Genomic DNA, 61064 nt, shown 5'->3' with positions numbered 1-61064 from the left:
CTAAGTTTTCGTAGCGTATCTTTTATCATAACTTCAAAATGGTAACTTCACTAGGGATAGTATTTTACAAATGTGGTGTCGACACTGTTTATATCTTGATAGCTTTTCAAATTCTTAACTCTTCTCATGCAACTGTCTACTAAACTAATCTATATTCTGAATGCTAGTGGTGGGATAGTCTCCGAACGCAAACTTGTAACAGTAAGACTTGGGAGTAATAATAAGTCACAACTTAGAGTACTGCATTGAAGCAGCTAGCCTATCTCTGATTACGGATACTAACTCACTTGAGTGTGTTCAGTGTGTGGGATCGAAGTTAGTGAATGGTCTTTCTAAACTCCCTTACGATGGGCGCTTAAAACGCTCTAACTTTTTCACCTTGTCGTATCGTAAGATGCGAGTTGACCTTATATTAACATTTCGTATCTTTAGTAACGATTTGGGTGCTAATACGTCTTATCATTTTGCTCCCTCCGGCACTGATAATCTCCAATATCATAGCAAGAAGTTTCACAAACCGCGATCTGTTAAACTTGTACAACATCTAAACTACGTAACTGGAATTTGTAACTCCGTTGTGCGTGGTACTTCACAGTTCCGATAGAACTTCTTCCCACTAAAACTGTATACCAGGAACATGGAGATCAGTCAAAGGAAAAAACCTATATTTGTGCGAAAATTCATCGTTCATACTGTCATTATGTGACAACTCCAGTATGAACTTTAAACGGTTCATCATTAAGTTGCAGCATCCATATGAGGCCCCAATTTTTGTATTGAAGGTCTCAATTTGAAGTCAACCATTATTTTTTACCCATCATCATTTCGTTATCCGCTATGTACAGCAAAAATGTCACCATAAAACGCCAACCAAATTAATCAATCGAAATTTCTGCACTCGATATCGCTACATTTATTACAATTTCATCGTGCATGTAAACTGTCAGGCATCCGTTAACCTACTTTTTAGAAGTAAAAGATTATCGTATAATTTCATTGTGGGATGTCGAACTTCTGACAACAATATAGTGTCCGAATGAATTTACAAAAAAAGAGGAGGGGTTTTGCAAAGTGTAACAAATTTTAGAATCGTTATGCGTTCTGAAATTCTGTCAGTCATGTTGAGTGATAGTACTACAATAGTAGCACCATAATTGTCTTATTAATTGGTGCTGACATTAGTGCCGTGATTGACTTAAGCAGAAAGTCAGTCTGTGTCGTTGGCAGTTTACTTGTGGCTATACTTACGAGTGATTGATAGTGCAAAAAGAAGTTACATACAGGCATTTACATGCTTGAGAGCCCATTACAATCGTAGTTGTGTGGCTCGTCCTATCGACTGAAGGAGTTGGTCAAGTTTGAATAATAATCAGCATTGAAATAAAGCTGCAAATGCTCACAGCGATCGGAAACGTAAGCGTCGACAGGAATGAAAAAAAATAAGCATGGAATATAATGATGAAGACCATAATAATAGGCTGTGTTTTTGAAAGTCTTACTTCCCAATGTACAACACCAACGTAAATGGTCTGTGTCGAATGGTCGGAGGCCTACTTGAATGAAACAGGGAAGGCGTGAATAGCTAACTAACTTTGAAATCAAACACAAAACTTCGTATCCAACAACGATTACCCTTTCGTCGTTTCCTGATAATATGGATACTTTTATGACCGTGCAACACCGTTATAATTAAGACGATAATTTCTGCTACACCGTCTGCAACTTGAGCAGTCGAACGCATGAAACCCCGAAAACGCACATCAGAAGACGTTTGAAAAGGAATATAATTCCAACCAGTTTCAAATATGGTACGAAGCACTCAGCTATTCATAGCTTTTAGTAAAGGTCAAAGCATCATTATAACCATGTCTCTCTCTCGCCATAAATAATGTTGTTATGAGGTCTCCAAATGCTGACGGCTAAATTCCCACACTTTTAAGGCCATCCTCTATATCCTGCGACCGAATGTGGACTGGCATACCTCTGCACCGATAATTGATTTTCGACTTACATACTCCTTTACTAAACCCCACGAAGTCCTAACCGGACTTCGTTTGCCAATCCATCATCCGACCACCTTTCACCCATTACCCATATTTTGTGCTTTTTCAACAAGCTGATTAGTTACGGGCTCCATAGATGCAAAATCACTAGTAGTAGGTGGGCGATTGAGTCGTATGCTTAACAACGTTTTAGGTAGTAGTGAGCGTCTCTTATCGACCGACTGCAGTTGAATGAATCGGTAGGTTCAGTGAATTATTTATCTACTTCAAGTAAAAATTAATAAGGGACATGTAGCTACGGAGACATATCTTATACAACTGCAAAGAAGAAAAGTAATGGAAAACAAACTTGTTTGTGATATGGTCGAAAAATGTGAAGGGCCTATCATGCCTGAGTGGGACTCAGATAGATTCGCGTGTGCTTGATCAATGCAAACGAGGGCTTCATCAAGAATATTTACAAACGTATGTAATACATCTGGAGTCGCTCAAAGCTCTCACCTGTTAGTTTTATATCAAGAGACATATCTCCAATACGTACACAGCCTCACTTCTCTATATTGAGTTCCAACCTCCAGAGCTTACACCAATTACTTACCATGTCCAGTTTATGGGTGATTGTTTGCATAGTGCTACGTACATCGCGAATATTAGTTTTGTTAAGTACTGAATTTCCGTTCAATAACGGTAGAACACGTGTCATCAAATTTAATAGCGATTCGCCAGTGATATAATTCCAGTTCTTGAACCTTTGGCACATGTTATCTGTACTGTCTGTGGAAAGATTTCGTTGTTTGTTGTTGGTGGGTAGAGACGCATGAAATGCTGGGCGATGACTGTGTTTTATGAGCTTGATTTAACATGACATTCATACTTCACAGTTGAAAAGAACCTTCTCGAATATTCAACTCTTTAATTGTCCCAGGGGCATGTGCATTCATGAATATCTGCATCCGCAAAAACACTCAACAGCCGTAATGCAATGTACAAAAATTTATTACTCACACATCCTGATGTAAAGCCGCTCAGAACATTGATGTACAACTCAATACTTGAACATGAAGTGTCATTTTAAATTTATAGATCACACGAATTATTAATAAGATTTAAATCCTGCGATTAACTTTTTGGTCGGAATGTACGCATGAGAACAAAAACGGTATTTTTAAACTTAGTGTACAAGCCCGCTTTTTCTTATATTTATGTGTTTTATGTGAACAGGTAGTCCGAATGACATCATTCTATGTTTCTCCTATGTGTTAGAATTTGTTGGTTGTTTGGAATCCCACCTTACTAATGCACTATCTTATGAGTACGATATGCCTAAACTCATAAGATGAGTCAGTCAGAGTATTTTAGGACAAGAAATGAAACAAATAAATTTGCGTTAGATCAAAACGAAATTAAAAGTCGGTCATTTAGGTAAACTTTATTGATTGCAATGCAGAAGGTATTGTTTATATTTGTGGAAGACGATGCCAGTTCCAAACTCACCTATGGTTAGACATTTTCCTTCAACCATGAGTGGGACAATGAATTGCACGGATTATGAATCTGTAGAATGTTGTGTAGTCATTTTTCTTACCTATTTATAACAAACCTCACTGTTCTCACAAGTGAAATGGTGTAAAACTTTCTCAGTGGTAATCACAGTTTGAAACTTGAATACTTGCTGTGATTTGATTGAACAGTGGTTTCAAATCTCCTTTCTTAAGTGATGTGTAAAAATTTGCAAATAGTTCTCTTATAATTCAACTCTCCACTTTTATAACCAACATCGTATCCTATACTACCCAGGTTTTATGATTGTATTACTATATGAATAAAATGTTTGACTTTGAAATGCTCAGAAGAAAGACTAATTGTAATAAATTCATCAGATAGTTGATCTTAGTGTCCCTACACATGTGTTGGTGTGACTCGACTACTAAGTTAGAATAAGCAATTCTTATCTTTGCATGATGCATTACCATTAAGCTTTAGGTTTCCCTTCGTCGGAATAAAATTGATAGGTCGCGTACAGGTTATACAGCAAACCAGATTCATTTGCCTGTTGTGCATAGGACGACATATCGGTCTCCGTTATTCTGCTTTTACCAAACACAGCAAATAGCAGCTGTCTTATGTTGTGACTTTTAACTAACATGGTTCATATGAAACAAAAAACAGTTGTTGATTATATTAATGGCCGTTCGAATTTGTAGTAAATTCATTGTGCACTTCAAAACAAGCGAATCCCGTTTTATTATTATTAAGAGATCCATCAAACATATTGTACATCAAGACGGATGAACTGTGGATGATATTCATTGTCAATAAAGTTAAATGTATTCTAGATGTAATTGTGGTTCATTTATTATTTATACGCTTGAATTATGGTGGATTGTAACAACCAAGCCTTGGATCTCATGCATGATATGATAATCTATCTAGATGAAGAATATTTGACAATAAGTATAAGCTAACAATTTCATGGCTCATTAATTTTTTATTACGGTCGTTAGACTTTCCTTGACTACAGCATCTTATTTGCAGTGGTTACATGATAGCTCCTCACAATAAAATTTAAACTAATAGAATTAGAAATCCGCGTTCCCGCCTTGTGGTCTGGATAAATAAAAGGGAAAGCCATTAAGTTTAATCATTTGTGATCATTAGGTTATGGTGTTATTCAGAAAACATTTATCACATCTGGTCTTAATACAAACTAGATATAAAGGACAACTTTCAAAGGATTTTTATATTGAGATATGGGTCACATAAGACTAACTGAAAAAAATATAGCTTATGAACCCCACAAAACCTATCGACATTCTACCGCATGCGCAACTTGTAGCCCGATAAGTCGGAAGAACTAAACTAATTTCTGACAAGTGTACTGTAGCACAGTTACGTATGAGTGATAGATAGTGATTATGTTACAAACTTTAGAGAATGACATTGAAAATCCAGCTGAAACAACTCCCTAAATGCTCCTTCAGTCCGTTTAATTGACGAAATTTTACATGCGAATTACTACGGTTACGTAACGTAATCTATGAGTGTAAAGACGTCATGGGTATTCTGAGTTTAACAATGCTTTTACCAGGAACACCTTAATGATCAAAGTATGCCAACTCAGTCAAATCAGAAGCCAGAAATGAAGAGTTGTCAAGATATATTTGGAAGGCATCGATATCTCGAGAAGCGTTCGGTCTAATTTGGCTAACGATTGTACGAGATACATAGCACCGTGTACCCACTCGTGATTTGGTGCGGACGCGTGACTTAATGGTTGCGTAAGGATCAGTTGGCCAACATATACCAACCTCAAGTTCTCTGTATATACAATTTACAGCTTTACCGATCAAGTATAACACATGTCATCGTTGGACAAGTTCACTGTAGCGCAATCCTGAGTGAGATGGAATATATTGACCTCTACAAAAATAATGACCCAAAATCTTAACTCTTATTCGCTAACATGGTTTTTTACACACTGAAACGAACGAATCATCGCATATGATGCTCAATTTTTACATAATAACATACATGGGAGTACGATATAACTACAGGGAACTACATGATATGAAAGACCTGACATTCCACCATAAAATAACTAAGCGAGAGCCACGAAACTAAGGGGTTCATGCTAAATCATCACAAAGATATGGGATATACGTTAAATATCTCTTGGTTGCAATTTTCGGGACAGAAGCATCCTAGAGACATTTTGTTTATACTACTCGATGAATGTATTAGATCCTTGAAACCTGTTCAGTTTTTCTAGGTCAAGTATACTTCTGAGCTTTTTGAGAACTAATTGTCTCCAAGGTATGGGTGTGGAAGATGAAATGAAGAAAGCGTCCTGCCCCTGTTCATCCATATGTTTTGAATATCCTCAGTCAAGTATGACGCATCCATTAAACAAAAGAAGAGGTTTGATAGAAAATATAGGACTTTGTGAGAGTAAGTTTGCTACAATAATTGTATGAAATAGAGATAATGGCTGAAATGATGCTGAAAGAAAAAGGAGAGGCCTTTCCTGAAAAAGATTATGGTGATCAAAAGAGAAAATCTACAGAAACTTGTGTTTTTAAAGCACATCAAAATACGAAAACTAGTATTTCACCGTTGTCTGTTCAGAAGTAGGTTTTGTTCACTGAAATATGAAGCTTTTTACTATAGGAAATACGACTCAAGAAAAACTCACGTAAGTGTTGTTTATTTCGATCCTTCATAGAGACTAATAGTTACCTCAAAATTTCAACCTTTTAAAAAGACGTTAAGATTTTGACCAAAGTTCATAATAAATTCTGTGCAGAGTTCTGCCAAAAACCTCGTTATTTTTCATGGTTTGGATTTTTCTGTGCAATGAAAAGATTTCGGGAAATCTTAAGTATTGAGAAACAAGTCACACCTTATTATATATATACAAATATATATATATATATATATATATATATTTGTGTACGTATTTATCATCGACTTTCTACCTGATGCTCAATTTATTTGGAACTGTCAAGTCCAGCCTTGGCATTTATGCATAAAGGATACATACATGCTTCTGCGAAATTTCAGAAACTTGATTTAAGAGACCTCAAATGTTTCAAGGACATAGCGTCAATCCTTTAAATTTACGCGGGTAATAGACGCTTGTTCTGACAATCCTGAACTAAGGTCTATTCGAAAATTATACCATTTCATGAAGTTCATCTATCTATTGAAATCAAAGAGGGATATAGATTAGTTTGCAGATTTAGGATTAGGATATAGGATTGGAGGTTGGGGTTAGGAATTAGATTTCTGATGTTCACCACTAACTCGCATAGGCTATTACCCCACAATTCTATTTAGCTATTTGGATTAATGGATTTCTAAACGGAATCTACATTGCAACATGATCGATAGCATTCGATCTGCACTAATACGGACTAGACACGTATGACATCGATCGCCACCCAGTGGTCAATCAATTGTGAACGGACTCCAATATTTACCATCTTTGATTTCATTGGTTCGTCCATAATTTAGTCCCGCCAAAAGCTAATCCTGTACTAGTTGTTGCATAAAACATAACTCTTGATCGTGTCAGAATTCTCTGCCTAATATCGCTAGCATACTTGACTTGATAAACCGTTTTACGATGAACAAATACATAGTCTAAATGTGTTGGTTGCTTGAAACTTCCCATCAATGTTTAGGACTCCAATTGGTCAGTCTCTTTTGTTATACGAACATCCTATGAGGATCGCACAAATATTACTACAAAGTCATTAACACATATCTCAAAAAATCTGCAAGCATTCCTATTAGCATTGAGACTGTCACTACCTGTACCGTTCTGGGATTCGGCCTGACAGCATCACTGTGTTAATGGGGTGTATCAACTTGAACCGATGTAAATACGTACCACGTTCTGCATTGCGACTGGCTGATACCAAGAGAGACTGATCAATCGAAGTCCTAAACATCAATGGGAAAATTCAAACAGCCAATATATAAAAGTTAAAATCCACCTCCTTTCACAAGCCAGTGGCTATCTAGACTCAGTAGCTATGTGGGCAACGCGATGGTGCAGGGGCGATTGATACTGGGTTTAAGTTACGGAGTGAACATCAAAACCAGGACTCAGGTACATCCACTTGACGAGTTCAAAATTTCACTGCTAGCCATCAAATGTATCTGCATAAAAATAGGTAAATTGTTAGGAATAAGTCATTTGTAAAGCTAGTGCAAGAATACGTGATTCGAAGTCATTTGCATCATTAAAGTAGTCCTATTTTGTGCATTTTCCAACATCGTAGATCGTATTTATCCACTGCTATTATAAAAAGACTGACAAATCATAAATGGGTATATTGTTTGGAATAGGTCAGTTTTGAACATTGTCAGTGAAGATTACTGAGCTAGTATCACATCTTCAGTCTATATGTTGTCAGTTCTTCAAAGGTCAGTTACAGTTCATTTGAGTGTTACAGAACAGTTTTTTAATTCAGCCGATTTTTAACTTCCCTCAAATAATTAATGCAATGAATAAAGACGCCGGTACATTTTGTGTGGAGAAGAAAAATAAACACATGCTGAGGTGGTGTACCCATAAACTCTTAAACAACTCGTTTCTGAGCAGTAACGTAGAACATGGAGTGATCAAACCTAATTTCTCCACTGATTTAACAAATTCAGTCGTGACAGTATCTGAGCACTCCTAGATCGAATAAGCAATTAGTGAATCGTCAGCAAAATAATGTGTCCATTGAATCTGCAATAATTCTCGGCTAAACACTAGTCATCACGAGATAACTCCATATTATCTAATGCTTTTAAGAGTCAGTGATGTTCTGAATTAATAGTCAAGTGAAAAAGCATAACACAGACTCCTTTGCTACAGAGAATTACTACGACTATCTGAAAATACCTAAAATCCATTTGCATAACCTTTCCTTCTGTTCATCAATTCAGGAATATGGAGTCAGATTTAGAAAACATCCAAATCGTTAAACGAGGAAATCCCACAGTTTTTTCGTGAACAGAATAATTAGACCCTACCTAACTATCATTTATCTTTAGGAGATATCTTATGGTGTTTTTTATGTCAAATATGTTTTCTAAGATGACAGAGAAAATCAAAATCACCCTCACAAAGTACTAAATTTAAATCGACTTATATACCTATGAATTGTTGTAGATGGTATTATCAGTAATGATTTAAAAACTGTAGACACTAATCGAGAGATAATAACGGAAAACAAAGGCCAATCTTATGGCTTATGAAGAGGTGACTCTTTTCACTCATAAACCTTTTCGTGAATATTTAGATTCCGAATGCTTAATGTCCTTATGTTTTTAGGCCAATTTTATGAGCTTAGTCTAAATCCTCTGAATCTCTTGAAAAAAAGAAAGCTAATTAAATATCAAAACGTTTGCACGTGGATTCATTTAGGCCGCTTCTAGTAGTGAATGCTGTTCGCGATAATACGATCTTAAACTAATTACATATCTCAAATTTTTTGATGAATGCACCCATGCTACATATGGTAATACTTCTGGGTCAGCAATTCATATCCTCATATCTTAATGACTACTCACCATGTTTGACTCATCCGTTGTGGATATTATTCTGTTTGTTGTAGATCATAAGTGGTGATCTGCACGAGAACCTGAAATGAAGAATGTATATTTGTAGACCCACAGTAGATATGAACTGCTTTTTCTCTTTAAAACTTTATGTCTTATATCTTACTTTGACACATATGAATGAAAATATTTCTCCTGACAATCTTAAACTACTAGTTGGATCCATCACTATTCATATATTATCCCCCATAAACACCTATAATAATTTACTAATCTATTTAAAATATAAGCTGTTCAAGTTTTCAGATACTGCCACCTTGATATTTTTTGTGAAAATAATTCTGAATGGAGTTTGATTTACCTTCCTGTCAGTCGTTATATAATGAAATACATATTACAATCGGGTTTTTTGTTCTGATTAGATGTTACTTGAAGATTTGGTATGTTACAAACCTCAAACAAAGAAATTACTTACTTACGCCTGTTACTCCTCATGTAGCGTATGCCACTGACCAGGATTATTTTAACTATTGTGTTCCGGGCTCTCCTTTCCAATTGTTCTCAAGTGCTATTCATTCTTTTGATGCTTGCTCCCAATTCTCTGAGCTATGTGTTGTTTGGTCTGCCTCTCTTTCTTTTGCCTTAAGGATTCCATGTTAGGGTTTGCTTTGTGACGCGGCTCGATGATCTCCGAAGAGTGTTACCTATCCACCTCCAGTACGTTCTCCTTACCCACTTTCCATCTGAAGGCTGGTTTGTTCTCTACCACAGTAGGTTGTTGCTGATGCTATCTGGCCAGTGTATCTGGAGTATCTTGTGTAGACAGTTGTTTTTAAATACTTGTACTTTTATGATGGTTATTGTGATAGTCCTCCAAGTTTCACCTCTATAATGTTCTACTATCCACACTGACAACGCCAAAGTTTGCTCAACTGAAATTTCGGATTGTGTGTCTCTTTTGATCTCCATCTGTGTCATAGGTAGGATTGCCTGGTTATTTAGAGGGACTGCCTAGTTCATTTGGACCGTCTGGTTGCTTCATATGTCGTATTAGGTATTACGGTTTCCTTTCCCCAAATCATAAGTTGTCTGCAGCTGCTATAGTCTCTTTACATCGGAGGTTGATGTGCGTTGTATCGCTGCTGCTTTCAGTTTATCATAACGCTCATGTTCTGGCACTTGGTCGAATAAGTACCCAACTTTTGTGGCCATTTCGATAGGTAGAGCACCGCTACATATGCGTAGTTTGTTGCTTGTGAACGAATTCCCTTAGGTATAAATAGGGTTAATAACCAGGCAGACTAGATACTTGGGTTATTTGCCCCATACGCCGGAAGTCTGAATTAAGATATTGCATCAATTGTGGTCAACTCCGCCTGGAGTCCCTCCGGGGGCTACTGCCGGTCCCAAGCCCGGATAAAGGAGGAGGGTTGGGCATGGGGTTAGCGTCCCCATCCCGTAGAAAACTAACTCGCTAATAAAACGCTAACCAGAAGAAAAAATTATTCAAACCTTTTAAACTTTGCCCCGGGAGTCAGAAGGTCTTCATTTAGAAGAACTATGACGCCTCATGATGAAAGCCGAATTCCTTCGGAAGTTACGAGGCCGATGCCCCTTCTGACAACCAGAGCGACCATTTATTTAGGTACATGGAATGTTCGTACAATGTGGGACACCGGGAGAGTCTTCCAAATTGCTGCAGAAATGAGAAGATACAACCTAGATGTACTTAGGATCAGTGAAACACATTGGACACATGTTGGACAACAACGACTAGCTTCAGGGGAGCTTCTGCTATACTCTGGCCATGAAGAAGAAGAAAATGCCCCACATACACAAGGAGTTGCATTGATGCTGTCCAAACGAGCACAAAATGCACTTATAGGATTGGAATCTCATGGACCAAGGATCATCAAAGCCTCCTTCAAAACAAAGAAAGAGGGCATTTCAATGAACATCATCCAGTGCTATGCACCTACCAACGATTACAATGAAGACGCTAAAGATCAATTCTACAATAGGCTGCAGTCAATCGTCGAGAAGTGCCCAACAAAGGACCTGACCATTCTGATGGGAGATTTCAATGACAAGGTTGGAACAGACAATACTGGATATGAAGACATCATGGGACGACACGGACTGGGAGAAAGAAACGAAAATGGTGAGAGATTTGCAAATCTATGTGCCTTCAATAAGCTGGTCATAGGCGGCACCATATTCCCACATAAACGCATACACAAAACCACATGGACTTCACCGGATCATACTACACAAAACCAAATCGACCATATTTGCATCAACAAAACGTTCAGGAGGACTATAGAGGACGTGAGAACCAAGAGAGGAGCTGATATAGCATCAGATCATCACTTACTGGTCGCCAAGATGAAATTGAAACTCAAGAAGCACTGGACAACGGGGCGGACAGTATCACAAAAGTTCAATACGGCCTTTCTTCAGGATACTGACAAACTCAACAAATTCAAGATAGTCCTCAGCAATAAGTTCCAGGCCTTTCATGATCTACTCAATGGAGAAGGAACTACTGTGGAGAGCAACTGGAAGGGGATCAAAGAGGCAATCACTTCAACATGTCATGAGGTCCTGGGTCACAAGAAGCACCACCACAAGGAATGGATCACTGTTGATTAACTGGATAAGATTCAAGAAAGGAGGAACAAGAAGGCAGCAATCAATACCAGCCGAACAAGAGCAGAAAAAGCCAAGGTACAAGCTGAATACATAGAAGTAAACAAAAAAGTGAAGAGGAGCATCAGAACTGACAAACGTAAATATGTGGAAGAGTTAGCAACGACGGCGGAAAAGGCTGCAAGAGAAGGGAACATGAGACAATTGTATGACACGACAAAGAAACTCTCTGGAAATCGCCGCAAAGAAGAACGACCAGTGAAAAGGAAGGAAGGCGAGGTAATCACCAACATTGAAGAGCGACAAAACAGGTGGGTAGAACACTTCAAAGAACTCTTGAATCGACCAGCTCCACTGAACCCACCCAACATCGAAGCAGCACCCACGGACCTCCCAATCAATGTTGGCCCACCAACAATTGAAGAAATCAGCATGGCCATCAGATAAATCAAGAGTGGCAAAGCAGCAGGACCAGACAACATCCCAGCACGGGGACTGAAAGCAGACGTAGCGGCAACTTCAAGGATACCCCACATTCTCTTCAGCAAAATTTGGGATGAGGAACAAGTACCAACAGACTGGAAAGAGGGACACCTGGTCAAAATACCGAAGAAAGGCGATCTCAGCAACTGTGATAACTACAGGGGCATCACTGTTCTCTCAATACCGGGAAAAGTCTTCAACAGAGTATTGTTAAACAGGACGAAGGACTGCGTAGACGACCAACTTCGGGACCAACAGGCAGGATTCCGTAAGGATAGATCGTGTACAGACCAAATCGCAACTCTACGGATCATTGTGGAACAATCAATTGAATGGAATTCATCACTCTACATCAACTTCATTGATTACGAAAAGGCATTTGATAGCGTGGACAGGACAACACTATGGAAACTTCTTCGACACTACGGCGTGCCTCAGAAGATAGTCAATATCATACAGAACTCATATGATGGATTACACTGCAAAATCGTGCATGGAGGACAGTTGACAAAGTCGTTCGAAGTGAAGACCGGTGTTAGGCAAGGTTGCTTACTCTCACCCTTTCTCTTTCTCCTGGTGATCGACTGGATCATGAAGACGTCAACGTCTAAAGGGAAGCGCAGGATACAATGGACATCTAAGATGCAGTTGGATGATCTAGACTTCGCAGATGATCTGGCCCTTCTATCCCAAACGCAACAACAGATGCAGGAGAAGACGAACAGTGTGGCAGCAGCCTCAGCAGCAATAGGTCTCAATATACACAAAGGGAAAAGCAGGATTCTCCGATACAACACAGAATGCACCAATCCAATCACAATTGACGGAGAAGATTTAGAAGATGTAAAAACCTTTACATATTTGGGCAGCATCATTGATGAACAGGGTGGATCTGATGCAGATGTGAAGGCGCGGATCGGCAAAGCAAGAGCAGCATATTTACAACTGAGGAACATCTGGAACTCAAAGCAACTGTCAACCAACATCAAGGTCAGGATTTTCAATACAAATGTTAAGACAGTTCTACTGTATGGGGCAGAAACCTGGAGCACTACAAAAGCCATCATCCAGAAAATACAGGTGTTTATTAACAATTGTCTACGCAAAATACTTCAGATCCGTTGGCCGGACACTATCGGCAACAACCTACTGTGGGAGAGAACAATCCAGATCCCAGCGGAGGAAGAAATCAGGAAGAAGCGCTGGAAGTGGATAGGACACACATTGAGGAAAGAACCCAATTGCGCCACAAGACAAGCCCTCACATGGAATCCTGAAGGTCAAAGGAAAAGAGGAAGACCAAAGAACACATTACGCCGAGAAATGGAAATAGACATGAGAAAAATGATTAAGAATTGGATGGAACTAGAAAAGAAGGCCCAGGACAGAGTGGGTTGGAGAATGCTGGTCAGCGGCCTATGCTCCATTAGGAGTAACAGGCGTAAGTAAGTAATAAATCAATTGTGGTCACCATGGCTCCGGATAATTGAGGTAATACGGTAGGAGCATTTAAGAGAGGACCGTCGTCACTAAGATCATTAGGGGGATACATTACATGAAAACGCCGACGAGTCTGGTAAAATAAGCAATGGACGTTAGGCTCGCCAGATAATTGTGGTGGACCAAGAATGTATCAATTTCAAAAATAATAGTAAAGTTATCACGTCCAAAACTTAATTTAATAATACATTATATGTAATCTATACACGTAAGAAAAATATACAGGACTTTGCATAAATTGTCAGGAATTGGCGCCTTCGGGTTTCTTTTTGTGAAGCAGTCGCAAATATAAGTGGTTAATAGCTCCAATCACAATTGTTATAGTTCGACGTGTATATCGAGATAAAGCATATAATGAGAATATCAGTGTGATCTGTACACGTAAATAGAAAATATATTAGAGTTATTTTATCACAACAACAGGTAATTTAGAACAAGAGGCATACGTAAGTGACAGTGTATTTGTGAGTGATAATCAGAGCCAAGCTTTTATCCTCTTTTCTGTTTCGAATCATAGGTCGTGCCTTCAAATAATCAGGAAAGCCTAACTACTACACAGATGAAGATCTAAAGGAACAAACACTTCGATATTTCAGCTGAGCGAAACTTGGCATTTGAATTATTGTGTGATAGTTTCACGCTACATAATTGAGCATTTCAACGATACGCGCAAATATTTGAGTCCTTTTGGCAGACAGGTTAAGCTATCTATAAATTTATCTGAATAGTTCGAATATATTCAAAATTGTCTTAATATTACGCTTGTGTTAGTGATTGTTGCCTATTGCTTTCCGTAGTGAATGTAAGTGTATTGTGTGGGCTTCTGGGTCGTAGACTTATGTTTTCTATTATCTTTTCCAGGCTTCACGCTATTTTGCATGCTCAACTAGTACACAAAGTACTTTCTGACTTGACACGAACCGCTACAGTTGTATGCCATGGAACCTCCACATATGCTTATCCCAAGCCCAATATTTCATAAAAGAAACAGAACCATGTCTCAATCAGAAGGTGCCTCTAAAGGAGAGCATGGTATTGGAAAAATAATTAGCTTTTGTCGTGATAAAGGACACGGTTTTATTAAACCTGATAACAGTGATGATTGTATTTTCGTGCATGTTTTTGAGTAAGTTTGCCATACATTATAACAAGCTTCCAAGTATCGACGGTGAATACGTGCCTATCGAGGGAGACGTTGTGGAATATCGTAAGATGCTCATCCCTCCGAAGAATGAAAAGTACCAAGCAGTTCACGTTAGAATAGTCAACCTTAGTCCAGAAAAGCATAAAACCTGGGATGAACCAGCCTAGTTCTACTTTTAATTCAAATAACTGACATCTTGGTTGGTATTTCCAAAAACCGGTTATATATATATATATATAATCAATATTGTAAATAGTCCAACCATCAATTTTCACCAAAAACTTAGTTTTTTCAAGCCTAGGAGGTATAAGGTGTAAAGATTCAGAATGTATTGCGTGAGATGTCAGTTTATTTCTGTCAATGTGGTTCGAACCACTCCGGAAACTGCAAACTTGCTTATGTTACTCCCATTAAAGCTAGAAAACCGAAGGATTCCCGAACCTCTGTTTAAATGTGTCAAAGACTTGCTGATAGCCTATCGGCAGAAAGTAGAAATAAGTTCTTCATGCTCTTCGTGAAAATCAGTACCTAGCAAAGTTATGTTTGGCGCATGTTATCTAATCTGTGTTACCTTACATTATGTCAAAGTCTGGTCAATATTAACATGGAGTGACATTGCATGTTCATCCCGAACTTGCCTTAGACGTTCTGGAAAAATGATCTAAATTGGGGTCAATACTTATGGTTGTGTGAAAGTCATGACATTGTCAGTCCTCTTAATCTTGTCGAGCGGGGGTATGACCGATTATTAAGATAATGAGCCATATACGTGTGACTACGACTTGTTAACGTGCTGTTGCGACTAGAGTTCTGATCCTCATGAGCGTTTAGTCGAGCATTTACCGACCTGGATACAAGCATATATACAGGCCTATTGAGATTTAAACTAGGAACCACGCCGCCAGCCCCAATTTAGAGTTACACACCTTTGAAAATGGGCGGATGACTATTTCCATCCATATATAATGTGGCTTGAGAAGTTTTACCTCTTTACTCTCTTACGCCGGATTAAGTAGTGAAATAACTTCAATAAATTGTGTACTTGGAAGTAATTTTGGTCGTATGTCTCTTCCAGCTAGGTCGGGACGACTTATAAGACTGAAAGCGAGTTTGAAAATGAAAAGCGAACGCGGAACCTTTGTCGTGTAGGTCTTCTCATCGAGTAATCACCTGAGCACCTAGTATCCGCGTCTTACAATTGACTCTGAAGATTCGACACCAAAGGTTACTGAGGAAGTCTGTCGGCTTTATTCCTCAATAAAAAATTGTCAATATTCCTGGGGGGGGGAAACGACGTACTGATTATTTATCAAAGTGTGCATCTGGATAGTGAGTAGTTTCTCCTGATTGTAGTTAAGTATTGTTCTCGCTACGTTGTTTTTCGCCTAAAGATGGTTTTTGAATATCAGTTTTACGTCATTTAGTTAGAATCCGTTCACGGAAATGGGCCTCATTTCCACCAGTGAATGTGGATGTTCGCTAAAAGTCAATCTTCTGTCAAGTATCTATTAGGATTCTAAAGGAAAGATTTACTTCTGTGCTCGGAATTTCACGAATTGCCCACACACGTACTGAGTAGCTGTGAGCCAATCGTTTAGACGTTTGAATCTAAACCATTTAGTTCCAGGCTCATGACTTCCCAACTATTCCCACAGACTGAACACTTGCAGTCAAAAGAGAAGTCTAGTTTGAATTTGGTCGTAAGAGCCACCTGGTTTCTAATGTAAATTCAACTAGATACAGATACGTGGAAATAACTATTCTCGCGAGGGTCGGATGCTGATCTTTGTTGGACAGTTGGATAAATGTTTATGCCTCTGGAACTTCTACTACATATAACAAGAGACACATTAGGGTCCCAATAAATTTTAATAAGGAATAGAGGATGTGCATTATTGCAAGAGGCATATTATTAAATGGGCTATAACAACTGCAGAATATATCCTCAAGCAATTATAATATATTGATATAAGGACACAAGGGGTGGAAAATAAGAGGAACAAGCTTTATGATGCACTATGATGATAACTGCTATCATTATGTACTTCAAGAATTTGCTTAAACTTCGTCATTGCTAACCTGCTGTTTGTTGATGTAAATAAACGTTATCATTGGGGACGATTTAAAATTCGATCAAACGTCAAGAGCCTTAATCAAGAAAATACTTTTCGCGTGAGACTTTGCCAGTTCTGAAAAAAATACATGGCACAGTCAGTCAAATGCACCGATTAACCTAGCACATATGCAGTGGTTCGAGTTGCCATGCCACGTTAAGACAGTGAGATGAAATTAGCAAGTCAAATTAGTAATATCGGTTATACAGAAAAGGTCAAGATTTAGTGACTTGGGTTCTAAGGGTTGACGAGGTTGATCAGTGTAATCCTTGCCGCTTAATCTCCACTTACCTACACGGCTCACTCCAGTTGTCAATGATTTAACGAGTTGACAACACATCTTGTTTTGGTCGCTCCTAACCTATTCCACTCGACAGTGTTACTCGGGAAAGCAGGCGTTGGTTTGGCATAGGCAATACATGTTCCGACCATGGTAGTTGGTGACTGTCCGCCGCCTCACCCATCAACTAGTTATCTTAACCCCGACAGTGTTTATTCCTTGGTCCCCCAAGAAAAACACGAGTAGTGCTTCAAATGCTAGTGACCTACGTATATCTGCTATTCTTAATGATCATGGTTCACAGTCATGAAGTAAGGAGTCGAACTGCTGCTGAATAAACATCCTCTCGTCTATGCCAAAGGTGACGTAAGTTGGCAGCGAACTAAGCTTACTGAATTCGCACTAAGATTTCCTTGAACACCAACCCATCAGGGATGGTAAAACTCTCAGGATAATCATACAATCCATGGTGAATTTAAACATATCATCTGATGAATGTTTAGACCAGTCAGCTATGCAAGCAACTGCTAGCAGCCGCAGACCTAAATTTAGTCATACAGTGTATGAGCTACCGGTCCTTTGGAGACAGCGTCTGAATGATTTGGCGAGCGATAGACAGAAATCATTTAGTAATAGGACGTTATTCACTGTTATTTTTCTTGCTACAGTTCAGTCATAATTACGCGACAAACAATTCTGAGGTTACACGTGTAAATTAAAATGACTGAAAATATGCTACTAAGGAATAAAGCATTTTTGATAGCAGATATATCCCACCAGAACTTTAGTAGTCAAGTCTAAGGTAAATGTTTTAGATTAATGAAGTTTTATTAACATTGGGATCATGGACCGATCTAAGGTAGATTGAATGATCAGTATTGGGTTTGAACAAGGATCTAGCTAAGTTGTAATAGAAAACTTTGGGGAAATGGGACAACGACCCCATAATCGCGAGGCTGGGTAGTTTTCTTGAATAGCACACAGCTCGTAACCGTGGCTGTGTTTTCTCCTGCACCTGTCCAGATGCTTCGTTGTTTACGGCAAATGTGTCGAAGTGGTCACACAGACAGGTGGCTATGTTACCACAACCCAGAAGCCTAGTTTGTAAACCTAAAGCGTGAAGCCACGATGGGGAAGTTATCTTTGTGACAACATATTGTCGATCTATGCAACATTTCCCTCTGAAATCGACTTCATAATGAAGAGTTACTATTCAGGATTTCGGTAGAACCTAACACTGGTTGCTATTACATAAGCTAATATGTCGAGATTTCTTTTGATATCGTGAGGAACTATCTGCATTGATTGTCAGGCATAGGATAGTATGATGGATAATACTAGTTCAACCTTGATTTGAGTGCTCCTATATTCAGTCAGTCAGCTACAACGTAGGATCAGGCACATATGTGCATCGTTTCGAGTTGCCATACCTCATTAACACAACAAGATGAACACCGGATTCATAGAAGTAGTTAATTCAGTGGTGGTAATATGTAAAAGAAAGACTGCATCTAAGGACATAGTACAGGAAGAAAGAATTAGTTCGTAGAATGAAAGTTATGAAGCGATTTCAATCTCAGACAGTGTATACTCCGACGCCATTGTGGTCGACTTTGAACCATATCACCCATCCTATATTCACGCTACTATGTAGCATTCACACAGAAGATTGCTGTTCTAAATTCCTGGTCCGAGATATCGCTAACTCTTACAGAGAAAGATGATATTCTATGCCAACAAAATAGTAACAAAAAGAATTATTAGATGTGGTTTCTCTCAACTCAGTCTTTCAAGTTACTTAGTAGGATAACGTGGCAGTATGGAGTGAATATACAAATACGTAGACAGTATTGGCAAATCCATGAAATTTTTTTTAGTCAAATAAAAAAAATATCTATGAAGTCGTATACCTACGGTTTTATCAGTTTATTCTGACGGTCAATTATTTATGTTTTTAAATTACAGGGTTCAATCTGAGTGACTCCCGAACATTGTTAATCCGCTGATCCAGAAGAGCTAAGTTGTCTTGAAATTCCATTTCGTCAATCACTTGAAGTGGGGAAATACTGGAAGTTACACTAGAAGATAAGGAACATTTATCATCAAGCTCTATGATTTCTTGGTGATTAACTATTTTTCGGATCTACAAAATATAAAAACGCATTTGTGTAAAATATAGGTGTAATGAGCTGTGTAATTGTAAGTTTAGTTAGGAATTATGTATAGACAATAATAATTTTTCCGTATTTTATATTCAAGATAAATAAAAATGGCAGTTTTAGATTTCAATGGTAAGGCTTTTTACAATTATCAGTGTTGCACCTCATGATTGTACTCGTTGTATTTGGCTGGAATTATAAATAAGTTAGTGTCTGTGTGTAGTTATTAGTATAGCGTTTGTCGAAAATTCGTTTACTAATCACTCCTCTAAACGGGGCTTTTTCTTGCACCTTTGGTAAAGGTGTTTTAGAATCTCATTTGAGACAGGGTATTATGCACAGTAACTTTAAATGACAGAATTAGACTTAATAATCGATGTTAATGCTATGATCATTTTATTAATGGTTCTTTCGTTGAGAATTCTTTGAAAAATTATTTTCGATTCTTTAAAAAAACAAAAACTACGTGGAAAATTTAACGTTGTTATTCATGAAGAACAATTAAAATGTTTCATTAAGACACAAATGTATTTTTTATGGTATAATCTGAATGAAAACAAAAGGAACATATATTATTCTTTCATTAGAATTGAAAATTGCCATAAATTGTTGAATTCTTAGTTATTCCAATCTGAATTCATGATGAATGAACCCCAAAATATAAATCTTCTGTTTAACTCCATGCAAACAAGCCCATTGGCGATAAAAGCCACCGATGAATTGAGTTAGAAAAGTTCACTTACTCAGACAAGTGGAGATGCGCATAATGGACAAAATCTCAGTCTACAAAATTTAACTAAAAGTTGACTTAACATATGTAGAAATGAAGGACACACTGAGCCATATAAATACATAGGAACTAGCATAGACAAGCATTAATAAAGTATGCTCAAGATTACATATAAGTGTTTGGCAAGGGCAAAATATGAGTGACAGCGTGTATATATCTTTCCAAAATTAGTACGAATATGGGAATCTTTTTTAGGAACACATCGTGCAGAATCTTAATGTATAGTTGGGGTATGTGTTGCTAAGATATTAGACAGTATTGTAATGAGCGTCCGACTCTTAGTTCAAATAGATTCTGTTGTATTTCAATTATAGTAATTTGCCAAAGCCAACTCAGCGTCATAAAACTGTCAGAAAACGAAAGTTAGAACAAATTCAATTATGGTCTGAAGATGTTGAGTTTTTAGTTACGGACCAATTTTGTTAAAATAGAACACTTCTTAAAATACTCTCCAATCTCAATAATAAGCACATTTTCTTATGACAGATTTAACTTCATGAAATATTCCTGTTCTATGAGTATATCAGAGTTGCAAATGTTTGTCGGTAAATCCACTTTCCGACAATTTATTATTAACGTTGTTAGTGATCATTGGGATGACCAGTCCGTTAACTGACGTCAATCAATTAATTATCTGACGATTCTTCAGCATGTTGACAGGAAATTTCCTATTCTCAGTTACTACTGGTATAATTTACATTTGTCGGTGACATTAACTATGGAATACACTACCCCATTTGAAACTCAAATCAATTGCAATATGTGCAAACACTGGACTAGTGAGTTACAATGCTAACAGATCGTTAAACTGCAAACCACTATTATAATCGTAGGCAAAATGAAGATATATGGAAAGACTACATGCTAACATTCTGATAAATTCATTTAAACCGATTTTGTACGGAACACCAGACAGCTTTTAGGTTGACATACAAGATTATCAGTAGACGAATGTAGTTCACTTTAATTCATCTTTTGTAATAAAATTAGATTTATAAATGCTGACAGAAAAGATCTCTTAGAGTATGCGTGTTTTGAGTAACAAATATGTTATTTTACAACACGATTCATGCCTTTTGTCAACTCCAGAATAACTAATCATACCAAACTATACAGAGCAACATGAAACTCGATAGCTCTTCCAGACTATACATGGTTAAATATTACCACTAGAAGAAAAGACAACCATCCATTATAAAATGCAATGCGAGTATGGTAGTTGATTTTGAAAGAGCGGATGGCAAGTAATTAAAACACTCAGTTATCAACAATTAAATTTGAGAAACCTGAAATCACTACTATTCATACATAAAGAAGTTACGGCTTAAGGTCGAGTACAAAAATTTGTACTCACAATACACTATTAATGATTTATCTTACTTTAAATTATTGAAGCTATTATATATATATTCCAAGAAAAATAAAATGAAATTTAATGTAATAAAGGAAACAATGAGAACATTTACGTCGTTTGAACTTGAAGCCGTTGAATGCACCGAAATACAATCACCTTCATATAAATTGTCAAGACTGGTTGTATTTTGTAGTTGGTTCGTGCCGCAACTGTTAGTAATAAATATGAAGATTTTACTCGAATAATTTGAAAAAAGATTGCTGTTTCGTGTGAAATAAAATCATTCGAAAGTTTAAAATAAAAGAGGAAAGTCTGAACGCCTTCATATTAGAATAGGACATTCATTTCTTCTAGCTGAACCACTTTAAATCAGAGGTGGGCAAAATATAAAATTATGCGTCAAAGCAGCTAGAAGGGATTATTTATATGAAAAGTTTGTGCCCATCAATTATAGACGTGAAAAACGTTATTGTTATGTCATGCGGCGTCCAAGCGTGATACTGATACACGAAATTCTTTTATACAAGCCCTCAACGAGCTGCTGAGTGAGAAAACTAAAAGTAAATGAGGGAGTTTATTGGAGTAAACCAAATGAAATACATAAGGACTCATTTATATAAACATATCTACTCAGTGAATCCGATTCTTGGCCAACAACATGCGCTTGTCATTAGGAGATTTTTGATTGGCACAACACAGCCTTCTCATTCAGCGTATGTTGATTAGCCCACTGGCTGAAAGTGTTGGAATGGGTGCACATCAATTACTAATTTTATTGCCTATGCTTTTATTTTGAATGTTCATATGAAGGTTGTATGACCGTTTCCAATTAATTTTTAATTTATCGTCAATAGTATTCTGCACGGTTGATTGTTATGCGTCAGAGGTGGGAAAACTAAAGCATGAAGACCGCAAATCTTTTTTGAAGTCATTTGGAATTATGCATAGAAATGGTCAGAAGTGAAATCGTACTAAAGAAACATGGTATTTATACTAGAGTTTCAGGAAATGGTGTTTAAAGTTAAACTTGATTTACTAACTAAGCAACTTGAGGAATTTAACTATAGTCAGTTCCTAACATTAACCACACAAACGATTTCATTGGAAAGTGATCAGGAATACAATTGCCAGATTTCAGCGCTCAATTATAAATTTCCACGATGTTTTAAGTATTTCAAAACACGTGAATCACAGTGTAATTTACTGGATTTTTCATTTGCTTCTGATATTAATGGAGTTAATTGTGTTCTTCAGTTGAAGTTAAAAGATCTACAGGGTGATAGGAGCCTGAATGGACGTTACAAATGTGCAAAATTGACTAAATTATATACGTAAAGTTAACAGAGGTTAAATTTTACAACCTGAAAATTTTTTCACGTGAAATGTTCTCTCTTTAGGTTGACTTATATTTGTGAGCCGGCGTTTTTATGTATAAATTTAAGTAAGTCAATATTTTAGAACTGGGAAGGATAGCTCAGGACAGAGTTGGATGGAGAGTGCTGGTGGGCGACCTATGCTCCTTCACGAGAGGTAAAAGACGTAACTAAGTCAGTATTTAGATGTTCCTTTTTCATCTGATGATGGTCTGTTAAAAATAGTGAATAAGCAACTACTGGGAATGTAAATAGCGATAATTTATCAGTTAGAATATTTTATGTTCGTATTTTCTTTCCACTTTGTAAATCACTGAGCAAAAAGTGATCAATTAGTTAAAGAAGTCAGCCTATTTTCGGTAAGACAAAGAATATTGAAAGACCAACCTTCAGTAAAAGTTATAGGTGGTGGGGAGTCAAGTTTTATATGCTGGATATAGTCGACCTGAAAGTGCATGTTATTCTCAACAAAACATGTGGTCAGATAGATAAGAATGCTTAACGCCACAGTTCCGATTAAGACGCCTTCTCTGGAGCGGTTGAATGAAACTATCTATGACCTACATAGTTCTTTAACACTTCATTTGACAAACATTTTTTAAATTACTGGTGAAAAAAATATTTCAAAACCGAATTTTCTACTGATGTGGTATAGAATGATTGTGAGACTTAAGAATTAATTGAAAATATTACTTTATGAATGACTTTATTTTCCAATAATATATTGTTTAACCTAGCCTATTTTCAGTACCCTTTACGTGATAATATGTTTTTTGTGAAAAATCAAATTACCATAAATATTGTCAAATTCTGACAGAAATTCATACGAAGTTCAGGTAGATGATGTCCAGAAAGTTAAGCAAAACTTTATGGCTAAATGACCCAGCTCTGAAAATAAAACTTCACACAAAACACTACGAAATAGTGAGCCAACGGGCTTTCAATAACGGGGATCTAAATCTACCATTTCTTATTTTCACGTGTGAACATAAATTCTGCAAGTTTCAGTTAAATTTAAGGAAATTTGTTTTTACTTAGCAAAAAGATTATCTTCTACACCATAACATGTGTTTGCTAGTCAAAATGGTAGATACTGTCTATCTTATTTTGTGAATTTATAGTGCAAAATGTTAAGGCTTGGATACCAAAAATTAGTTTTGGACGATATAGCGATTAATGTATATTTGAAATATTCCCATATTGTAAATTTAGAACAACATATATAAGCGAACAATATTGTTTTCGATTAGATCCTCATCTGGCAAGTAGATACTGAACTAAAATTGAGCAAAAACTTGTAGCAGAACAGTATACTATGTGACCAATTGTCAATTCAATTACTGTGTCTATTGATCAAAAGCAAATTAAAGAATAATTCATAGGTGGTGTATGCTGAGAAACGTGGTGAACATTTGATCAAGATGGCTAAGCTTACCTGTTGTAGTTGTGAACACGTTTGTTCGTTTGACATGATTGATTAATTAGACGCTGAAGAATTTTTGGTGTCACACATTCATGAGGATCTCGATATTCACTACTGAGAGAAAGAAGTTTGCTTAAGGTAGGAAAAGTAGCTGATAAATTTGGTGTTGATCTAATTGAATCAATATTTTTTAGATACCGTTTGCAATGCGTTCGCTCTGTTGGAAAATTGTCAGATCGTTCTTGTGAAAAATGCTCTGAGTTACGTGGATTCGGAATTATGTTTGAATAACACTGTTCCAACATAGAAATGCGTTCTTTCAAGAGTTTTATATATTCTCGTGAAATTTCAAGATTTTTTGATACTTGTTCTTTAGCAGTGACAACAACAGAGATCTTTCTATGAAACCGGTCCTTTTCTAGCTGAAATGTTGTTTAAAGATATTCATCAGATAAATAGCTTTTGATTAGAAATCACAGTGGAAATAAAGCAACAGAAAACTTTTAATATCTAGAGGTAAAAAACTGCAGGATAATAAAGAAAAAAAAGTAACTCAGTAAACTTATCCAAATCAAACAATCATTGTCTTACCTTCTAGACACCATCACATTCATTTTATATTCATGAGACATACAATCGACACTACCTCATTGATTCTTTCCATGGGAGCTACAAATGCTCATAGAAGTTAATTAGCGGTCAGATCAAGTATAGATAGATTTGATTATCTTAATCAAACCATCCTATGGATTATTACACTTTGCCTTCACGCCAGTAAAGATAAATAAATGATTGATGTAAGTAAAAAAGTAACAGATACTTGTATTGTATTGGTGCCTGTGTGATCGGGCAATAATTATGAGAGGAATTGTATTGTCTAGTTGGATTATTGATTAGCGAACCTAAATTACCTGTATAAGACTGAGGACTTGTTTGTCAAAGACAAAATTATCTTTTTTTTACCAATAACTCAGTGACAATCAAATAACATCCAGAATCAATACTTAAGACCTACTGTTTCACGATGCAGCCTCATATTTTTTTATCCAATATAAAGAATAGAACAAGAACACAGCAAGTAGAGACTTCTATCGTACTGTTTCGTTCAGAACTTAAAGTCGTGTGATAATCTAGGTTAACTGACTGAAAACAGAGCAAATAAACAAGATAGTCAAACGTAAACATGACTACACGATAAGCGGTGGAGAGCTGAATAATAAGTGAGTAGTGAATTAACAGTAACTTAAGGGAATTAGAAAATAACAGAGGTCTATTTACTTAAAGAAAACCTAAGGATAGGAGAATATTAAAGTACAAGAATTCAAGTGACTAATAATTTTACAACTGCAATATAAAAAACAACTTTACGTAAAATAGTTCAAAATATCACAATATTCGACCCATTATATCATTATTGAAAACACAGAAAACATGAAAAAGATATTCCATCCATAGACAGACAGAAATTATTCATTATTTCTGACCATCATCGATTATTCGGAAGAAGATACCGAAGCTGGTACTTTAATATAGTGGTCTAGGTTACCTATTATAGTGACCTAACCAAACTTTAATGGCTGGAATACCTCATTTGTTAGGTCATATCATGTCAGGCAGATTTATTGGAGAGAGGTAAAACTAAAAACACCAGCTTAAGATTCGACGGCCTAGTCATAGCGTTATTTGTATAATGGTGTGAAGACAATAAGGTTTATTCCTTAGATGTGTCTTTTTACAACGGAGAAAATGGGTCGAAATAGGTCCGTATTGAAGGCAGTAAATCTCTCTTTTGTCCGTTTCCAGCGGTAAAGCGTTAAAAGTAAGGGGTTAGTTCATTCAAAACTCGGAAAAAGGTCGTGTGTAACTGGCCTTAACCAGTTGTCTTTTGGACGTCGTGGATACGCTCTCAGGTGATCAAGAACATTCCTTTCACAGTATAGACAACGAAGAAGCCACAACAACTAATATATCTCTGACAGCCCCTGAGATTACCTAACTATAAAGTATAACTGATCATATTATTATCTTGATAAATAAGTTAAGTATCTAAGTATATTTTATGATAAATAAAAAGTTATTTAGAAAAAGCTACATTTGATCCGCCAATTTGGGAGATAAGGATGTAACGCTTGTAAAACTAGAAAATGTTTAGTTAGTTCTGTGGTTTTGCTAATAAAACCTTTAAGTGTATTTAAGAGCTTGACTCCCGAACAAATTCGTGTTTGGTGATAAACTTCATTTTCACAGACTACGCTTTTGCTGTTTTATATATATGTACATGCAATTATTTACACTGTAAAATCAACAATCTGTAGTCTCACATAAACGGTAGTTATGAGAATTATTCATATCTTAAATAAATCTAAATAAATTGTCACTGTTCAGATGTATAGTTGTTTAGCATAAAATCACTTAAAACCTTAATTCAATCGGTGTTAATCTGTTTGTGTTGTCATATCTGTGAAATGTTTCTTCCAGAAATATGTGCGACGATCTAAACGGATCAACAATAAAAAATTATATTGATTTTTGGTTAGTGCTAAGCCAGTAGAAAAGCATGTTTTATTGTGTTCTGGGAACATTACAATCCTTTGTTTTTGTTGCGGTCATATTAGACAGCAGAGTTGTCAAAACCTAAAAAAACAATGATCGATTTAAGAATTTTATCATATAAACAATGGTTTAGTTAATACCGAAAATCAACCATAGATCATTGTCAATGATTACATGATTAATATCTTGTTTACTGATCAAACGATTTTCAGATGACAATTAGGGGTCATGCAACTGATCTAAGATATTGTGGAATTTGTCCTTGTGAATAATTTTTGTTTCATTTGCAACTAATTCTGTATTTGTGTTTGTAGCTTCAGTGAAATATCCTGAATGGAATTTCATTGGGTTGCGTTCTGATTGATAAAGATTATGCTTACTCATCAATGTCAATAACTCCATCTGAAGCTACTTCAGGTTCCAAGTTCGGGTAAAGGGGGACGATTAGGAGTGAAGTTAGCATCCTCAACTTGCAAAAAGGCTTGAGATACTAACAAGTTCTAGGACCAGACAGTATACCAACCGAAGTAATGGATTCAGACATAAAAGTAACTCCAAAGATTTCAATGTTCTCATTAGAAAGATTTGAGAGGAAAAACAAGTCCCAACAGATTACAAAAACGGATACCTCATAAGAATACTAGAAAAATGAGATCTTCGTAGGTATAAAAACTATTGTCAGTACGAGACACATTTTCGAACAGTGTTACTGGACCGAGTGAAAGATTCAGTAGATGCTCAACTTCGAGATCAACAAGCTGGTTTTCGTATGGATCAATTGTATACTGACCAAAATGCGACAATGACGATTATTATGCAGCAGTCAATTGAATGGATCTCATTGCTATGCATGTACTTCCTTCATTAATGGAAAGAATTCGACAGTGTAAACCTTGTGTAATCCTCGTCAACACCACGAAGTACATAACAACATCTTCGTTGGGATACAAGACTCCCTACGATGGACCGAACTGCAGAGCTGTGCGTAGAGGGCAGCTCACAGATGCTTTCCGAGTGACCACTAGTGTAAGAAAAGGATGCTTACTCTTGCCATTTATCTTCCTCCTAGTTTTTGACTGAAGTATGACGATGTCCACAGCACAGAGTACAGGGAACATTGAACGCAGCTGGACTTACCTTTAACACTTCATAGTGTAAAGTAGTCCATCTGCGACATGTCGCATACTACAGTTACAACTTAAGAAACTCCTCCCTAGTAGTATCTCGAATCGAAAAAGATTTGGGAGTCCTGGTGCTCTACGATCTAAAGTCTTACGCTAACTGTGACAAAAATGCCTTCCGAGCAAACCTTGCACTGGTAACATTGAAGCGCATTTTTGGCCAGTTTGACGGAAGAACTTTCCACATAATTTTCAACAGTTTTATTCGTCCCTATTTAGAGTACGGGAACATAGTATTTCCTCCCTCACTCCAAAAGGATAAGGACACTGGAGCGTATCCGACGGCGAGCCACGAAATCAGTTCTGGGACTCAAATTCAAACCTTGTGAAGAACGCCTCCAATCACTTAACCTTTACCCATTAGAGTATAGGCGTCTTAGAGGTGACCTTCTGGTGGCTTACAGTATCCTTAACACTTCTGTACCCGTATTGGTGATCCCCTACTACTAGACACTGAAGCCTGTTAAGCGAAGACTTCTTCTATTTCGTCCACAACCATTTGGATGATTTGAACTTTGTGACCCGACCGAAGCTGCTACCTTGACGCGGTGGTCGGGCTTGCTTATCGTGATGACCCAACCGTGCTATATTGGCTGGAACATATGTTCCTGTAGGTTCTACCATGCCAGGCAGGTCGATTAGAGAACGGTAAGACCAAAAGCAGCAACTCAAGGTCTGAGGGCGAAGTCGTACTGCTGACTGTAGAGGGGTGTGACAACAGTAAGGTTTTTCCCTCGGACAACCAGCATGACAGCGATGCTGCCTTCCCACAAGGAGGGGTGGGGTTAGAAAAGGTCGACCCTAAAAATGTCACAACTCACCTTACCTCACGGATTTCCGTCTCCGGCGGTAAGGCCCTTTGAAGAGCGGAGCTAACACGTCAAAAACCTCCCACGAAAAGGCCGTGCGCGACCGGCCTCAAGCAGTTGTCCCTTGGGCTCTGCGGTCACGCTCCACGGTGTGGGCAGCCGGGAAGTGATATCAGCCCTCATACCCGTAACGGCACACGAGACCAAGTTGGTCACATTCAAATCCTTCCTACACCTCCTAATACCTCTCTTATCTCCATGACTAACTCTTCTCACGCCTCTTTATCACCTCGCACCGCTAAGGCAAACGATTCGAGTACGCCGAACGTTATTCCTGGTCTACTGAAACCACTCTCTAAACTACATGTAGGAGCTTTTAACGTCCGAACACCGTGCCAAATAGGACAGCAGGCTTCCTTAGCTGTGACTTTAGAATCCCGCGCCATCTATGTGTGCTGCGTCTCCGAAACGCGCATACATGATCCGAGTAGCGCCATTCATTTGACCTCACCATATCAAAATAAAGGGTCATCTCGCTTCATGCTTTGTGTATCTGGAAGCCTTGATTCTGCTTCCCGTGGCCTCGCTGGTGTAGGTATAGCGTTGAGTCCTAGAACAGAACTAGCTCTCTTAGACTGGATCCCAGTAGATAGTCGTTTCTGCTCCGTCCGACTAAACGGAACAGTAAGAACTCAGAAAGATATGGACACTCGTTGTTGCCTCTTCGTCGTCTCTGCCTATTCTCCCACTGACTGCAGCGCAGATGAGGTAAAAGATGAGTTTTACAGAAAGCTATCCAATCTCCTCCAAAAAGTTAGGAGCTCGGATGTAGTAATAGTGGCCGGTGACTTTAATGCTCAAGTAGGTAAACTAAGCGATAGGGAAAGACACCTGGGTGGATCTTATAGCATCGTGTCTCAAAGAACAGATAATGGCGACCGTCTGTCGCAACTATGCTCAGATAACCGCCTGTTCCTTGCAAATACTAACTTTAGGCATAAGGAAAAACACCTTTTGACATGACGACCCCAGAACTCATCCCAATGTTGGACCCAACTATATCACATCTCCATCAGCCACCGATGTAGGGGCTCGCTGGAAGACTGTCGCTCGTTCTTGAGCACATGTTTAGATTCAGATCATGCTATAGTGCGAGAGCGTATTTGTCTGAGTCTTACTGGACGTAGGAAAGACGCTGCAAGTAAACCTCTTAGGGTTCTACTTAATGATAGCCAAGCTAAGAATATATTTCAGTAACAACTAGAAAAACAGTTAGGCAGCCATGTAAGTGGTGCCCACCCCGAGGCAGCAAGGAATGATATCCGAAAAGCTGTGTAAATGGCAGTGAACACTTTAGGGACCAGTTGAAGTGACTTTCAGCCACACTTCTATTTCTCACGATCTGCAGTCACCCAAAATGGCAAGTTAATGAAGATCCTCTGACTCTTTACGAAATTGAAAAAGCTATAGAAAATCTGAAGCGAGGGAGAGCAACAGGCCCTGGAAGGTTTAACCCTGGGATTTTTAAGGATGGTGGTCCAGTATTAGCAGTGAGATTAACCGAGGTCTTAGGTACAATTTGGGAACTGTACGTAATCCCATCTGACTGGTCTCAATCATTGATTATGCCAGTCTATAAGAAAGGACAAAAGTCCTCTTGTGACAATCACAGAGGAATCAGTTTGACAAATATAGTATCTAAAAGGTTAGCTTCAATAATACTTCGACGCATAACTAAAGCTTGTGAAGAGCAGACTAGAGAAAATCAGGCTGGTTTTCAATCTGGACGTGGTTGTATAGACCAGATATGCACACTACGTCAGGTTCTAGAACACAGACACACGTTCAGACGCCCCACAATGGTAGTATTTCTCGACCTTAAGGCAGCATTCGACTATGTCGATCGTGAGGTTCTATAGCAGTGTTTGTCACTGAAAGGAGTACCAAAGAAGTACATTAACCTTATAAAGGCTCTCTACTCGAACACAACTGGTAGAGTGAGAGCTTATGGATAACTGTCATCAGAATTGATTACGTCAAGTGGTGTTCGTCAGGGCCGTCCACTCTCTCCATTCTTGTTCAACTTTGTCGTCGACGTCCTTTTAGAGATAACACTTTCCTCGTCTAGATTTCCAGGGGTTGAACTTCTACCGGGTGGTTCACTTGTTGACTTGGAATATGCCGATGACATAGTTTTATTTGGTGAAGACGCTGACAAAATGCAGTCTTCTGACCACTCTAAGCAACAATGCAAGCATATTCGGCATGCGATTCTCTCCCTCGAAATGCAAAATACTGCTTGAGGATTGGGTTGCATTGACACCCGAACTAATGGTAGGGAGTGAAGTAGTTGAGCGTGTCGACCGCTTCACTTATCTTGGGAGTCTCACTAGCCCTTGTGGTCTGGTGTGTGACGAAATCTCAGCACAGATACAGAAGGCTCGACTAGCTTTTACCAACTTGCGTCATTTATAGCGTAGGCGAGATATCCGTCTATCAACCAAAGGACGAGTTTACTGCGCAGCAGTTCGTTCCGTCCTACTTTATGGCAGTGAAACATGGCCGGTAAGAGTAGAGGATATTCGTAGGTTACTAGTATTCGATCATAGGTGTCTTCGATATATTGCGCGTATATCCTGGGACCACCGAGTAAGCAATACAGTTGTTAGGAAACGGGTACTAGGTAAGGATGGCAAATCAATTAATGAAGTAGTGAATCTTCATCAGTTGAGATGGCTGGGACACGTGTTACGTATGTCCAACGACCGACTGCCTCGACGTGCGATGCTCAGTGTTATAGGAGTAGGTTGGAAGAAAGCTAGGGGCGGCCACAACAAAACATGGCACAAGTTCATGAAGTCACTGACAAGTGGACTGAGTCATGTTGGTAGGTGTAGACTACCTGGTTGGGGACCGCGAGATGATAGCAACCGATGGTTAGAGACCCTGAATGAGATGGCTCGAAATCGTTTGCAATGGCGCAGGTGCATACATTCTTTGTGTTCTCCCAAATTTTGATCTCCTTATTCCTCCTTGTCTCTTTTTTTTCTCTTCCCAGATTTATTTCACTGTATTATACTCTTTAAGTAACATCTCCAAACATTAATCTTCGTGATTACTGCTTATACTCTCATTACCTCTGCCACTGCGGGATTTGAATCGACCACTGCATCTCTGTGCTAATGTGGTGTGGCAACTCGAACCGATGTACGTACGTACGTACGAAGTTCTACGTTGTTACTGACTGACTGAACTTTGTGTATGACAGCACCGTTATCTGACCTGCAACCGACGAGTTCCCATTGGCTACTTAAACAGATCCCCTCGGTCTCTAGACGCCCGATCTGCACATTCGAATCTCCGGCTAGTACCACAATATCTGTTGGACGCACTTTCCGGAGACCACTTAACTGGTGGTAGGACTCATCCTTGATAGAATCCAGGCAATTTGTTGGGGCATAGGCGGAGATCAAGAAAAGTCATCGTTTCCCATACCGATTTCTTCCCAATTTGATGAGGCATTCTTACTTGGTAGTAAATAATCGACCGTTGATTGGGACCCAATAGATTAGTCCTGCTTATATTCTGGCGCTTAGTGCAACGCCAACGCTACATAAACCGGACGAAGACGTCACAGGGTCCCTGGATAACCACACACGAAACAAGCTTTTGAAGCAACAGATGGAGAGCCAATTTACAGTTCTTCACTAGTTTTGAATACAGATATCGGATAGACAACAGACATCGATGTTGAAACCTTCTGAAGACATAGCCAACCCTATCTGTTGTCCGATCTGGATTAGTGTGTGCTTTTTGAAGGAGGCTAGTTAGGGTGGCATAGGTGGATTCAGAAAGGCTGGTTCAGAACTCGTGTTCGGTGCTAGCGCCCAACCCTTGACCAGTCAGTGACTTGAGATCGTTTAAATAGGACAGAAGTTCCACCATAGGTGAACAGCTGTATGAGTTGAAGGATAAAGGAATAAACGAAGTGGGAATAAAAGAGAACAGATACGCGATGCAATGTAAAACACAAGTGAATGTTACTAAATAGTTGTGAGAACGGGAATAGGAACGAGAGTATTTTCTTCGGTTGTAGTCACCATCAAACGTTTCGTAAACTGTGATACTTCCCAAGTGCCCAGACAGAATCAAAGGGTTGTCTTAGAAGGACACTCTTCATGTCTTTGATCTAGAGGTCTAATCCAAAAGGAAGAGCAGCAAGGTCAGGAGATATGATCCCATGGTACTTGGTGACTAAAAATAGGTTCATATACCATTTGATCCCTCAATACCCTGGGGTCTATTTGCACTATTGACTTGAAACCAAGGTTTTCCAACACACACACATATGGATCCTCCGTATCCGCCAACCCGGTTTAAGCGACAGACATTGGTTTTTCGTTCACCCACTACCACTAACAGCCGTCCTGCCGCAAAGATGCAGAAAGCGGTGTGCATTGGGACAGTTTTATAATATGCTTTATTATCTTATTCGGTTGACATAAATTTTTGATAAATGTTTAAGAACATGGAGTGGTTTTATTGCTACTAGGGGACTTTCTGTTAAAACGAGAAGATAGAACACATTGAAAAATGAAAATGGACGACTGAAGAAAAAGTATATGTATTATGTAAATACTTCGTAACCTCTTAAATAAACATACTTTCTTTCTGTCCATTGCCTTTTCTAACACTACTGGTTTGTTAATCCCAGATTTAGCTATGAAACTAGTCGAAAGCAAAGAACATCGTCTTGATGTTTCTTATAGTCCTGAAACTCGAGTACGTATACTGAAATAACAGGGAACTGTTTTTGCGATCAATTTATTCCGTTCTACATAATCAATTAAAGTTTTAGTGTTTTGATAAGTCTTTCAACTGATATGCATAAACTGTACTCAGCCATTCCCGATAACTCCAGCTACTAATACACATTATCTGGGGCGCTAGAGAGAATGTGCGAATGCAAGTAAAAGCTTAACTCCAAGGTTGGTTTATGTACTTAAGAACGACGGTATTTATATGTTAACACTAACTTGGGCTTCCGGAAATTTTTGTCACCAAACTATATATAGTGGTGTGGGTAAATGCTGAATCAAAACCGTTGAACGTTACTTTGCATCTTCCAGATGTTTATGAAAAAATTCCATTTAAAGCTGATTGGGTAAAATGTTTCCTATTGTTTCTGGGCCTCTAGGGACTTCGACGAGGAATATTTTGGGAATTCTTCAACAGTTTTAGACACCGTTCAAGAAGCTATTGAGATCGAATTAAACTGTTTGGATGCAGTCAAGTATCACTGAAGGTAATCTTAATGGAAATGTATAAAGTTGATTCTCCTCACAAAAGAAGATTAAGTTTGTAGGATTTTGAACTTTAGTTCATGAAAAATACACACCCTAAGATTATAACTAATGCTCAAATGCAAGCCTTCTCTTATATTCTACAAGGTTAATAACTAAGAAAGCTCGAAAAAAATAAATACAAGGATTAATCAAAGTTAGTTTATCTATAAAGTAAAACAATATTTGCAAATTGATACTGTTGATAAGTCAAATGATGATATTAAAATCCAGATGTCGATAATAGAAACCAACTATTCATCGATCCAATCATTGTGAAATCAATTATTTCAGAGATATCACACATCATAGATAAAACTGATATGGACACCACAAACTAAACCAATCAGTGAGTAAACTACATTAATTTAAACTAACGGATGAAGTTTAATTCATTCATGTAGACTTAGTTTGAACTATTTTTTTTGTCAATCAAACAAACGATTAATTATACGAACTGCCAATAAGATACGTTTTCGATGCACTATACTTTTTTTGTATTACTCATTTTAAATTATATGGAAATATTAAAACAATTAATTATGAAATATTGCAGTAACTAGGATACTACTAAAAATCTATTACTTATACTCATATTTATATATTTGTATTAAAAATATGAATTCAATTTAATTAATTTTATCTGATGAACTGTTCGCCCGCATGATATATAAACTAACGAAGAAGACGTAGATCTGAATCGTTATTATCATATAGAACAGAAATGCGGTTTAAAATGGTCAACAGTTTCTTAACTCACTTTAAACTGATTCTCTTTCTGCAACCAGCCTAATTTAGCTTTGTCAAATTCGAGTTGATTTTTGCACAACTGACTATGTAGACCTTGAACTTTATTTTGTTCCGATGATAGAGCATGCTTTAAATGTTCAATATGTGCTTTCTGCTGCAAATTAGAATCAATAGAAGATTATGATAATCCAAAAGTGCTGATAGTTTTTGTATGGTTGTTTAACATAGTAGTGAGACAACAGGAAAACCTCAATCACTGCACTGAAATCTAAAGAATAAGAACTTAACCATATTAAAAATAACTAGCTATATCCTTAGGCTTCAAAATAATTTTCGAAACCCAGCTCTATGTTATTAAGCTTCAAAATATATTTTCGAAGCGCATTCCGACAAAAATCCTGAAGTTGTCGTTTGCCATGCAAAAACCTAATTACGGAAAAATTTAGAATTTTGTTTCACAGAATCAAACATACTAAATGAAACATAAATAGCTGATATCAGAGTGATTAGAAAACAGCATACATTCACCTGTTCAATTAATGAAAAGTGCTTAAGGATATTTCAAACCATAATTTATTATTAGATAATTCTAAACAAAGAGTAAACGGTAAGGAAATTGTTGGTGATGGTAAATTTCCGGAAATAACTTGGTTGGACTTCTTATTTTGTAATTCAATTGTGGAACTTTGAATTTCTCATTTTCGCGCCAAAGGCATTCATTACCTTCCGTTTTTGTTTCCCAACCGGAAGGATTTTAAACGTCATTGGCTCGTTTTCTCTTTCAGTATGGTATTCCGTGACGCTTTTCAAAGACATTTCTGTATTGTATATATCATGCATGAGTTAAGTATTTGTTTTTTTCATTTTTCCGAGCTGTTTGTCGGATGATTTGTTTTCCCCACTGAGTTTCGTCTTCTTCCTTTAGTTAGCAGGGCTGAGGCGCAGATGGATAGCTTAGATTCGTCCTGTTATTGCGTTGCTGGTTTACGTTTCGTTCGCCGGTACGAATGCAAAATCATAGTGTCTCGAACATAGCAAAAATTTAGTTTAATGAACCATTACAAGATGCAAAACGAGTGAAATATTTATGGAACATTTTGATGATAGAAACGATTGTAGAAAAGTGGTATTTATCAGTAACGTAAATCACAAACTTTATTTTAATTTAGGCGTAGCGTTTGGCTTACATCTTTATATTTAACCTGATTTATTAGAATTTGTCATTGATAATGATATTAGTTCAATAATCGTACTGAATAATTTTATCGATAGAATTAGGTCATAAATGAAGACCGATTTCTCTTGAAGTGGTAAATGAGAAATGGGTTTTAATATGCTTACAGATTAGTTGATAATTAAATAAATAATAAGGACTGTAATTAGTATTTTCAGTTAAGTATTCAGCTCACTTATAATCATTGATGTTTGCTCAAAATTGTAGATTAATTTTGCTTGTGAATGATCATATCGGTCTTTCCGCATAACTGACGTCGGTGTTCTAGGTTATTGTGTACTAGTCAACAATTATACAGAAAGACAAGAAAAACATTGAAGACTACACGGCTGACTGTCATCAAAACAAGTGACAGTTTTTTGTAACAATTATGTGAGTACTGAAATATCACATGTTTATAGTACTGATACGTGTTAGAAATAATCTGATCTATAGTAAGTCTCCATGTGGTATAATGAGCAGTACCAAAAGTAGTCGAACAGTTTAGAAGTATTGGATAAAGGCAGCTTGATTATTTGACAAAAATATTATTCGAGTTAAGTATCTGAAGCACAACGTCTACAGTTTCTTCCATTTCAATAAATTCCTTTAAAAAGAAATTCATATTACAACTAGGAGATTACCAAACTTTCTCATGGTATTGAAATCAAGGAAACGTTAGCTAAATTTCACTAAAGAATCTAAAGTTGTACTATCCATTCAAGTTTAATCAGACCTTATTTAGTTCTTGTGTTTTATACGTAACAAGTAATAGACTGTGTTACCGACTATGAAGATCTGTCACTCTCGTGGTTACGTTTCAACGGGAACATCTGAAGTGCGCCTTGCAGTTAATAAAACAAAATTTTACATCAAGTAGGCTAAATATTTAATGATAATGATTTGAAATACTTACTTGAGCAATTAATTTACTGTTCTCATCGAGAACAAATGAGAAATCATCATTTTTAATGACGCTTAAAATATCACAATGAATTTCAACAGAATTTGTAGTTGGTTTGTCAATTGAGCACTGAATTGACTTAGAAGCTTTTGAAATTGGACTATTAAGTCTATTGACATCCTGAACTGAACCAGCTAAAGGTTTGCCGATTGACAGTAAAAATAGTAGGAATTAGAATTGCTTAAAAAGGATATTTGTTAACATTAAAATAAGCATATTTCAAAAAGACAAGATCTCAACCACACTTGTATTTCATCACTATCTCGCTGAAACATTCAAGGTGGACAGATAACCATTTAATGTTAGCCATAATTATGTACACTAGTTTACATATGCCGAAGCACAGGCATTGAAAGAACAGAAAGGAGAGTTAATGTTTTCATCTTTGACAATGGTCTTCAGAAAGTGAGAATAAAAGATGAAGAAAGATAGGTTGAACAGCGGAAAGACTAAGAGCCGCAAACCCAAGGTATGAGGGCAGTCGTACTGCCGACTGTACCTTTAAAAGAACCCCTCCATGGTGTAGGTTACCAATAACTGATAACTGCCCTCATACCTCTAGCAGCATTCAAGACAACTGTATTCATAATCAACCCCTTCAATTCTTATCATTACTCCTACATCGAATTTCAACTCTAAACTTACTCTTTTGGCTTCCTCCTCAAGTGTCACCATAGCCAACGATTCTAGTGCGCGAAACACTGTCCCAGGTCTACTGAAACCTCGCTACAAACTACACATTGGAGCCTTCAATGTACGCACCCTATGTCAAATCGGTCAGCAGGCTTCCTTGGCTAAAACCCTAGAATCTCGTACCATTTATGTATGCTGTGTCTCCGAAACACGCATACAGGATCCTAGTGTGGTCATTCACTTGACCTCACCTCGCCAAAACGGAGAGCCGACGAGACACACTATCCGTGTATCTGACGACTCCATGGCTGATTCTTGTGGACTGGTAGGTGTGGGCATAGCACTAAGCATGAGGGCGGAACAAGCACTGTTAGAGTGGATGCCCGTTAACAGTTGTCTATGTGCTGTTCAGGTAAACGACTCCGTAAGAACTCGGAAGGATATGGACACACGTCGTTGCCTTTTCGTCGTTTCTGCCTACGCTCCCATTGACTGCAGTCCGGATGAAGTGAAGGATGATTTTTACAGAAAGGTCTCAAAACTGCTTCATAAAGCTCAGCGATCAGACATAGTACTCATAGCACTTATATTATCTTGGAAGTCTTATCGGTCCTAATGGGTTGGTGTCTGGCAAAATCTCTGCACGGATTGAGAAAGCTCGCTTGGCTTTTGCCAATTTACGTCACATGTGGCGAAGGCGAGATACCCGTCTGTCAATGAAAGGACGGGGATACTGCTCAGTAGTCCGTTCTATTTTACTTTACGGCTGCGAAACGTCGCCATAAGGGTACTCGTTAGTTACCATTATTCGATTTCAGGTGTCTTAGAAATATTGCTCGCATCTGCTGGGAACACTGAGTAAGTAGTAGTGAGGTAAGACGCAAAGTATTAGGGAATGATGGTAAATCAGTTGATGAGGTTGTAAATCTTCATCGACTGAGATGGTTGGGCCACGTGTTACGCATGCCTGAACACCGATTACCACGACGCACAATGCTGACTAGTGTTAGGCATGGTTGGAAGAAAGTTAGAGGCGGCCAAACCAAAACGTGGAATCAGTCCATAAAGTCACTAACTTCTAGTCTTAGCCATGTTGGTAGATGCAGACTACTTGGTTTGGGTCCGCGTATCTATCGTAACCAATGGTTGGAGATTCTTTGTGACATGGCTCAGAATCGATCACAATGGCGTAGGCTTATACACTCTTTGTCTTCCCTTAAACTGTGAGAATAAAATTATCTTATACCTTTCTTTCTGTACTATATCTTTACATGCAATTTTCTATGTATTGCCACCATTGAATTAACCCCTTCTATGAATTCGGTGTTCATCTTGTTGTGCTAATGAGGTGTGGCAACTTGGACCGATACATATATGTGCCTGGTCCTACGTTGTAGCTGACTGACTGACTGATTCTGTCACGTCCGTTCTTCTTGCTCTATTCATATAAACCTATTCGTTTAGATCTGGGAGTTTTTTTCAAACAACTGACAAGCTATTGTAGTAACACATAATAACTGGCAGGATGTGTGCTAAAGTTGTATACTACTAACTAGCAACGATTGAGAATTCCTGTCAATAGTATTTAGAAACAAAATCTTATGGGTATTCGTAACGCTATTGTTAAATTAGTCTAGTTAAATTTTGTTACTTCCATAAAACACATTGGTAAACTTCCAGAAAACTGAAATAATCCTAATTAGTGTTATCAAATAAATGCAGTACTACAAGTGTAAAAATTGCTTAAACCTCGAGGCATTAGCATCAAAAATTTTAGTGTACGATTTACGAGTAGCAATCGAAAACCAAAGTTGACGTCTAAAATAACGTTGAAACTGATTTAACTATTTGTAATTAAATTGTTGGTTCTAGTACTTGTTAAATTTATTCTGTGGTTCTATAAAAAGTTTTCCATATTTTCAAAGGTTCACACTATTAAGGGCGTGAGTAAAAGGGCGACCATCAAAAAGGTGCATGTTAATGAAGTTGAGGATTCAAAGGGAATAAGATTTTTCATGATGTAAAATATTTACCATTCTAATTTTGCTGTGGAGGGCTTTTCGAAAACGAATAATGTGGTGGAATGGTGGCATAGAGGCTTTAGCCAAGTTATTAGTACCGCTCATCCAAGTATATAGAAATTGATTAATGCTGTAAAAAGGGAATACAGTCTAAATAGACTGAAAATCAAACAGTCTGTTGCAGGAGTTCAGGGACAGGAAGTAAAGAGAAAGTATGGAGAGGTAGCAGTATGTATCAAATTGTTCGTAGAAGATTACGTAAATAGATCGACACTAGACTATCTGCGTGGAATGGCACATAATGTGAATCTGCACATCTAAAATGGTAAACTGTGTTACGAAAATTTTATAATGTACGTAACATTTACATCTACACTAAACTGATGTTACTCCCTTTTAATGCTCTCATTTGATGTATTATATTCAGTTAGTTAACGTATTGTCGGGATTATTTTATTGTCTTAATAAATCGCCCTCTTAGACTGATGAGTTATTAACATGCTGGGAAGTTGATGTCCGAATCTTGAATGTCTATGTCACTTACGTTTTAATGCCTATAACCTCTCTCTCAATTCCAAGGATCGAAATAATATTGCGTAACGATCAAGACGAAAAAAATTAGAGAAAATCAAATATCTAGAAGATAATTGACCACTTAAAAACATGAAGGTAGTAATAAGAAATGACTAGAAATTAAAACCATCAATCGAAACCATCAACAACCGATTGACCTCTTCAGCTAATTAGTATTAAACAAAACCCAGTCATTTGTATTTTATTATCGCAGATGTCAACAATCGACAGAATAAAGTTCATTAATTTTTTCTGGAGAGCAGAAAGGACATTTCAATACTCACCTTTATCAATATATGCTTTTCTGATAGTCGCTCTTATTAATGTACACTCTTTTGAATGGATACTACTTTTAAATCAGTTACTCTATAGTAAGAGATCTAAATTTCTGTTGAGAGCATAGCTTATTTCGGTAAGATGAGTCTATAATATAGGTACGTGTACACTAATATCCTTGAAAATAGAACATCTTAATACAGTCATTCACTTAACTCAACGTGAGTATAAGCTATGCAAAGTAACAACTCGATAGTACTTATCTCTGAAATAAGATGGAAGTCTAAACATGTTGCATTTAGCGTCAACATTAATTTGAAGATGAAATTTATTAAAGGCACTCATTAATTCCTAAATCTCGTGAGATATTGAGTGAAATGAACAGCCTTTCCAGAATGCTTAAATAGTTACTCAGTTCATTCAGATTTAGGCATTTGACTACATTATTTTTTGCACATATTTCACTTTAGATTAGAGCAATTACTTAGTTTAGTTTAATCTCTTACAAAACCTCATGCTGAACATCATAATCACTTGTGGTTCGTACAAAGCTTTTGAAATTTACTGATACTGGAATTTTATTCGATTCAATAGCATGCTCTGCATTTATTGTAGGATCTAAAAAATTATTAGAAAAATGTGCCTGGACAATGAATTTTTATGATTAAAACAAACTCATAAGAAAACAGATAGGGCACGAGTTTAAATGCTAAATTCAAAATATGCAAATCATAAAGATGTAGTGCCAGTTTTACAATAGTTTAGAAAAATGGTTATGGGTTTCGAATTACAAATGTGTCCGGACATGGGTAGAACATTTATGAAGATAAACTATATCCCATATTATTCATAAGATGGATTAGACTATGCTAAGTTAAGTTTGAGTCATTAGAAACAATAAGGTCATATTGTATATTGGATTGAAACTGAAACGAAAAGACACAAGTGCTATCTTATCACGGAAAACACTTTTCAGAGAAAATATCAGTCTGGGAAAATTAGGAAGACAAGCTAAACCAATATATAAAGAAACACGTAACACACATTGAGTTATACATGTATACATACATGGTTATTACTACTTTAAGTACAATTTCAAAAATCTCAGTAAAAAGTGAAAACATCGATATAGCAGAACAATAATTGGAATCAATATAACCATGTGATCATGAGTAATAGTATTATGAAATTTCAACATATTCATCAAACCAATTACCATATATAGACACAATTCAAAATGTCCTATTATGTGTTGGAATGAATAACAAGTAAAATCCCCATACATTTCGGAAAAAGTTCACAATACACCTAGATATCATTGTAAGGGGAAGTGGTAGTTTTGGTAATTATAAGAACTGTAAGTAAATACAGTCACTGGGTGGTGATCGATGTCATGTATGTCAGGTCCTTCTTAATGCCGATCGAATCCAATCGACCAAGTTGCAATGTGGACATTAGTCTAGGTGACTAGATATTGAGTGCACTATTATGAGATAAGATGGTGGTTGGAGGAAGTGAACAAGAAACCCCGGACCTAGGTTTCGTGCTACGAGCCCGTGTCACCCAGCCTCACAATCAGAGACGTTACCACTGAGATATCAGGGCCGCGACCGACCTCCTGTAGGACTGAGATGTGTTTACAATTACAATAACAAAGTTAAATTGAAGATAACATGATTTAGAACAAATGTTTTGATGCAGTGTCATATATATATTCATTTGAGTTGAGATAAAATTCCATTGAATATTAAGGACCATGACGAATTTGCTTGTATTGCGTCACGTACAGCACAATATTTCAAAGAATTATTTTCATTTATAGCGTCGTCAAATTTTATCTACGTATATAGGAATTCACTATCACAGTTAACATGTACATCATGCATATTAAAAATAAATGGATTCGTCTTTAAAAACCCCTACTTAATCGTTGAATTTTCATCCTTATATCTCAGTAACACTTTTACTGCAACAATTTCGTCCGTTAAAAAACATAAAATAACATAGACGAGTCACAGTACTCTGTGATAAACTTGCTTTGTTGAATCCCTTCATCGGTTTCTTTGGATGCAACATTAATTGGATTCGTTGGTTTTTGAATGAATGTTTGCTCTGGGATTTCAGTGGATATATGGTAATTAACGGATTGCTTTCCGTTTGTTGGCTGGCCGCTACCGTCTGTTAAAATATGTGAAAGTAGAAAAGATATATTTTCTTCTGTGCATTTTGTTGCCATATCTGGAGAACTCTTCGGCAGACGTCTTTCAGAATATACCTGGCGATTTGCAGCTTTCTGGGATGAATTTAAAAATGTGATAAACAAGTGAAGTCATTATATTCATGAATTTCTGTTGTTACAACACAAGTACTACAGGTTTAAGAACATATAACAAAGATTTTTGCAAAAACTTGTAGTGTTTGAGAAAAATGAAGATAAACGGTAGACTCCATTTGAGATATTCACCATCAACTCGAACTGTCAGTAAACATGTTAGTTAATAATAATTAGTCTAGCTAATCATAAATATGCAACATATAATACTGCATTCGATTAACGCCTTAAACTGGTTAATGACAATTACTTTTCTTATTCTAACCGTAATTAAATCACACGAATTTTCATTTAATGACAGTTATTCTAGCTTCTGCCTACCAGCACAATCGATATGAAATGAATGAAAGACTGTGGGACGTACAGGGATTCCATCGTTGTTACTCAAAACATCATGTAAGAAAACGCTAGATAGTCATCAGTCTATTAGTACAATACTCTCTTAAATCAAATACTTTAAACTTATTTAACTCTACATATTCAACCACTATCACTATCGCTAAATTGCACCAGATGCATAAACATGACTAACCTTTTATACTGTTTTATTTTGCTGTTTCTGTGCTATTGTTCTATATGAATCTGCTTGTTGTTCTCGTTGTAATCGACTACAATTTTGCCCTTTTGTACTAATTGTAGTTAGTTACATTTTGGAAAAAAATTATAATTGTTGGCTACATACATAGTTACCTATTTTCACTATAGCCCTGATAAGACTCTTTATGCCACAGTAGAGAGAATTATTCGAGAAATTTATCTGTAGGTACCTAATTCCAAAAATGAGGAAGGCCTAACAATGACGGTAGAAAAGGCTGAAACAGAAGGAAACATGAGACACATATAGATGTTACTGCACCAACAGTCAAAGAAATCAACATGATCATCAGCAAGATCAAGAGTGAGAAGGCAGCAAGACCAGACAACGTACAAGCTGAAGAACCAAAGTCAGACATACGAATGACTGCAAAGATGCTCTACCACATTCGCTTTAGAAATGTTTGAGAAGAAGGCCATGTACAAACAGACTGGAAAGAAAAACAATTCATCAAGATAGGCCTCTCTAGTCAGATCTCATTGATTTCAAGTCAACACAGTATTTGTCTTTAGCCTCGCGACGTAGGCAAAATCATGAATGGTGCTTGATTCTAGGTGCCCCAAAATGGTCATCAATACGTTTATCATCAACCTTTAACGGTAATTCCAACAAAGTCCACATCTTTCTGTTCTAGTTGTATGGCCATATACGTGAAACCTTTCAAATACCAGGTCTACCTATGGAAGATGTTCTTTTATCCATCCATTCAGTTATACAGGTCTCAATGTTCGCATCGTAATGAGCTTTGTATATGTAAAAAATTCACTCGCGTATACATGCTAAATGACAAAAATCGTTTGTTTCGTATTAGGTGTAACCCCACCCCACATACTAATGCTTGATGTTTATTTTCGGTTCACGTGAGACCTTCATCACACTTCTGTCAACTTTGGCTCCGAAGTCATACCTTGTCATTGTGTAATTTTTTGGTTATGTCTAGGCTCTGTTTTGATTAGTTATTTCGATATGTATTAGAAGTATGCAATAGTTACTTGACAATAAGTAAAAGGCTCCTAAAATCTCAGAAAAAATGGGCACCTAGAAAAGGCACAGATATCACTGATAAATCAGCTCCAAAATGAGCTAGTAATATGAGTATGAAAACCTCCACATCTAAACAGAAGCGTTCGTAAATGTGGATAGTAGAACATTATAGAGGTGAAACTTGGAGGACTACCACAATAACCATCATAAAAGTACAGGTATTTAAAAACAACTGTCTACACAAGATACTCCAGATACACTGGCCAGATAGCATCAGCAACAACCTACTGTGGTAGAGAACAAACCAGCCTTCAGATGGAAAGTGGGTAAGGAGAACGTACTGGAGGTGGATAGGTAACACTCTTCGGAGATCATCGAGCCGCGTCACAAAGCAAACCCTAACATGGAATCCTTAAGGCAAAAGAAAGAGAGGCAGACCAAACAACACATAGCTCAGAGAATTGGGAGCAAGCATCAAAAGAATGAATAGCACTTGAGAACAATTGGAAAGGAGAGCCCGGAACACAATAGTTAAAATAATCCTGGTCAGTGGCATACGCTACATGAGGAGTAACAGGCGTAAGTAAGTAATTTCTTTGTTTGAGGTTTGTAACATACCAAATCTTCAAGTAACATCTAATCAGAACAAAAAACCCGATTGTAATATGTATTTCATTATATAACGACTGACAGGAAGGTAAATCAAACTCCATTCAGAATTATTTTCACAAAAAATATCAAGGTGGCAGTATCTGAAAACTTGAACAGCTTATATTTTAAATAGATTAGTAAATTATTATAGGTGTTTATGGGGGATAATATATGAATAGTGATGGATCCAACTAGTAGTTTAAGATTGTCAGGAGAAATATTTTCATTCATATGTGTCAAAGTAAGATATAAGACATAAAGTTTTAAAGAGAAAAAGCAGTTCATATCTACTGTGGGTCTACAAATATACATTCTTCATTTCAGGTTCTCGTGCAGATCACCACTTATGATCTACAACAAACAGAATAATATCCACAACGGATGAGTCAAACATGGTGAGTAGTCATTAAGATATGAGGATATGAATTGCTGACCCAGAAGTATTACCATATGTAGCATGGGTGCATTCATCAAAAAATTTGAGATATGTAATTAGTTTAAGATCGTATTATCGCGAACAGCATTCACTACTAGAAGCGGCCTAAATGAATCCACGTGCAAACGTTTTGATATTTAATTAGCTTTCTTTTTTTCAAAAGATTCAGAGGATTTAGACTAAGCTCATAAAATTGGCCTAAAAACATAAGGACATTAAGCATTCGGAATCTAAATATTCACGAAAAGGTTTATGAGTGAAAAGAGTCACCTCTTCATAAGCCATAAGATTGGCCTTTGTTTTCCGTTATTATCTCTCGATTAGTGTCTACAGTTTTTAAATCATTACTGATAATACCATCTACAACAATTCATAGGTATATAAGTCGATTTAAATTTAGTACTTTGTGAGGGTGATTTTGATTTTCTCTGTCATCTTAGAAAACATATTTGACATAAAAAACACCATAAGATATCTCCTAAAGATAAATGATAGTTAGGTAGGGTCTAATTATTCTGTTCACGAAAAACTGTGGGATTTCCTCGTTTAACGATTTGGATGTTTTCTAAATCTGACTCCATATTCCTGAATTGATGAACAGAAGGAAAGGTTATGCAAATGGATTTTAGGTATTTTCAGATAGTCGTAGTAATTCTCTGTAGCAAAGGAGTCTGTGTTATGCTTTTTCACTTGACTATTAATTCAGAACATCACTGACTCTTAAAAGCATTAGATAATATGGAGTTATCTCGTGATGACTAGTGTTTAGCCGAGAATTATTGCAGATTCAATGGACACATTATTTTGCTGACGATTCACTAATTGCTTATTCGATCTAGGAGTGCTCAGATACTGTCACGACTGAATTTGTTAAATCAGTGGAGAAATTAGGTTTGATCACTCCATGTTCTACGTTACTGCTCAGAAACGAGTTGTTTAAGAGTTTATGGGTACACCACCTCAGCATGTGTTTATTTTTCTTCTCCACACAAAATGTACCGGCGTCTTTATTCATTGCATTAATTATTTGAGGGAAGTTAAAAATCGGCTGAATTAAAAAACTGTTCTGTAACACTCAAATGAACTGTAACTGACCTTTGAAGAACTGACAACATATAGACTGAAGATGTGATACTAGCTCAGTAATCTTCACTGACAATGTTCAAAACTGACCTATTCCAAACAATATACCCATTTATGATTTGTCAGTCTTTTTATAATAGCAGTGGATAAATACGATCTACGATGTTGGAAAATGCACAAAATAGGACTACTTTAATGATGCAAATGACTTCGAATCACGTATTCTTGCACTAGCTTTACAAATGACTTATTCCTAACAATTTACCTATTTTTATGCAGATACATTTGATGGCTAGCAGTGAAATTTTTGAACTCGTCAAGTGGATGTACCTGAGTCCTGGTTTTGATGTTCACTCCGTAACTTAAACCCAGTATCAATCGCCCCTGCACCATCGCGTTGCCCACATAGCTACTGAGTCTAGATAGCCACTGGCTTGTGAAAGGAGGTGGATTTTAACTTTTATATATTGGCTGTTTGAATTTTCCCATTGATGTTTAGGACTTCGATTGATCAGTCTCTCTTGGTATCAGCCAGTCGCAATGCAGAACGTGGTACGTATTTACATCGGTTCAAGTTGATACACCCCATTAACACAGTGATGCTGTCAGGCCGAATCCCAGAACGGTACAGGTAGTGACAGTCTCAATGCTAATAGGAATGCTTGCAGATTTTTTGAGATATGTGTTAATGACTTTGTAGTAATATTTGTGCGATCCTCATAGGACTGACCAATTGGAGTCCTAAACATTGATGGGAAGTTTCAAGCAACCAACACATTTAGACTGTGTATTTGTTCATCGTAAAACGGTTTATCAAGTCAAGTATGCTAGCGATATTAGGCAGAGAATTCTGACACGATCAAGAGTTATGTTTTATGCAACAACTAGTACAGGATTAGCTTTTGGCGGGACTAAATTATGGACGAACCAATGAAATCAAAGATGGTAAATATTGGAGTCCGTTCACAATTGATTGACCACTGGGTGGCGATCGATGTCATACGTGTCTAGTCCGTATTAGTGCAGATCGAATGCTATCGACCATGTTGCAATGTAGATTCCGTTTAGAAATCCATTAATCCAAATAGCTAAATAGAATTGTGGGGTAATAGCCTATGCGAGTTAGTGGTGAACATCAGAAATCTAATTCCTAACCCCAACCTCCAATCCTATATCCTAATCCTAAATCTGCAAACTAATCTATATCCCTCTTTGATTTCAATAGATAGATGAACTTCATGAAATGGTATAATTTTCGAATAGACCTTAGTTCAGGATTGTCAGAACAAGCGTCTATTACCCGCGTAAATTTAAAGGATTGACGCTATGTCCTTGAAACATTTGAGGTCTCTTAAATCAAGTTTCTGAAATTTCGCAGAAGCATGTATGTATCCTTTATGCATAAATGCCAAGGCTGGACTTGACAGTTCCAAATAAATTGAGCATCAGGTAGAAAGTCGATGATAAATACGTACACAAATATATATATATATATATATATATATATATATATATATATATATATATATATTGTATATATATAATAAGGTGTGACTTGTTTCTCAATACTTAAGATTTCCCGAAATCTTTTCATTGCACAGAAAAATCCAAACCATGAAAAATAACGAGGTTTTTGGCAGAACTCTGCACAGAATTTATTATGAACTTTGGTCAAAATCTTAACGTCTTTTTAAAAAGGTTGAAATTTTGAGGTAACTATTAGTCTCTATGAAGGATCGAAATAAACAACACTTACGTGAGTTTTTCTTGAGTCGTATTTCCTATAGTAAAAAGCTTCATATTTCAGTGAACAAAACCTACTTCTGAACAGACAACGGTGAAATACTAGTTTTCGTATTTTGATGTGCTTTAAAAACACAAGTTTCTGTAGATTTTCTCTTTTGATCACCATAATCTTTTTCAGGAAAGGCCTCTCCTTTTTCTTTCAGCATCATTTCAGCCATTATCTCTATTTCATACAATTATTGTAGCAAACTTACTCTCACAAAGTCCTATATTTTCTATCAAACCTCTTCTTTTGTTTAATGGATGCGTCATACTTGACTGAGGATATTCAAAACATATGGATGAACAGGGGCAGGACGCTTTCTTCATTTCATCTTCCACACCCATACCTTGGAGACAATTAGTTCTCAAAAAGCTCAGAAGTATACTTGACCTAGAAAAACTGAACAGGTTTCAAGGATCTAATACATTCATCGAGTAGTATAAACAAAATGTCTCTAGGATGCTTCTGTCCCGAAAATTGCAACCAAGAGATATTTAACGTATATCCCATATCTTTGTGATGATTTAGCATGAACCCCTTAGTTTCGTGGCTCTCGCTTAGTTATTTTATGGTGGAATGTCAGGTCTTTCATATCATGTAGTTCCCTGTAGTTATATCGTACTCCCATGTATGTTATTATGTAAAAATTGAGCATCATATGCGATGATTCGTTCGTTTCAGTGTGTAAAAAAACCATGTTAGCGAATAAGAGTTAAGATTTTGGGTCATTATTTTTGTAGAGGTCAATATATTCCATCTCACTCAGGATTGCGCTACAGTGAACTTGTCCAACGATGACATGTGTTATACTTGATCGGTAAAGCTGTAAATCGTATATACAGAGAACTTGAGGTTGGTATATGTTGGCCAACTGATCCTTACGCAACCATTAAGTCACGCGTCCGCACCAAATCACGAGTGGGTACACGGTGCTATGTATCTCGTACAATCGTTAGCCAAATTAGACCGAACGCTTCTCGAGATATCGATGCCTTCCAAATATATCTTGACAACTCTTCATTTCTGGCTTCTGATTTGACTGAGTTGGCATACTTTGATCATTAAGGTGTTCCTGGTAAAAGCATTGTTAAACTCAGAATACCCATGACGTCTTTACACTCATAGATTACGTTACGTAACCGTAGTAATTCGCATGTAAAATTTCGTCAATTAAACGGACTGAAGGAGCATTTAGGGAGTTGTTTCAGCTGGATTTTCAATGTCATTCTCTAAAGTTTGTAACATAATCACTATCTATCACTCATACGTAACTGTGCTACAGTACACTTGTCAGAAATTAGTTTAGTTCTTCCGACTTATCGGGCTACAAGTTGCGCATGCGGTAGAATGTCGATAGGTTTTGTGGGGTTCATAAGCTATATTTTTTCAGTTAGTCTTATGTGACCCATATCTCAATATAAAAATCCTTTGAAAGTTGTCCTTTATATCTAGTTTGTATTAAGACCAGATGTGATAAATGTTTTCTGAATAACACCATAACCTAATGATCACAAATGATTAAACTTAATGGCTTTCCCTTTTATTTATCCAGACCACAAGGCGGGAACGCGGATTTCTAATTCTATTAGTTTAAATTTTATTGTGAGGAGCTATCATGTAACCACTGCAAATAAGATGCTGTAGTCAAGGAAAGTCTAACGACCGTAATAAAAAATTAATGAGCCATGAAATTGTTAGCTTATACTTATTGTCAAATATTCTTCATCTAGATAGATTATCATATCATGCATGAGATCCAAGGCTTGGTTGTTACAATCCACCATAATTCAAGCGTATAAATAATAAATGAACCACAATTACATCTAGAATACATTTAACTTTATTGACAATGAATATCATCCACAGTTCATCCGTCTTGATGTACAATATGTTTGATGGATCTCTTAATAATAATAAAACGGGATTCGCTTGTTTTGAAGTGCACAATGAATTTACTACAAATTCGAACGGCCATTAATATAATCAACAACTGTTTTTTGTTTCATATGAACCATGTTAGTTAAAAGTCACAACATAAGACAGCTGCTATTTGCTGTGTTTGGTAAAAGCAGAATAACGGAGACCGATATGTCGTCCTATGCACAACAGGCAAATGAATCTGGTTTGCTGTATAACCTGTACGCGACCTATCAATTTTATTCCGACGAAGGGAAACCTAAAGCTTAATGGTAATGCATCATGCAAAGATAAGAATTGCTTATTCTAACTTAGTAGTCGAGTCACACCAACACATGTGTAGGGACACTAAGATCAACTATCTGATGAATTTATTACAATTAGTCTTTCTTCTGAGCATTTCAAAGTCAAACATTTTATTCATATAGTAATACAATCATAAAACCTGGGTAGTATAGGATACGATGTTGGTTATAAAAGTGGAGAGTTGAATTATAAGAGAACTATTTGCAAATTTTTACACATCACTTAAGAAAGGAGATTTGAAACCACTGTTCAATCAAATCACAGCAAGTATTCAAGTTTCAAACTGTGATTACCACTGAGAAAGTTTTACACCATTTCACTTGTGAGAACAGTGAGGTTTGTTATAAATAGGTAAGAAAAATGACTACACAACATTCTACAGATTCATAATCCGTGCAATTCATTGTCCCACTCATGGTTGAAGGAAAATGTCTAACCATAGGTGAGTTTGGAACTGGCATCGTCTTCCACAAATATAAACAATACCTTCTGCATTGCAATCAATAAAGTTTACCTAAATGACCGACTTTTAATTTCGTTTTGATCTAACGCAAATTTATTTGTTTCATTTCTTGTCCTAAAATACTCTGACTGACTCATCTTATGAGTTTAGGCATATCGTACTCATAAGATAGTGCATTAGTAAGGTGGGATTCCAAACAACCAACAAATTCTAACACATAGGAGAAACATAGAATGATGTCATTCGGACTACCTGTTCACATAAAACACATAAATATAAGAAAAAGCGGGCTTGTACACTAAGTTTAAAAATACCGTTTTTGTTCTCATGCGTACATTCCGACCAAAAAGTTAATCGCAGGATTTAAATCTTATTAATAATTCGTGTGATCTACAAATTTAAAATGACACTTCATGTTCAAGTATTGAGTTGTACATCAATGTTCTGAGCGGCTTTACATCAGGATGTGTGAGTAATAAATTTTTGTACATTGCATTACGGCTGTTGAGTGTTTTTGCGGATGCAGATATTCATGAATGCACATGCCCCTGGGACAATTAAAGAGTTGAATATTCGAGAAGGTTCTTTTCAACTGTGAAGTATGAATGTCATGTTAAATCAAGCTCATAAAACACAGTCATCGCCCAGCATTTCATGCGTCTCTACCCACCAACAACAAACAACGAAATCTTTCCACAGACAGTACAGATAACATGTGCCAAAGGTTCAAGAACTGGAATTATATCACTGGCGAATCGCTATTAAATTTGATGACACGTGTTCTACCGTTATTGAACGGAAATTCAGTACTTAACAAAACTAATATTCGCGATGTACGTAGCACTATGCAAACAATCACCCATAAACTGGACATGGTAAGTAATTGGTGTAAGCTCTGGAGGTTGGAACTCAATATAGAGAAGTGAGGCTGTGTACGTATTGGAGATATGTCTCTTGATATAAAACTAACAGGTGAGAGCTTTGAGCGTCTCCAAAATGACCTCGAGTGTGTCTACCTACTTACTAGGGATAAATGAGTGTTGTTAAGCGGTTTGAAGAATAAGGATTATGATTCACAATTGTTGGTTAGGGTTAGGAATAAGATTTACGGTTTTTCATCATCAAATGACATCAGCTAAAATGTAAAGACACTGTTTGGTCAAATGAGTTAGTGAATTTTGCGCCAAAATCCATGACCTGTTATCCTAAATCTAATTGATTTGTCCATAAATTATAGTCACGCCAACTAACGCTTAACAAGGACGTACAATTCATACTCAAATCAGTAAGTGACCATGGGGTACATTACTCACACAGTCTTAACTTCTCTGATTATATCTTCACCAAAGCATCTAAAATGCGGAAATTGTTCGACTTCATTCGTCGTAACTTCTGTCGAAATCAATCTTAAATCCTTTCTTTCAAGGTATGTGTAAGACGTATCGTCGAATAGTGTTCGTTCATGTTTTCCAACTTACGCCTATCGGATATTCTGAGGGTGGAAGGAACATGATGGTATTTCACCTGCAAAATATTTGAGACTGACTCACTCACTGACTATAGTTTCCGATGCCATATCCTTGGACTAGAATCACTCTGGAAAAGAAAGCTCAGGTCCAATTAAATTCTCTACTTCAAACTCCTCAAATATCTTACTTGCTCCACTTGTAACATAGTTCTTGCCCAAGGCCCCATATATAAGGCCTTCGGGGTGAAATATCAACAGTTAATTGAAAAATACGGATCGAAAACTCGAGAAAACTTCTTCACGAATGATGAATCAACAAGGAACAGTTCTCCCTCTGAAATACGCATGGCAGATGTATTACATACGTTTGTAAATATTCTTGATGAAGCCCTCGTTTGCATTGATCAAGCACACGCGAATACATCTGAGTCCCACTCAGGCATGATAGGCCCTTCACATTTTTCGACCATATCACAAACAAGTTTGTTTTCCATTACTTTTCTTCTTTGCAGTTGTATAAGATATGTCTCCGTAGCTACATGTCCCTTATTAATTTTTACTTGAAGTAGATAAATAATTCACTGAACCTACCGATTCATTCAACTGCAGTCGGTCGATAAGAGACGCTCACTACTACCTAAAACGTTGTTAAGCATACGACTCAATCGCCCACCTACTACTAGTGATTTTGCATCTATGGAGTCTGTAACTAATCGACTTGTTGGAAAAGCACAAAATACCATCAACACCAAGTGAATGTGAATTCGTTTTTTTCCATTTTTTATCATCTTTCTACTTTCACGTTCTCTTTGTTGACTAACCAATAATTTTATTTCGACACCCATTGCTTTATTTATAGTCCTACACTTCTTCGCCTAACTCAGTAGAAATGTATCCCACATTATACCTTTTGTGGTGCTTATTTTTCGTGAGGCCACCCGTACTTTATACAGTAGACATTTAAAGCATTTCATTGATGCCTTACCTTCAGTCCATAATTTGTAACTGCCTTATTTCCTTGTAAAATGATATTTATGGAAAGTTTCCTCAAACAGGAAGTGAAACCTAGAGGATCGTGTAGGATATAATTTATTATCTTCAACTTAACTTTAATTACCTCAACATCACAAAAGGAGGGGTGGTTGAGTTGTCGACCAATCAATCCGTGATTATTTTTCTCCTACTCTCACTATTAATGGTTCACGTCTCCAAATTTATGCTGGACTCATCACTCTACTGCGACAAACCGAAACATACTTACTCAGTCTTTCAAACTGTGACCCTTTGCTTGGCATCGGATGAAAAAAGAAAATTATAAAAACAGAGAAAAAATTTCATGTTATTATTATTCACAAACATCATTTGGGTACATAAATGTTGTGAAAAAACCATTTTGGGTTTCGACAGAAACGCAAGAATACACAAGTTTCAATAATGTTGGCATTATGTCTGCCATATTTAAAAAAATAAAGAATAATGGTGATAATAGAACAATAATGATAACGGGATAATAACGGTAAATCAGGTTCTGTGTAATTGAGAAGAATATTGAGTTGACTTTAAAGAAAGAAAGGGAGAAAATAAGGGAATGGAAACAAAGAGGACGTGAAATACGCATGTAGTTTAACAGGCGTGTTTATGAACACAGAACAGGAATAAACGACTATGTATGTATCAACAAATTAGTAAAAAATAAAATAAAACAAAACGAGTAAATAAGAAAATAACTTATTATTTTAGTAAGACATGACAGTAGAATAAGTGTTTTCGTATTCACAGCTCGAAGTCATCCTTAGAAAGTCTCATGTAAGTGAAAAGTATAACCAAATATCAATATGTATGAGTCATATATGTATAGTGAAGATAAAACGAGTCTGAGAAGTTAATCTAAGTGCAACACAGATTATTATCTTAATCACAAACTCTGGAATTTAAAAATAATATTTATCTAGATAGAAAAGAGAGAGAAAAGCAATGAACAGCTAGTGAAAGGGTTCAACTATGATAATAATAGTGTAATGAATATCGACCTCTGAAGTAAACCGCCAACTTGAGAAACGACCTTTTTAGTGCGCTCTGATGAATACATGTTGACTTATGTAATAATATACAAAGTGAAACTGGATATTAGTATAAACATTGGTGCAATAATAATTGAGAATGGTGCTATGAAAGTCACAATTAATTGCAAAGGATAATCAAATATAAATTTCTATGTGTTATATATGTGTGATGAAGAAAAAGTGACTCTGAGAAGTTAATTTATTTATGTGTAACATGATAATTTGTCTTTAGTTATAGAATTTGGATGTTTATGAATAAAATATGTTTAGAAGTAAAACAAGAGATGAAAAGTATATATAATATGTAGAGGGACCAATAATGATATTAATAACAGTAATAATAATAGATACGAACATAAGCAGACCTCATATATTAAGATGAATAGAAATAAAATAAATTAGACGTGAAAAGTTTCAAAGGCTTCAATTTGCTTTTCAGTCAGTTAAATGGATGACGGACCTTGTTTGTATAAATTATTATTAAATACATTAATATTCAATAGGTGACACAATCCACTTTCGGAAAGAAAATCATCAAGGAGACTTCTGATCCGGGCTGTAGTTTCACTGCAACAAAGGTTCACTGACAGTCTGTTCTACATGGTTGAGTAGCGAATAACGAAAAAATTATGGCGTAGGTTTGTGTGGGTTCTTGGAATCTCTAGAATATTCTCCTTACTGCGTAGATTGTGGGATGATATCATAGAGTATGAAGGGGTGGAAATCAAAGAATAGGAAATAGCGTTAGTGAGCTGATAGATAAAGACAAGGTTTAGTTTGATACGCCCGATCTAGAGAGGTCCTAATTTGGGCCGTTGACTTCTTTGGTAATAATCCTTGTTGTCGGGATACCCCAAAACAGCTTTGTTGAACCTTCTTTGAACACCTTCAATTTTAATCAGGTCATTATGCCTGCAATTACTGTAAACTAAAATAACATATTCAAGAATTGGTAAGATACATCTTCTGGATAATACTAATAATAATCTCGACCCAATATCATTGAAGTGTATCTTTATGGATCCGACGAGCTTTCTAACTTTGGATACTTGAGATGCGATGTGCTCAGAAAGGTCCAAACTGTTGCTATATCACAAACTCAAGTGACGAATAGTGTTGAGAGGATTCAGTGTATTTTTGTGTATAGCCCGATTTAGGTTAAGGCAGCGGCCAATGTGAATAGATCCACTTTTGTCAACATTAAGTGGCGAACTCCACGAAACAGTCCATTCGCATAACTTGTTTATTTCTTCTTGCATTATCGCTGAAATATAGCTTTCTTTGGTGGAAGAAGAGAATGAATAAACTACTTTTAGGTCATCAGCAAAAAGAAAAGATTTACCATACTGAAAGAGGGAACACACGTCATTGATAAAAAGGAGAAAGAATAATGGACCAATAACACTTCCTTGTGTAGCCCCACTGTTTACATTCACGGGTTTAGAGTAGCAAGATCCAAAGCGAACGATTTGGCTACGTTCTTGTAAAAAGATTTGAGCCAAGATAAAAGCGGATTCTGTATAACAAATGAAGAGTTTTAGAAGAAGAAGTTTGCGTGAGACACTGTCGGGAGCCTTACTAAAGTCGAAGTGCTGAATTATCACTGGCTGACCAACCTCTCTTCTCGGGGTAATTTGATAAAAAAACTCCAGGCGCGATGTGAAGCATGAGCGTTTAGTCATAAACCCGTGTTGGGATGGGCTAATCAGACTAGGCGGGAGTAAATATGACAATAGCTGTTTGTGGATAATTTTTCCATGGCTCTTGAGAGCACGGATGTTAAATAAATTGGCCTATAGTTCATTATATCACCACGTGATCCTGTTTTGAATCTACGGGTGATAAGAGATGTTATCCATACAGATCGATAGATTGCATATTCCATAGATAGGTTGAAAAGTTTTAAACAAAATTATGGGAATTCTCTATGCCATACTTCACAAATGATGAAGGAATCCCGTCAGGTCCACCATCATGAAACTTCTTCGGGGCAGCTATTGCCACCCTGTCAGTACTTATGCTTCTATTTCTAACAGTTACCCTCTGATGCGTGAGTATCATCCTTTTTCGGATGTTACCGTACAGAGTGTCCGAACTCCTATGACAAGGACAGCGCCACCCATCATCCACAAAAACCTGGATACAGTTCTGCTTCCAAAATAAAATAAATCAGATAAAACCACACCATCGAATATGGTGAGAAGTTTAAGAAACTGGGACTTCACCTGTAATGTTAATGAAGTGTTCTACGAGCAAATTATGTCAATATCACAAAAAACAGGTAAGTGTTTATCTGTTCGTTTCATCAAATTGGATGGATTGCCACTTTAACTAAGCAACTAAATTATGCGTAGTTAGATACGTGCAGCATTCGCAGTGGATAACTTATAAAGTATCTACGGTCTGTTCGTTGTTATGCCTACTGATGAGCACCCTGTAAATAATAAAATGACAGAACTTAGAACACCTGCCTTGATTACTAAGCCGTTAATTATCCTAATGACTGAAACATGGTCTCCGCCTAAAATAATTGGTGTAGAACAAAGTCTGGGTGACTACACACTGCACCGTTATAACCGGGGTCTAAAAGGATTGGAGGATGCATAGTCTAAGTACTCAGCTTTATCGGTGAGATAAGGTTGGAAGATAGTGTAATAAGCATGGTACTAGACTCTTTATGGCTCATTGTACACAGCACTAGTTATGAATCATTTGTAGAATGTCTGTACAGAGCACAGAATTCGAAAATTGAGACTGCTATAAAATTTTCGCACATGTTTCAACACTAAATGTTGGTTACCAACTGATTTATGGTGATTGTAACCTCCCTGAATTCAGTTTATGCAACAATAAATTGTCTCTTGTGATATAGAGAGATAGTTGCCTCTATAGACACTTACGTATGGAAATCATCTGTCGCGCCAACTAGGCGCGGTAACGATTTCTCGGACTTGCTATTCTACCACTGCACCGTGCCTATAAAGGCATATGTTGGCAATGTGTTCTGCACTAGCGATCATAAGGTAGTTTACTTTTGCCTGCATTCCACACGCTAAATGAAAAGGATAACGAATATTCGCACCGGACAACAATACGATGCTTTAGGTTTGTAGACTAGGAGTTGTTAATGAAACTTATGAATTGCTCTGCTTTCGATGACTATTTTACCAACGACTCACTATCACGCGCAGTGGTAATCCTCTATGCACGCACCATCAGCCGGTAAATATATAAATAATTGGTTTATTGTACACCAAAACACTTAGTCTAGAGCATATCTCTCATGGATCCACTCATATTTAACAAACAACTGTTAGTCATCTGTCCGAAATTCCCACACTTAATATGGTTCAAAAAGACGAAATAAAAATTGTATGTATAAAGGGATACTGAGATTCAATGTCTAGAATAAGACAAAGAATGAATACATCAATACCATTGTGACAGATGTTCAGCCATGTCACACATTCATATTAAAATTTTATTAGTTCCTGTCACGAGTAAACAATAATGAGGTCGAGAAAATCTCCCCGTAACTAAATAAATCATGTCAAACTTAACAAACCGGAACATTAGTTGGAACTCTTAATCTTCACGGTTATATTCCTGTTCTTTCGGTTAACCTGCTAATGCAAATACAATTAGAAATCAACTCATACGGACAGTATACCGGCATAAACGCCAAATGACTTTCTAGCTTGAACTAAAGGTAATACCGATATCAGCATCGACACAATATTGGTTGTCTTCCTATTTATAAACACAAAATCATACCTAATTATTGTAATCCCACTTTGCTCAACTCTTAAATAATCTTCACATAGATTTCAGTTCTGGGCGTGTTAAGAATTAAACCCAAAAAAGTTGGGATTATAACATGTATTTCCCGATCAGTTGCTACCGCCTTCTTCTCGATTTATCGTTCAGATTGTGAATGCCCGTAGGGTTCTACATTGTTCTCTTGATAACCTCTGGCGTGCAACAATCTCCTCGATATGGCATCAAACCAACGTAACGTTGGTGGGAGAGTAGTGTAGTGGTATCGGTCATAACCACCCAATCTTCAAAGCTAAACATGAGGTGACTGGGAAGATAGATGTTCAACACTTAATACGAAGAGAAGAATAATCATGGTGAACACGAGAATATCAATGAATTCACATGGAAGGCATGGCTCAGCCTTGCAGACGTGGTCATTTTGTATAACCTGTCTTTATCCATATTAAACATAATACCCTGTCTTCAGCCTAAATGTGTTCTTCAGAAGTACAAAGTATCATACTGTTGAATATTGCGATAAAATGAGTCAGTGTAGAATCCCACGTAAGACCTCGTAGATTAGATAGTCGCATCATACCAAACCTAGAATTTTAGGAGCAGCGCTAATAAAGAACTGGGCCATAATTCTACAAACTGACAGCATTTGTGTCTCCACCCTGGGAAGACTTACCTATATACTGATGATCTGAAGGTAGTCGACTCATGCTACAGAGACGATGTATTTTAACACCGCTAATTTTATGAAATAGGAACTAAACAAGGTGGTGGTATGCTGTAGAAGGTGCTTATTTCGTTTTAATATTAACAAAAGCTGGGCTAGTATTGAATATAGCAACATAGTTTCCTGTCATTTGGAATAGGGTTCGAGTTGGATTACGTGAGACCAAACATCACTCACTTTATGTGTTAGGCGAAATTTCATCAGTGAAGTCGAATCCTAGCGTTTCTGTAAAATATATACCCGGCCCACTTGATGTATAAAATAACCCTATAAAACTTTAATATAATAATGTAGACCCAATAATCTCTGAAAAAAACCTTTTAGAGAAGATAAACTGACTTATACGTCTCTCATAAACTATCCAATCAATCACAATACCTAACATAGATTATTGGTTAAAAGTAGACTACGTATATAAGAATATAGTTTACAGGCAAATGAAACGAGAGTTTGACAAAATGTACGTACCCTAATACTTTTGGCCAGTTGGTATGTTCGTTATTTTTTATTATAGAAATAAATAGTATAAATGACAAAATTCAAATAGCAACACACTATTTGCCCTAGCATTCGGTGATTTCGTACCCTAGTATATCACAGCCTTGAGTATTTGGGCGACTAGAGGCTTGATTTTAACTTCAATTATCCTGGCCTACCAGGTTTGACTGAAGTTTGAGACGTTCACAAACATCAAAACACGATACATGACAATCTTATATCTGGACCGTTGCACTAGATGTCCCTCCAAATGTCGTAGATATCAGTATCAACTTTGCCCCACACAAATCCATAAGGCAATCGCCTTGTCAATTTGATGCGAATGATCTAGATGCAAGACTCTCGCATCCGTAAACGTTGAACCCACTGTCGTAATACAGCATTGAAATTGTATGCCCGGAACATCACTCTAATTTAATCTTTACCTCGTACTTCTGATGTAAATCCTTTTTGCAATAAATCCCGTTATAGGAGCTACTTGGAGATCAGTAACTAAACACCAAATTACTCGTAAATTTGGTCTGTCTTATACAATGTATATCACCTGCAATATTTAGCCTTATGACGCAGCATCTATGCGACGCACCATCTTGTATGCTGGAAAATTGGGCCTTAATTGAACAATCTACTATCTATGCACCAGTTTTTCCCCTAGCTCCAGTCGGAAAAACGTTAATTATAATACGTCAAGGAAAATGTTCAAAAGGGCTAAGCGTAGTAAAATACGTAGTATTTGTTACAATCTGATCTAGCCGAATAATTGGCAAGTTTGATGTAACGTATGTTTATAGAGACTAAATTATCATTAATATTATAACCTAAACAGTTATAACCAACCAGTTATTCTACCCACAATTTTCCAATCAGTAGCCAAATTTAAATTACAGTAACTTGGTAAAAGATATAGGTGAATTACCAAGTGAGTTAAATAAATATTTTTATCAACACAAGAGTAATATCTCATCGTTTTTTGGATGGATTACGTGCAGATCGGCAGGAAATTGATACATAACTTTGTTACAACATGGAGAGTTCCAGTTTTGGAATATTACTTTTATCCACAATTATAAAGGGGAGTTAATGAACATGGCAGCCACCTTAACCAACTATTAACCAAAAAACGCAAATGTAGTTTGAAAAGAATGTATGAAAAACAAAAGCTACGGTAAAATACAATAGTACGATCTCAAGTGATTTTAAAAGACCGAAGAACTGTTTATCTGAAACAATCAAGAAGAATAAATCACGACAGCGTGTGCGTGAGGGGATTTTTATACATAAAACTTTCAAACAGGACCTATCACATTAAGTCTGTGACATGCGCTATCGGATTAT

The 61064-nt window shown here is 36.8% G+C and overlaps 2 protein-coding genes across 3 annotated transcripts; one reads left to right on the top strand and one right to left on the bottom strand.

Moving 5' to 3' along the window:
- Positions 1-13911: 13911 nt before the first annotated feature.
- On the top strand, positions 13912-23400 carry CARHSP1 (Calcium-regulated heat stable protein 1; the record flags this gene model as incomplete). 2 transcript variants are annotated; one of them, XM_051211012.1, is made up of 5 exons in its annotated part: positions 13912-14389; positions 14553-14817; positions 14852-23152; positions 23179-23264; positions 23305-23400. In XM_051211012.1, the coding sequence occupies exon 3, from the start codon at positions 22514-22516 to the stop codon at positions 22865-22867; it is 354 nt and encodes a 117-aa protein (XP_051071041.1). In that variant the 5' UTR covers positions 13912-14389; positions 14553-14817; positions 14852-22513. The 2 variants fall into 2 exon arrangements, with proteins under 2 accessions (XP_051071041.1, XP_012801448.1); XM_012945994.3 differs by lacking the exons at positions 23179-23264; positions 23305-23400 and having other exon boundaries at positions 13912-14072; positions 14209-14817; positions 14852-15002.
- MS3_00010351 (uncharacterized protein) lies at positions 19080-48912 on the bottom strand. Its single transcript, XM_051218714.1, has 9 exons — positions 48725-48912; positions 48546-48693; positions 48481-48505; positions 42681-42936; positions 37093-37274; positions 34974-35117; positions 24341-24750; positions 21645-21741; positions 19080-19372 (listed from the first exon to the last, which is right to left on the bottom strand). The coding sequence occupies exons 1-9, from the start codon at positions 48855-48857 to the stop codon at positions 19184-19186; spliced, it is 1584 nt and encodes a 527-aa protein (XP_051071040.1). The 5' UTR covers positions 48858-48912; the 3' UTR covers positions 19080-19183.
- Positions 48913-61064: the final 12152 nt, after the last annotated feature.

Source organism: Schistosoma haematobium, chromosome ZW, assembly GCF_000699445.3.
Source record: "Schistosoma haematobium chromosome ZW, whole genome shotgun sequence".
Classification (NCBI taxonomy): Eukaryota; Metazoa; Platyhelminthes; class Trematoda; order Strigeidida; family Schistosomatidae; genus Schistosoma; species Schistosoma haematobium.
The sequence above is the reverse complement of the archived record's forward strand: the minus strand, read 5'-3'. Positions and strand labels throughout refer to the sequence as shown.

Coding starts and splice junctions, on each gene's coding strand:
- MS3_00010351 (XM_051218714.1), bottom strand. CDS start 48,857: ATGGGTGTGGAAGATGAAATGAAGAAAGCGTCCTGCCCCTGTTCATCC. Junction 24,751..34,973: donor AGAAAGAGAATCAGTTTAAA/GTGAGTTAAGAA, acceptor ACAACATTTCAG/CTAGAAAAGGACCGGTTTCA. Junction 21,742..24,340: donor CGTGTTCACAACTACAACAG/GTAAGCTTAGCC, acceptor TATTACTAACAG/TTGCGGCACGAACCAACTAC.